General features: G+C 38.8%; 2 protein-coding genes and 2 long non-coding RNA genes across 16 annotated transcripts; 1 reads left to right on the top strand and 3 right to left on the bottom strand.

Moving 5' to 3' along the window:
• Positions 1–21,799: 21,799 nt before the first annotated feature.
• Positions 21,800–35,983, bottom strand: LOC122081172 (F-box/FBD/LRR-repeat protein At1g13570-like). Of its 7 annotated transcripts, none has more exons than XM_042648177.1 (5): positions 32,515–32,603; positions 27,028–27,080; positions 22,656–23,472; positions 22,415–22,570; positions 21,800–22,339 (listed from the first exon to the last, which is right to left on the bottom strand). In XM_042648177.1, exons 3-5 carry the CDS (start codon positions 23,469–23,471, stop codon positions 22,052–22,054), a joined length of 1,260 nt encoding a protein of 419 aa, XP_042504111.1. In that variant the 5' UTR covers position 23,472; positions 27,028–27,080; positions 32,515–32,603; the 3' UTR covers positions 21,800–22,051. The 7 variants fall into 7 exon arrangements, with proteins under 7 accessions (XP_042504111.1, XP_042504105.1, XP_042504107.1 ...); XM_042648171.1 differs by lacking the exon at positions 32,515–32,603 and adding an exon at positions 24,252–24,304 and having other exon boundaries at positions 22,656–24,064; positions 24,417–29,448; XM_042648173.1 differs by lacking the exon at positions 32,515–32,603 and adding an exon at positions 24,252–24,304 and having other exon boundaries at positions 22,656–24,064; positions 27,028–29,448.
• Positions 35,984–38,540: 2,557 nt separating this feature from the next.
• Positions 38,541–43,657, top strand: LOC122082402. Of its 3 annotated transcripts, none has more exons than XR_006141309.1 (2): positions 38,541–39,402; positions 42,305–43,657. It is a non-coding gene; the product is annotated as an uncharacterized LOC122082402 (long non-coding RNA). The 3 variants fall into 3 exon arrangements; XR_006141307.1 differs by having other exon boundaries at positions 38,541–39,405; positions 43,033–43,657; XR_006141308.1 differs by having other exon boundaries at positions 38,541–39,405.
• A 7,808-nt stretch (positions 43,658–51,465) lies between these two features.
• On the bottom strand, positions 51,466–55,085 carry LOC122080688. Its single transcript, XR_006140870.1, has 4 exons — positions 54,120–55,085; positions 52,672–52,739; positions 52,326–52,531; positions 51,466–51,658 (listed from the first exon to the last, which is right to left on the bottom strand). It is a non-coding gene; the product is annotated as an uncharacterized LOC122080688 (long non-coding RNA).
• Positions 55,086–56,631: 1,546 nt separating this feature from the next.
• On the bottom strand, positions 56,632–69,666 carry LOC122080681 (F-box/FBD/LRR-repeat protein At1g13570-like). Of its 5 annotated transcripts, XM_042647497.1 has the most exons (5): positions 62,803–65,918; positions 62,678–62,730; positions 57,555–58,371; positions 57,314–57,469; positions 56,632–57,233 (listed from the first exon to the last, which is right to left on the bottom strand). In XM_042647497.1, the coding sequence occupies exons 3-5, from the start codon at positions 58,362–58,364 to the stop codon at positions 56,946–56,948; spliced, it is 1,254 nt and encodes a 417-aa protein (XP_042503431.1). In that variant the 5' UTR covers positions 58,365–58,371; positions 62,678–62,730; positions 62,803–65,918; the 3' UTR covers positions 56,632–56,945. The 5 variants fall into 5 exon arrangements, with proteins under 5 accessions (XP_042503431.1, XP_042503428.1, XP_042503430.1 ...); XM_042647494.1 differs by lacking the exons at positions 62,678–62,730; positions 62,803–65,918 and adding an exon at positions 65,927–69,666; XM_042647496.1 differs by lacking the exons at positions 62,678–62,730; positions 62,803–65,918 and adding an exon at positions 69,201–69,666.
• Between the last annotated feature and the right edge of the window lie 2,218 nt (positions 69,667–71,884).

The raw sequence follows: 71,884 nt of genomic DNA, 5'->3' as shown, positions 1-71,884 counted from the left end.
TTGTATTGGATGTCGAATTCTCCCAACTCCATGGCCCAGTTTACCAGGCGACCGGACATATCCGGCCGTTGCAGTATCTTCTTCAGGGGCTGGTCTGTGAGTATGCATACCGTATGTGATTGAAAATAGGACCTCAGCTTTCTTACCGCTGTTACCAGGGCGTATGCCACTTTCTTCGTCTTTCTGTATCTTGTTTCGGCATCTAGCAGGGTTCGGCTGACGTAGTATATTAGCCGTTGTTGCCTTCCTTCTTCCTTCGTCAGTACTGCGCTTACCGCCACTGCTGATACAACAAGGTACAACTGCAAGGTATCCCCGGCGTCTGGCTTCGTCAGCAGTGGGGGTGCAGCCAGGTACTCCTTCAGTTGTTCAAAGGACTTTTCACATTCCTCCGTCCATTCGAACTTTTTAGATCCCTTCAAGGCTTTGAAGAAGGGGAGGCACCTGTCAGCCGACCGAGACATGAATCGCCCTAAGGCGGTGACTCTGCCTGTTAGCTCCTGGACTTGCTTCACATTCTGGGGTGACCTCATATCTCGAATGGCTTGTATTTTCACCGGATTGGCTTCAATTCCCCTCTCCGAGACTAAAGCCGAGGAACTTTCCCGATGCTACTCCGAATGCGCACTTTGCCGGGTTCAGCTTCATGCCGTACTGCCTCAGCACCTGGAACGCCTTTTCTAAGTCTCGAATGTGTTATTCTGCCTTCAGGCTTTTTACAAGCATATCGTCCACGTATACTTTCATGGTTTTGTCGATCATCCCCTTGAAGATTTTATTCACCAACCCTTGATAGGTGGCCCTTGCGTTTTTTAGCCCGAAGGGCATGACTTCATAGTAGTACAATCCCCCCTGGGTCACGAAGGATGTCTTCGGGACATCACCCTTAGACATCTTGATCTGATCATACCCCGAGTACGCATCCATGAAGCTCAGCGCCTCGTGTCCTGCCGTGGCATCGATGAGGAGGTCTATTTTCGGCAGGGGGTATCCGTCCTTTGGGCAGGCCTTGTTCAGATCGGTGAAGTCGATGCAGATCCTCCACTTTTCATTTGCCTTCGGGACCATCACCACGTTGGATATCCACTCTGGGTATTGGATCTCGCGGATGAACTGGGCCTTCAACAACTTCTCTACTTCATTTATTTTTTGCTGCCTTTCGGGGGCGAAGGTCCTCTTCTTCTGTTGTACCGGCTTCTTTGCTAGGTTGACACTCAGATGATGTTCTATTACCTTGGTCTATTCCAGGCATGTCTAAGGCCGACCAAGCGAAGACGTCAGAGTTGTTTCGGAGGAATGAGATGAGTTTTTCTCGTTGTTGCCTTGGCATTGTAGCCCCGACCTGGAATTGACGAGTGTTATCCCCCTCTTCGGCCTCAACTTGTATCAGATCCTCAGCCGGTTCCCCCCTTTGATAACTGGTGTCGTCACGCAGATCTTCTATCGGGAGTGCCTCGCCTGCCTTTTCTCTTCCCCATAAGGTAGTGGCGTAGCACCTCCGGGATGCCTCCTGATCGCCTCGACATTCACTGACACCGTTCTTGGTTGGGAATTTCATCTTGAGATGTGGTGTGGAGACGACAGCCTTTAACAGGTTCAAACCAACTCTCCCTAGTATGGCGTTGTATGTCGAAGCAATGCCTACTACCAGGAAGTTGATCATGCTGTTACTTGGCGATCTCCAGTGTCGGCTCTTACCGACAACTCAATCGATCCCTCCACTTTTACTAGGACGCCGGAGAATCCCTACAACGGGTGTTTGACTTTCTTCTGCTTTCCCTCGTCCAGGCCCATCTTTTGGAAAGCTTCAAGGAACAGGATATTAGCTGAACTGCCGTTATCCACCAAGATCCTCTTCACTCTACAATCGACTATGGTCATGGTGATTACCAGGGCATCGTCGTGCAGAGTGTGCACCCCTTCCAGATCGTCGTCTGAGAAGAAATAACCGTCCCCGACGCCTTCTTGTTTGACCATTCAGCTATATGTACGCTTCTCGCATAGGCTTTTGCTTTCTTGGCCGAGATTGAACTTTCTCCAGTGGCTAGGCCTCCACAGATTGTCGCTATAACCTTAGTTGGGCTTTTATTCTCATCCCGGAGGTGATGGTCAGCTTCCTCGGGTGTCCGGTCTCTTTGCCATTCTTGATTGCCTCTGCGGGCTGGCCCCCTTCTTTCATAGCGGCCTCTGCCATCTCTACGACGGTTGTCCCTGCGGTCATTACCGTCTTGGGCATCCTCCTTTTCGCGGTCCGCGAATCGGCCTAGATATCCTCTTCGGATCATTCCTTCTATTTCCTCCTTGAGGTGCCAACAATTTTTGGTGTCGTGGCCGTGGTCTCTGTGGAAGTGGCAATATTTGTCCATATTGAGTCTCTCGGGGTGTCGTCCCATCTTCTTTGGCCACTTCATGGCTCTGGCATCCTGGGAGTCCTTTATCTGCATCAGCACATCCGTTCATTTCCGGTTCAGGGGCGCATATTTCTCGAACTTCCTTGGTGGACTGGGTGCCTGACCACGCTCGGACTTTCGTCTTTTGCTTTCTTCGGAAGGTTTGTCGTCACCTCTTGAGATCCTTTTCCTTCCCCGTCTTCTCTTCAGCTTCTTCATCGGCTTGAAGGGTTTCTTCCATCTGGATGTACTTATCGCACTGAGCTCTCAACTCGGCTAGGTTCCTCGGTGTATGCTTCGCCAAAGACCTTTTCAGCTCCTTATCCTTGACGCCTCCCAGTAGGGCTGTGAACTCTTCTTTCGGGTCCAGACCTCTGATCGTGATCTTCTCTTGTTGGAAGCGCTTTATGTAGTTTCGCAGTGATTCTCCTTCATGTTGCTTGACGTTGGTCAAGTTCAACGTGGTCTTCTGAAGGGGTTGGCTACTGGAGAATCCCTTCACGAAGAAGTAACTTAAATCGCTGAAGCTGTGGATCGACTTCGTCGGCAAACGGTTGTACCATAGCCTTGCCCTCCTCTGAACGTCAATGGTAGGGCGCGACACATGATGTTTTCCGAGACTCGATGGAACTGCATAGCAACCTTGAAGCCTTCCAGATGATCAACGGGGTCCCCAGACCCATTGTAGGTGTCATACTGTGGTAGGCGAAAGCCGACCGGGAGCGGGTCCCTCATGACCTCATCAACTAGAGCCGTGTCATTAGTGAGGTCTGGCTCGCGAGCTCCCGTCTGGTTTTCTGCCACCTTCCTGATCTCATCTTTCAAGTCCAGGATCATCTGCTTCAACCCCGAGTCCTCGTGTCTCTGTTCGTCTCCTTGGCGTGGTTCCCCATGCCTGGCCCCGACGGCACGTCGCATCCTTTCCCTGAGTGTGGGACTTTCCCTCATTGTTCAGTTTCGAGGATTATGACCGGACCTTATCGATCCTGTACTGCTCCGGTCCTCGTCTCGAGCTCGCTTGGGCCGGATATAGGGGCCTTGCAGTGCTCCGTCGGTCTTTTGAGAGACAGCTTTGGAGATCTTCATTGCCTCGGCCATTTGGTCATATTTCTCCTGTAGGGCTTCGAACTGCTCCCTTGTCACATATTCCTACGCTCTAGGGGGGGTGGAGGATTACTATCTCTGTGCATCGAATATCCGGCTGAACGCTGGTCCCTCGTGGAACCTTCCCGATCATCGTTTTCCAGTTCTTCTCCGATTTCCATCGAGGGAGGGAGCCCTCCTGAAGGTTCCTCCTCCCCCATGTTTATGTTCGACGCTGCTCTAGTTTTCTTACGATTATAGATTCTCCCCACCATTACTGTCGTTTCCCATAGACGGCGCCAATCTATTGCTGCCTAAAATCCGTATGAGCTGATCCTGCATAAACACAGAAGGCAGAGGCCCGGAGGTTTATCCGGGATTAGTCCTCCGACGCACAAGTTAGAGATCGGCCGCACAGTTTTTCACAAGGGTAATGGTGTTGGTCTTTTTTTGCTTACCTTTCTTCCTCCTCTTGGGCCCTCTCTTATAGTTCTTAGGGTTTAGGGTTTCTCTTTTTCTTGGAGGAATCCTCCTTGGGTCCGCCTCCTTTCCTTTTCGAGTCCTACCTGGATACGTCCTATCCCCTTCGTGGGGAATATTCTCTTCACGTGGTTGGCGCGGTCAGAATCCTTGCGGCCTCTATCAGGTGGGCGGCACGTGTCCTTTCCTTAGATACCACGTGTTCTTACCCTACTGGGCAATCAATTTGGCCGTATCACTATGTGATGCAGTTGGGCGATGGATTTAGAAAAAAAATTATCTTTGATTTGATTTCCTTTGTTTTAGAAACAATTTCTTTTGGAATTAGTTAGCTTCTACTTTTAGAGTAGTTTCCATTAATTGTTTTGATTTTTTCCTTTATATTGGACATGTAATCGATGGAGGAACTCAGTTTTGGAATTGAATGAATATGAACAAATATATGTTGTCGTTGGACACGATGGTTGCCATGGGTGGTTTCCTTCTTTCCCTTTCTAATATCTCTATCCATCTCTCTCTTTTCTGATTTTCTCTTTTCTTCTTCCTGTCATCCCTACTTCTTATCTCCCACTTTTTTTTTTCCCGTTGGTTATTGTTCACCTTCTCTGCTGGGCGGTAAAACCAGCATCAAAGGGGAGCTGGCTGACCCCTGTTCTGTGAACGATTGAATCAGAAGTTTGGGTCGAAGGGAGCTGCCTTGAAGGCGACTCAAACCCTATGATATTAACCCCAAAGCTTTGATCTGCTGCGAGGAATCACTCGAACCCAGATCTAGTTTTACAACTTGCGCCAAGCTTGACTGCAGCAGCGTAGTTCACGTTTCAGCTCCTCCGTTTGAATATTGGCAGCTTGGATTCACCACAGTAGGGGAAAACGAACCTGTTCCTAGATTTTTTGTGAGGGTTGAAACCTTGGTCAAGCGGCTGGATCGATTTCTGGGTTCTCCTTTACCTTGATTCTGTTTATTGTGAGGAAGAAGAAGCTAAGTCTTTCTTTTTTACACTTGAGCCCTAGTTCCTGATATTACAATAACGGCCCTGATTTGAGTTTGTTATTCCAGTTTAACCCCACCTCTGATTTACTTGTCAAAATGAGCTATCTCCTTTTGATTTAATTCCTTTTTGTGTCCCAAACCAATTATCTAATTATAAAGGGGTTCTGAATAGCTTATAAATTACAAGTTTGCCACTAATTAGAAATTCCTATGTATTTACAGAATTGCCATCTTCTTTGAAACTTGAGCTTAATTACAGTTCTGCCATCCAGTTGAAGCTCTACTTAATTACGAATCTGCCATTGGTTATTGCTATTGTTTATTGAGCATTCAAGTAGGCCCTTAAGCGATCTGATTTCAGTCTCTGGAACATGGATCCGCATCAAGTAGTATTAGAGCCAAGTTTCCTGCAATTTTCTAACTATGACAGGTCACATCACCAATGATGAGTTGCACAAATTGTATCGCGAGGTACTTGAGAACCAATAGAAAATTAATGCCAGGGTTGAGAAGAATGAGGCAATATATGACCAATTCATGGATGAGACTCAATGTGCTCCAAAGATACCCTTGTAAATCGCTCGCCGATGAGGTGGCACATATCTCGAAGCAAATGACGGGAACATAACTCTATGAAGAGGTAGAGTAGGTTGACATGTCACTGGAGCAGGAGTCAGTCGACGACGTAGCATGTCTGATAATGCATGTGGCCTCATTAAATATGTACGACCTCCTTGCTTCACCTTGATGGTGTTCCGTGCACCATCGTAGAGGATACCAACATGTCACTACCAAGGTTGCCCTAAAAGAATGTTGTAATGCTCAAATGGGGTTACCAAACAGGTGACATGGTAATGTAATGGCCCAAACTGTAAGTGTACGCGAACAACTACAGTGGCCTCTTCTCGAGCTGTGGCTTCAAAACCTTGCACATGAATCTTCTTGAAAAACTGCTTCTATGGAAGGTTGTGAGCTTAAACAAATTCAGTAGATAAAGTTTGCTTATGCCCTGGTATCAACAATGGTATGAATATCAGTAGGATTGGAATCGTGTAGGAGAATACCCTTCTGTCTGAAGAGAGGAGCTCTGCCAACTAGTCTATTTGAAAAGGATGAAAAACTAGCGTAATGAGCTCCTACATCCTCATCATCATCATCATCTTCATTGAGGGGTTAAGGATATAAAGCAGAAACTTTTTCACTCTTCTCTATTGGTTGCTTCTCTACTGCATTCACAGAACGAGTCCTATTGGGACACTTGTTGGAGTAGTGACCCTTCTCACCATAACTATGGCATATGATGCTCTTCACCCCATCACTATCCTTGTTAAACTTTGACCTTTTTCTTCAACTCTGCAAGCTTTAGGCTTCTTTTTCTCCATACGTGGTGGAGGCCTATATATTGAAGGAGTTTTGAGCATACTCTTCCAATAAATGAACTTCTCTTCAGCTGTCTTGGCATGAGCCGCTACCAAATCAACGGACCTAAAATTAGTGTTAATCAATTCTTGTCGGATTTTAGTACTTAGCCCATTGATATATAGCATCACCCGTTGTTGGTCTGTTTCTTGAAGTCGACACCTTGAAGAAAGTTTGTGGAATTCGAGGGTGTAGGAATCCACATCCTTGTTGCCTTGTTGCCTTGTTGCAAGTTAAGGAATTTATGGAATATTACCTTCACAAAGGAACAAATATTTCAGCCAAGATATGCTTCATGATCTCCTAATTGGTAATGGGTCCAAGTCTTCTGACAAACTTTGCATGCAGGACATCATCCCACTATGAACATGCATACCTGATAAACTTGGTGAGGATGAGTTCACACTTCTTTTCATCCGGAAGAGATTTATATGCAAAAATGCTCTCCACTCTGGTAAGTCAGTCAAGAAATTCTTCAGGTCCCTTTTCACCACTAAACTCTGGAACCTCAACCTTGATGCCATAATCTCGGTCAGAAACTTGCCTGGTAACATCTTGGGGTATAACAGGATCACATTGCACTCGGTGAGGTGTATCTTCAATCCGTAGGGTATTAAACTGAGGAGGTGGTGGTGCAGATGGTCCTTCATCGGCTCGCGTTTTAGACTTGGGCATAAAGGCAAGAATCTTAGTGCGGATCTGCGTTCCAGAGAATGAAATCGGATTGCTTAAGGGCCCACTTGAATGCTTAATAAACAATAGCAATAACCAATGGTAGATTCGTAATTAAGTAGAGCTTTAACTAGATGGCAGAACTGTAATTAAACTCAAGTTTCAAAGAAGATGGCAATTCCGTAAATACATAAGAATTTCTAAATAGTGGCAAACTTGTAATTTATGAGCTATTCAGAACCCCTTTGTAATTAGATAATTGGTTTGGGACACAGAAAGGAATTAAATCAAAAGGAGATACCCGATTCTGACAAGTAAATCAAAGGTGGGTTAAACTGGAATAACAAACTCAAATCAGAGCCGTTATTGTAATATCAGGAACTAGGGCTTAAGTGTAAAAAAGGAAGACTTAGCTTCTTCTTCCTCATGATAAACAGAATCAGGGTAAAGGAGAACCCAGAAATCGATCCAGCCGCCTGAACAAGGTTTCAACCCTCACAAAAAATCTGGGAACAGGTTCGTTTTCCCCAATCATGGTGAATCAAAGCTGCCAATCTTCAAATGGAGGAGCTGAAACGTGTACTACGTTGCTGCAGTCAAGCTTGGCGCAAGTTGTAAAACTAGATCTGGGTTCGAGTGATTCCTCGCAGCAGATCCAAGCTTTGGGGTTAATATCATAGGGTTTGAGTCGCCTTCAAGGCAGCTCCCTTCGACCCAAACTTCTGATTCAATCGTTCACAGAACAGGGGTCAGCCAGCTCCCCTTTGATGTTGGTTTTACTGCCCAGCAGAGAAGGGGAACGGTAACCAACGGAAAAAAAAAAAGTGGGAGATAAGAAGTAGGGATGACAGGAAGAAGAAAAGAGAAAATCAGAAAAGAGAGATGGATAGAGATGTTAGAAAGGGGAAAGAAGGAAACCACCCATGGCAGCCATCATTTCCAAACAAAACATATATTTGTTCATATTCATTCAATTCCAAAAACTGAGTTCCTCCATCGATTACATGTCCAATATAAAGGATAAATCAAAACAATTAATGGAAACTACTTGAAAGGAAACTACTCTAAGAAGCTAATTAATTCCAAAAGAAATTGTTTCTAAAACAAAGGAAATCAAATCAAAGATTTTTTTATTTCTAAATCCATTACCCAACTGCATCACTATGGTTCAGATGTGTTTAACCTAGGTCCAAAACAACCCTTGGAAAGAGCTCTCTAGTTGGGGCATACCAAGCAGGCAAAGTATGCTTTGTTTGAAACACTTATAATGTGGCAGCGGAGTTGGTATCCCAGATGGTAGTATCTCCATGTACATATTCTCCCTATTGAGCCAAGATTAACAACTACTAGGATGCTCCCCCTAAAGATTTAGACTCCTTGGACTGCAGCATGGATACCAACTCATCCAACAAATGACAATTTTATGTTCTTCACTTCTGCTCTAGGCTGATGGAACAAAGAAAAAGCTATGATAAGGGATGGAGTACATGATTCTCTTGCTTTTATGGAGGGTGGGATTGGTAGATATTAGAAGCAAAATAACAAATCAGATTTGAAGTTGGGATTCTTTTGTTCAAAATCATTGTCCAAGGTCTATCCTCGTATTAGGGCAACCCATTCCCCACCCCTGCCCGCCCCAGCCCACCCCCACCCAAAAAAAAAAAAAAAAAAAAAAAAAAAAGGAAAAGGGTTATGATGCAGTGGCATTAGAGTGGCTGGACAGACACGATAGACTTTGGAAACCAAATTCCAAGAGATCCAGTCCATTCTCTAAGTCGTTGGGCTCAAGTTTTGTGTCCACATAAGGCCTGTTGATGGTAAATAGATAGTCTTTTTTGTTGGGACTCAGGTAGAACTGACCCTTACAAGCTAGCCATTAAAGAGAGGGTGCCCAATTCCTTGTAAGACATTGGGCTACTCACATTTTTTTTTCGATAGGTAGGGAGGGGGAAGTAGGTAATAGCTAGGAGGTTCGAACTTGAGACCTCCTGGTGAGCATGGGTTTTTTGTATACCACAGCTTATCAACTACACTAGGCAGTTGTTGTTAGCTACTCACATTTGATGTGGGCTCATTGCTTTTGTGTGGAATCCCAACAGTCTCTCTCTTCATGGGGAAGCAAAGTTGCCACGGCGAACCAAGGCGTTAGAGTGCTGCCTAAGTGCTTAGGCTACAAGCAGGCAACCTTAAGGCGAACAAGGCGACCAAATGTTATTTTTTATTTTCACTAATTTTTAACATTATTTAGTATGTTTCATATACCTTGTATCATAAAAAATAAACATTAAGCCACATCAAGTCATAAAAAATCAACATGAAGCCGCATCAACTCATCAAAGATCAACATTAAGTCATAAAAAATCAACATTTAGAGAAATGCTCTTGTTCTATAATAAGTTTTACCTGTCAAATGATTTTATTTTTACATGAGAATTTTTGTTTTAGGGATAGTACAAAATCAGCTTTCCAACAAGTCTAAAATTACTTAAATCTGAGTTGTAATGACAAAGTTATATTTCAATCAAAATTATTTTAAAGTGCAGGAGTGCTGCTAAAATCGCTTGAATGAAAATAATTTTAAAGACATCAGAACAAAAGATCCCTTCCAGTCATATACCTGGCTCTCCCCCTCATCTCTTACAGGTTGACTGCCCATCATTGCACTCCTATGCTGAATCTCATGAAGAAAAAGCTTCAGCTTTGGAAAGGCAAGCTACTCTTTTATGCAGGCTGCTTGGTGCTTGTCAAATCTGTTCTCCAATCTTGTCCCCTCTTCTGGTCGGGAATTTTTGCTCTCCCTAAATCCACCATTAAGGCTGCTGAAATGATTCTTCGCACCTTCCTATGGAAAGGGGTGGAATCTGCAAAATTCCTCCACACTATTAGATGGTCTTCTGTCCGTCTCCCCAAAGATGAAGGAGGTCTAGGTATCAGGAGAATCCTTGATGTCAACTTAATGGGCATCATTAAGCTCATCTGGATGATAGCCTCCAAGCAAAAAAAGTATCTGGGTTTCCTAGGTTTATTCCTTCCTCCTCCGCAAGGATTCCATTTGGACTGTCTCCCCTTCTCCTAACGCTTCCTGGGTTTGGAGAAATATTCTCTCTACTAGATCCAAGGCCTTAGGTGCCATCCACTCTATCATTGGAAATGGCAACTCAACCTCCCTTTGGCTCCACCATAGGCATCCAGCGGGGATTCTTCATTCCTTGGATTTTGGTAGAGCCATTTGCTCTTCCCCATGACACCCTTGTTGTTGCCATCATCTCTGATGGTGTTTGGTGCCCCCTTCCTCCCCCCTCTCTCAGATCTTTGGATGGTTCTCCCTCCTATCCCGCCGGGTAACCCCGGCAGAGAGGACAAAGTTCAATGGCTCCACTCGCCTTCTAGCATGTTTAGCTCGTTCTCTGCGTGGGATCTCATTCGTTCAAGAGGTCCCCTCGTCCCTTGGAGGAATACTGTTTGGTTCAACGGCCACATCCTGCGTCACTCCACATCTTGGCATGCATTGTCTAACAGTCTTTCCACTCAAACTTTCTTGATCCATAGGCACATTAAGGCTTCCCCTTCTTGTTGCCTATGTTGGAATGGAACTGAAGATGTTCACCATCTTTTCTTTTCTTGTCCTTTTTCCGCCTCCATTTGAAGAAAGTTCTAATTTGGTGTTGTCCTTCCAGTAGACAGGTGCTTCCCCTCTCTCGAGAGTGGATTTGGGTGGATATGACTTTTGCTGGTACCTCTGTCAGTGATATCGCTGGTAAGCTTGCCTTCAACGCTTCAATCAACCACATTTGGATGGAACGAAATCTAAGATGGTCTTCCAACTCTAGATCTCTAGATATGATTTGGAATTCCATCTTTTTTTATGTTAGTTCTAAACTTGCTTCTCTCCCCCTTGGCCCTGTAATGGACTCCCCAAGGAACAGGCTCACTGTTGTCTCCTGGGGACTTCCTCTCTCAATTGTATCCCCCACCCCTGTAGGTGATTTGGCTGAGTAGTCCTCCCTGGCCTTTTGGCCTTGTATCCCCTTCTCTTTCCCTCTTTCCTCTAGGTCTCCTGTTTCCTCTTTTCTTGTTAATATATTTATTATTCATAAAAAAATAAAAAAAAATAAAAAAGTTAGTAGTAGTGTTTAAGTCCATTATTTTTTTCCTTGGATGAATAAATAAATTCATTGCCAAGCACAGAGGAACGGAGTCCATTATGTTACTTAAGAGGTTATTTAATTCTATTAGAATTTTTTTAAGTTTACTCAAACTTGAATTTTTTTTTTTATAAAAGGATGTAACGCCCATCAGAATATGCAGTTGAAAATTTATGGGATATGAGCTCTTCCCATACCCCACTTTTCTTCTACATTACTGTTCATGGGTACTGTTCACAGTTTTGAAACACACTCTTATCGATCTCCTCCTCTCTCTTTCTTCCTTCTTGCCTTCCCCTGCAATGCCCTGCTCTTCTTCTTTTTCTGTAGACTGCCGCAAGTACTGAATTGGGTTATCAGCCATCTGGGTTTGCTGTTACTAGTCAGTATTATTATTTGCATTCTGTTAATAAGAAAATGTACTTCTGATCTATTCTGTTACTTTGTTCTGGAAATATCTCTCTCAGATTTCAGATTTGAAAACTGGCCATATCTCTGTTCTCTTACTTAGATCAATTTCTGAATCTGTTATGTTACTATGTTGTTACTGATTCAGTGATTTTATTCATTCTGTTTATCAGATATAATTAGCTATTCTGTAATCTGTTATTCAAATCAGATCCGATTTTGTTGATTAAATTCCTATCTGTTTACTTATCTGAAGTTTCCTTCTCGTTATTTAGTGTGTTATTATCTATTGCATATAACAGAACACCCTTGGCCTATTATTGAGAAGAAGTGTCAGCCTATAAAGATTATTTTATTCTTACCGCGTGCCTATGTGTAAATACTTTGCTTTGGCTTTGTTTTATTTCATCTTTTTTTACATTAAAGTGAGTAGGTTAGTAGCAAGTGGCTAGAAAGTGGAAATGGATTTTGAACACAGATCTTTAGTAAGAACCACCATGGATGGGTTTCATTCCTGCTTCTCCCATGTAATAGATTGTTAAAAGTATTCTAATTTGGTGTGATCTTAATTGCTTCATTTACTCCTTCACAAAACCCTAAATGCAGATGCAGTATTTCTGTAATGTTGGGGTAGAGAATATTAGTATGACGAAATTTATTTCCCAGAACAGGGGGCCTAGGGATCAATCTGATGTCTACTGGGAAAGCATCTTAGTTAAGCTACTTGGGACTTTACTATGGCGATGAAGACGGATTGATATACAACACTGGAGGGGACAGATTTCATTAAAATGTTGCTGTAGTTGTTAAGATGATAAAAGTAGTCCTTACTGTGATTAGGCATATTCTGTGTTTGAAGACAAGGTAACTCCGGGTGAGCCTTGGTAGAGTGCCATGCTTCACTCATTTCACTGTCTTTTGCTTGGTCTGAATGAAATTCAACTGCAGTACATGCGATGCCCAAGCAGCAGTACACACCCAATGTCTGGACCCGGCATTGATCATTTGATTAATTATTGTCTTTCTCTTGCTGTCGTTTTATTGTGAAAAATGTTTGTCTGACAGCTTCTTCTGTCATGTGGATGGTTGATTTGGTCGTTTGACTGTTGAATTGGTGGAGGAAGTTATGGATTAATGGCATGTCAAAAATTTGTGGCCTATATCAACCATATCATTCATTATGTATTGGAACAGCTACTTCCAATCCTGTTTTGGCAGTTCCAGCCTTAAGAGTCTATTTGGAAGTTCTTTCAGATATAGAATCTTTATCCGGAACTAGCAAAAACAGGATTGGGCATAGGCTTTGCCGGGTTTCATGTTTCAGGCTTTGGTGGTACAAATTCATGAAGTATTACTACAAGAAAAGAAAAAGAGGTGGGGTGGGGTGGATAAAACCATGGATTATGGTTTCCAATCTCTTTTCATGGTTCAGGCTTCATGGTTGCAGGTAGTTTCATTGCATTTTCTGGCAACTCCTCACTTTTCCTTCGCTTTTCCGGACATTTTCTTGCTGGAATGGGTTCTGGGTAATTGCATGGCAGAACCCTTTTCCTAATTAATAATCTGATAAATTTCTCTCTCTATAATTCTCCACTCACATTGAGTTGTTTCTGAGAATATACATTCACATTTCAAAATTGTATCATGTGCCAATTTCAGGTTCCAATTTTGTTCTTAAAGAAGTCTTGTGTAACATTTAGGTGAGAGCATTGAGCCTCCATAGATTTTTCTGAACTCCTCTCTGTCTTAGTATTATTTTTCTATGTTTAACATCAAAGGAAAGCCGGAAGCCCAAGGTGACAAGAAGTTGCCACTAGTTTTGATTTATGCAATTTTTATTAAATTGTCATTTCACTTTTAACTACTATTTCTTATTTTGGGCTCAAATTAAATTTGACTTATGAGATGAGTGTAGAGTCATTTATCATGTGGTAGAACCGACATTCATCTTTGTCACATGGAAAGGGGTGAGATATTTTGTGTTATAAACAATTGGAGCGGATTTGCTTCTCATCCTATAAGATTAAACCTTTACTAATATAAAGGAAGCAAATAGTTTCAATGCAAAGCCAAGGATGGATTTTGCTTTCCAAAGGCAGTTTTGCCGTGTGTGTAACATCAGCTGCAATCCGAATTGAAATCTTTTCCATGGTTAAATGATTGTTGCTCTGCCTTGACAAGAAAAAGATTACGCCTAAAGTATGCCTGGATGGTGATTTAACCCAACCTTGAATGCCTACAAGGTCCATGGCTTCAAGCCAACCCCTGATACCCTGCTCTAGCTTGGCCAGACCTGAAATTATATAATAGCAGAGGCTTTGTAGGTGAACCACCTAGCCAACTTTCACTGCGTAGTTCTCTGACTTGAGCATCCAATGGCTAAATGGTTAATTTACCATTCAATCGAAACCTTTTCCCTTGGAATTGTAGTGGAAAAGAAAAAGGTGAGGATGCTAAATGCCTGATATATACCAAGAAAATAGGCTTCAGAAACACTCTTCTATTGTGTTTCAACTGAAGATTCCAAAGAGTAATATCTCCCTCTCCCCCCAAAAAAATAAAATTAATAATAATAATAAATAAGACTCCAAGGATATATCAGGTAATGGGCTTGAGCGAGAGGATCTGATTTGGGGGGGTTTTTTTTTTTTTTTTGGGGGGGGGGGGGTTGTGGGGGGTGTGTTCCAGTGTTCAGCAAGTGAACGAGGAAGAGTAAAAAAAAACCTGGCCACATAAAAGGAAGGGCAGTCTATGATAAGAGTTTCTCCTTACTAGCTCTGAATGGCAGAAAAATGCATTATGGATGAGGCTTACTACACGAGGTAAGGTCAGCTAATCTGCCACTGTAGGGCTTATAGAGAACTTTTTTGGCCCCTTTCGTGGAATGAGAGTAGAATTCATATTTTCTAAAGCCATAGTTTCAGGACTCCTGTTAAAATATGGTTTTTGAATTTTGGTGAAGTTTTGGGTCCCCAAAAGTGTTCTCCTCCCCGCCCAGCCCCCTCCTTCAAACCAGGAAAAAAGAGAGGAAAATTCGGGCATATAATGAGTGAATTATATGTTTTCTATACTAGTCATAGCTTGCAGTCAGCAAGGTACCCATTTCCATTGTCAGCCTCGAAACAACCAACTTATAAAACAGTAGCCTAACTCCATTTTAGAGATATTAATGGATCGATAATCAAAATTGTAGGTCATGACATTTTAGCTCCATTTTTCCAGTGTAGCCTTTTCTGTGTCCATATAAACAATGAAATGAATTGAATACAAGCTGCCAATAAATTCCAAAACTAAGACCAATAATAACCTGTGCTAATTTCAATTTTTATAGTCTCAACATGTAGATCAACAACATCTTCATAGATGTAGATCATTTAAGAGCACCAAAATCTTCAGTTTAAAGAGAGCGGTAGCTGGTGGGTTTTGGTGATGTTAAAAGCTTTCATCTTCAAATCAATTGGCTTGAAGTAGGGTGGCCTCTTGTGGCTCTTATACTTGATAGTCAAGTCACCTAAAACTGATATGAGACAATCTCAATAGGTGAAACAGAATTCATCAAAATCTCCAACGGGGCTGTTGAAGTGGTAAATGAAGCATTGCCCGTCGTGGTTGATGTAGAACAACATCATCGGTCTTCGCCGTCTTTGTATTGTCACGAGGCTTTAAAGCACTTTGTTTATCTATATTGACTGGACAGAATAAGAGCTATAAGATTTAATGACTAGGACATAAATTTTATTAACAAAGTGGAGAGAATCACAGTTTCAATTAATTGAGTAAAAGAAAGGGGTAACGAATTCTCTAGCAGTGAAAATATTAATTTTTGTCAATTAGAAAATTTCAATTCCAAAAAAATGAGTCTATACATGTTTTTTTTTTTTCATTGTGATGAACTGTAACAGAGGATATGACCATCCTGATGATCTAAGTAAAGAAGAATCCAAACCAATCTAATACCCATTATCCTTTTATGCACCAAGCTATGCTGTTTTTAGTTTGGTTGGGTTAATGCATATGCCATGCATGGTGTCCATATCCCTATTAATTTCCATATCATGATATCAATACAATAGCTAGGACTGGCAAACTATATAAATAAAATCAGAATCCTTAATAAGTATAGACAGCTATTCAAAGTCCAAACCTTTCTGATGATCTGCAGTACTGTAAAGTTGTTTATGTAGATAGTCATGAACAGGAACCATCATGTGGTGGAACTTCTTGAGTATTTGGATATCACTGTCTAAACTGGTGCTGTATGATCTGTGTTGGCATAATTAATAATAACCTAAGTATTCTGTTATAGAAATAAAATATTTTAAAGATGGATGCATGGAAGGAAAGAGGACTTACTCTGTAGTGATCTTAAGCAATGCCATGTTAGAAGAGATGCAAGTAACCACACTTGCAATGATGAGGTAAGATGCAAGCTCAACAGCTTCTTCTGTAGATGTTTCATCATTTAGATAATAATGAACTTTGTGTTCTTTCAGCTCCAAAATGTAATCAGCCACATCCAACATTTGTTCTACCAAAATCTGTAGGGCTTCAAACCTCGATTTTATTAATAGGGTTGCTGCTGCTGCTGCTGATGATGATGAGGATGAGGATGAAGATGAAGTTTGTATTAGCTTGATGAGGCAAGGGGGTTGCTTCAATATACTAAGTGATTGCAGAAGAGGGTTTGAAGGAACCATTGGTTGTGGAGCTGTAGTAAGCCAAAACTCTCCATATGTCATTGAAAATGCACTTAATATGAGTACCACCTTTGCCTCCCAAGAGTAATCACTTAGCAAATCCAATAAGACTTCTGTTGTTTCATGCACCTCTTTTCTGTGTCCACATTTGCATGTTATCTCCCAAGCTAGCCGGTGAATTGTATAATGAAGGTGGGTATGCAGCTCAAGTTTCTCAATTGGGTTGGAGCTCCCGGGAGCTTTCTCACTTGACTCTTCTGGACCTTTTTGTTGCCCAATCTTAACATAAGAAAAAATAAAAAAATAAAAAATTGTTGGGTTCATTCTTCAACATATTCTAAAAAAGTGTGTACCCATTGCACGAGGTTCCCACCACTGCGGGGTATTGGGTGGATCATAATTTAAGCAATCTTAAATGAACCAATCTTACTATTGCACGAGGCCCTACATTAATCTCAAATATAGAAAGAAAGAAAGAAAGAAAAGTGACGTACAGATCCAGAAGAAAAGAGGGAATGGTGGAAGATGTCATGAACCAGACGCATCAAAGGTTTGAAGTTGAAATCTCTAAACTTGTTGCCATGCTGCTGCTGCTTGTTCTTGACTTTCTGGATAATGGCTTCATCATGTGAAGATATGGAATTGGGAAAACCAGACTTGATTGTGGTAGCCATAATGCCCAGCCCCAAATATAATATGATTTTCTCTGCACTCGATTCTACATTTACTTACAAAACCAAACCTTCTATACAAGTTCTGAGAATTGAAAGTTGGAAATGAGGGTGAAGGTGGAAGGTGAGAGGTGGCATGAAGGATTTCTCTTTATAGAAAATGAGCTGAGACACCCTGCCATCTTCATCTTGAAGTCCCACCTGGTCATCTCCAGTTGACACCCAAATCTTTACGTTTTCTCCTCCAAAGCTTCAAGAAATAGAAGAAAAGTCAACATTTTACTATCTAAATTAGGCAATGTTAATTAAGTTCGGTTTCTACGTATTGTTGTGTTATCTTTTAGTTATACCTTATTTAGGGTCATAATACTGCAATGAACAGTTTACAGCCTATCTTCTCTAGCTAATCTTAGTTTTATCCTTTCTTACCTGGTAAATTGAAGGATAAGAGTCCAATAAATGGGAGCAAAGTTGGCCTTACATGACCAATCAAAGGGAGCCAACAGATGCACATAACTAGAGCACTTGTTGGGTACTCTTAGGAAAATTAGGCAATCTTGGACTTTCAGTTTTATTTTATTTATTTATTTATTTAAATTTCTTGATATGGAACAGCTTCAGTCATGCTTAATAACTAATAAAGCTTAAAGACGAACCCAGTGCAGGAGGTTTTCACCGCTTTGGGGTCTGAGGAGGGTTAAAATGTAGCAATTTTACTGTTACATTGAAGCCCGCCCTCTAGTAACTAATAAAGAGGTTATTTTTTATTTATTTGTGTGTGTGGGGGGGGGTGAATAATTGATAAAGCTTAACCATCCCAAAATCACCAGCAACCCTGGAAACGACTCCTATTGGGTACTATAGTAGGTAGGATCTATTTTACCTAGTGTTAGATCCCATTGCCATTGTAATTTTACTATTGGATCAACACTTGTATATATAGATATTATATTTAGAAAAATCGGATTCAGGAATTATTTGAGCAGAGAATTATTCGAAACATTTCATTTTACTATTTTAAGAATAATTTGATGAAATAAATTGTGGAAAATAAAATTCGGGTTCTGATTATTGAATTATTCACTGACTAATAAAAAATTCAGAATAAAAAATCAGACGTTTATTTTTTACTATTTATTGTACTTATTTCAAATGCCTTATATTCTTAGGGCCATAAATTTGGTAGATGGGTTATCCACTCCAACTTATGTCATTTCGCATGGTAAGCCTTACAGTGTCTAAGCTTAGTTTGTTGAAAGATCTAGAAAGAAAAAAAAAAAATATATATATATATATATATAACTATATATATATATATTTATTTATTATAATATGATGACTAATATAAATAATGCTATCTAATTCTAACCAACTAATAGTAGTTTTTTGTAAACAATCATTAATAAAAAGGAGGATAGATAATTCCACAACATATTAGTTTGCTTTCACGACAGATAAACATGAAACAATAAAGGAAGACAATCCATATAAATAAGAGTGATCATGGTAGTTTGGTACAACATTAGATAGACATGAAACCATAGAAATGAGACAACCCTTATAAATACGGGTAGTCACAAATATGAACACTAGGATAGCCTAGTGGTAGTAACTTCGGTTTGTGGAGCCGGCACCCAGGGGAAGAGGTCGTAGGATCGAACCCTGTCGTACGCATTGTGTGAATGTGTGTGTGTGTTTTCTTATTTATTCTATACCCACCGGTGAGTTGCTCAGATGATTAGGGCGAACTAGGGATTGTATGGATTAGGCACAAGATCATGGTGGTTAGTTGTTGTGTTAGTTTCCCCGAAGATTAGTCGAGGTGCGTGTAAGCTGACCCAGACACCTTGGTTAAAAAAAAAAAAAGAGTAATCACAAACTTACAATTGAACTTGTGTGGGTTATAGACTATGGATTACCCAACCAATATCTCTCAAGGTGTGAGATTATTGTTAGTTAATATATATATATATATATATATATATATATATATTTATTTTATTTTTCCCAGTGGGTATTCCCAAGTGGCCATTAGTTAAATCATAATGCAGATCACCCAATTCTTTAGTGAAAAATTCACGGGCAAGCTTAGTAAGAAGAGAGGCAACTTGCGTGGGATCAACTTGTGACCAGGATATTATCAACCTAGATACATACACTGGTCGAACCAGCCTTTTAGATAAATAGGGATGGGTCATCTGTGAAGCATGGAACCCCAACTGAATAAGCTACTGTGAGAGACGATGAAACTAAGCGCAGGGCGTCTGTCTGTTTAAGACCATATACCTTAGACCTTCCTCTAAATCATGTAGACCCACTTACACCCAACCAAGTTCTTAGTAGCAGCCCGTGGAACAAAGTACTATGTACCGTTACAAACCAATGTGTTGAACTCCTTTGGCATTGCCTGACACCATTCCGAGAGTTTATTGGCTTGTGTAAAGCATGATAGTTCAATGGAGGGAGTGGCAGTGAGTGCAGAAATGCAACCCTAAAAGCAATGCAAAGGTAATGAAAAAATAAGAACAAACAATGCACACAGGTTTACGAGGTTCAGTAAGATTTCCTACATCCCCAATAAGATGAGATTCTGCTTCACTATCAATGGAGAATAGGGTTACAGCTCTTGTCCTCACACCTCTCAGTAGTGCTTACAGAGAAAGTAAATCTCGCTACAAATATATAGCGAAAAACCCTAATACCGGAAAGTACAAAAGTGCCCTCAAATAAAAAATTCGAGCGGGACATGGGGAGGGTACCAAACTGTCCTCAAACTAGCTTCCTGCCCCCTTACAACCCCCCACGGTCCGCTTATTGGCAAGTGGGAATACCATTCTGTTCTATCAAGGGGCCTGCACTAGTACTCCCTAGATTAAATTGCGACGGAGTACAAGACGTCGTACACCAATAGTGAGGGCATGGGGAGGGTTGTTCCTAAGACAATTGCATACGATGTAGGCGAGTGGGAGGAGCAGGGGCCGGTGGGGACATGGCAACTTGGGGCTGGTTGTGGGAGGGGGATTAGGAGGATGAGGTGTTGTATAAAGGTCAACAAGGGACCGGGAGGAGAGAGGAGGGGTCAGGGAGGACTAAGATGATGGTGCCAGTAGAGAGGCAAGGAGATAGGAGATAGGGGTGGGGACAATGAGGCACCAACAAGTGGGGCTGGCGGTAAAGGCAGTAAAGGAGGGGGGGTGTTTCTGGTGGGGATGGAAACCTAAGGGGAATGAGGGTGGAGAGGTGGTGGTGGTGATTTTTTTATTTTTTTATTTTTTTTTAAGGGTGGGGGGGGGGGGGGTGTTGACCAACACCCTTGGGGCTATCACTTAGAAATGTTGTCTCTTCTTGTTTACTGTGTGAAAATTTAAATTTCATAGGTATACATGTTCTTGCTTTGATTAGCAGAAAAGATTTCTTCGTTATCTATGATAGCTTGTTAATATATAACTAATGACTTAAAAATATTGTCTCTTCTTGTTTACTGTTTTAGTACCTATACATTATTGGAGATACGATGTCTTTAATTCCATCTATGACAAAAGTGGGTTGAAATTTTGAAAAAAAAATCTGAGGATTTATGGGTATTTTTTGTAAATTTTTCATATGAGGTTTCGCTATATATATTTTTAGCAAGGTTTTCTTTCTCTGTAAACAAGTTGGGAGAGATGTGAGGGCGAGTTTTGTAACCCTAGTCTCCATTAACAGTGACGCAGGATCTTATGTCACTAAGGACGTAAGAAATCTTGCCGAACCTCTTAAATCTGTCTGCATTTGCTTGTCCTATTTTGCCATTCTTTTCTACATCATTTTAGAGTCACGTTTCTACATAGGTGTACGAGAGTTTTCATTGGATAAGAAACAAGTTGTCTTCTATTAAAATATATCTATTGCCTGAAGCTTGAATATCTAGAGTTGGATATTCTATTAATAGCCATCGTTTAGGAAATTTTGAATCTTTTCAATTAACCAATCGAGGCTATATTTCAGTTTCTATGGGATCTATAGACGTTCATGTATTGCTTTCCATCCTATAGGTTAGATTACGGCTATTAGATTTCATGTCAATTCCCTATGCTTGAATTTTAATAGCTACTAAATCTTATTGTAGACTCCATACTTTGTTTGAATTTTAATAGCTACTAAATCTTGTTGTAGACTCCATACTTGTTTTAAGGGGAAGAGTTCTCTGTTCAAGTGTATGGTTCTTGCACCAGTGTAGTGGGCAATGGGAGCACACCTAGAAACATCAAGAAGTAGCATTTCCACCTTTCATGGAGCAGGTGGTCATTTCCACCCACTGTTCTGTGTCTAGACACAACCCCTACATTCTCGGGCAGTCCTTTTTCTCTTATTGGGTTTAAGTCTATAAATACACTTAAGGGGGCCTTCATTCTTTGACTTTAGCATCCCCTACATGTCCGATGGGCTCATCTAGGCATGCCATTGGCAATGAAGATCCAGGAATTTGTTCTATAATATTTGATTTGGTTTCTTCTAATATGTATCATAATAATCCCTTTTGTTTTTCCTTATGAATTCCATTTTATGAATAAACAAAAGTTCTGTTAAAGATAAGAGAACCCTAAGAACAGATGTAAACCCCCAACCATGCAATATTCACTCCAGATACTAATGATCAAGTACATTTTATTAAATTAGCAAATGCCACTAAACTCTTGCTTCCTCATTCAATCACTTTTGCCACCACCCCACGATCATATTCCTAAATAAGTGATTCTGCATTCTTCGGCAATTTCATTCTGTTATCCTTGCTCTAAGATATGCTTCTATTGAGTCTGTTACCCCCATTGCCCCCTGCATAGCATGACTAACTTGGTTACAAGCCATGATTACTAGTTTCAATAAGCAACATGAATGCTGTCATCCCCAAATCATTAAGATCCCATAGAACAAAGAAAATCCAGTCTTGATCACTAGTTTCAGTAGCCAACAAGAATGCTCTTTAACATGTAAGCATTTGGCCTATGACACAGCTACCGCAAAGATACATTTAACAAGAACAAAAGGGCAAAGAGAGGGGGGGGGGTTGAATGAAGATGTAGTGCTCATCAACTAGGATCACTTCTAAATCTTAGGGTTCAAGTACACAAATTTCTGCTTGGGGTGAAGCTCTTTTCAATCGAAGCAACTCTTTCAACAACAATCCTTTGTCAATGCCATTCATTGCAAGAATGATGTTCATTGTTTCAAGCACTGGCGAATTGGCAAGGATAAATTTAATGAATTCCAATTCCATTTTCATGCCAAGGAGTCTAAAGATATTCACAACCCGAAGTTTGTTGAATGTGCACTCCAACTGTTCCTTCGCTTTTTGTTGATCCATGATAGGAACAATGGCGTCTCTCTTAGAACACCAGAGCTGGAGTATTAAACAATTTCAGAACAAACAATCATAAGGTAAAAAAGAAAAGGATGGTGATAAAATGTAACTTACATGGATTTCAAGCTTTTGCAAATTAGGGGAGCTTTTAAGTAACCAAATAGCAACTAAAATATCTTTCATATCCTCTACGTTCAGTGCAAAGTAGATGCTCTTCAAATGATCATAAGTAGAAGGAAGCCTCCTAGGCATATCACCAATGGCTAAAGACTATAATAGGACGCAAACATAAGTAAACATAAAATAATTGCAAGCAAATTGCTGAGTAAGTATGAAAATCACAAGATTCTATTACCTGTAGATACAAGCCTCCCATGGCAAGATTTTGAACACTCGGTAGAGAGCCAAGAATGTTGCTAAAACTGTAAGTTCTTCGTTGGTCAGGATGAGCCACCGTTGTTGCAAAAAAGCTTCCAAAAACTAAAAACCTCAACTCTTTGAGGTATATAGGAATGAATTTTCCATAGATCCACAAGTACTTGAGTTTTGGATTGCTAAGTTCAATACGAGTAGGACCATCGATATCAATCAATGCCAACCTCTCTAGTTGAGGGCAGGTAGAAACCAAACATTCGAAAGCCGCATTAGAGAGTGTAACATGTTTAAAAGCCAGAGTTGTGAGACAACTAAAGCCTTTGAACATCACAGGAAGTACAATTATGCAACCAGCCAGTATCAGTTGAGTCAGTTTTTTAAAGGAGAATAAACAAGGATGAACATTATGATACTCGGGTTCAGAAATCAGAAGTTTAAAATCTTTGATAGAATTGACAGAATATAATGTGAGGTAAAGAATCCAGCTGTCTATATCTGGACAGGTTTTTAACTGTGAACTAGAGATCTGAAATGTTAGAACTGGACCTCTATGAAGTAGGAGAACACGATTAACAATTTGCACAAGTTTATCATGACGAAGTGAACCAACAGAAACGGGTATACAATCATCATCGAATATGAGATGTGGAACTGAAATGCATTTGTATCTCCACTTGGTTGATAGGACACTGGTTCTCACCACGTCTCTCATTGATAAATGAGAAAAGATGCTTTCTAGTATATTTTCTGGTAGATCACTCAAGATGTCTAGAGTTGAAAAAGAAGCCATTTCCATCCTGCAATGGGTAACGGTTTGGTAAATACTTTGTTATTGAAAACAGATTTCTGATATGATAGAAGACTATAACAAACCAAGGAGAGCTCCTGCTCCTAGCAACAAAACAGCTATTGCAAGTTATAATAAAAATGCTTATATTGGCAAACAGGAACAATAAGACACATAAGCTACAAGAAAATGGCTAAAAGTATCTCAGATCCCTAAAGCATGAGACTTAAAACCTTCCATAAAGCATGAAACTTAAAGCTTTCTCTTTTCTCACATGACGCCAACAAGGCAACAATCATATTGGAACCCAAAATCTGAATATGGAGCCAATCATAATGGTTTAAGGAATTGGAATTGGGATCAGAATCGGATCAGTAAAAGCAAAAAATAAATGAAGCTTACCTCCGTTAGCAAGATTCCCAAGTTTAATGAATAAAAAATATTTACAGACTTTTGGAGATCTTTGCTACCTCCTGATTCCAATATCTAGGGTTTCAACAGACAGAACATGATCCCGTCTCTCTCCTCCACTTTCTTATGCTTGTCGGCTTGCCCTGCTTCCTCAACAATTTGCCATCTTCAAACAAGTTCTTACTCTCAACCTGTTTGTTGGACCAATTGCCACTTTCATTGATTCAGGACTTCAGCAAATTCTTCAATACTATCTTACGTTATCAAATACATAACCCCACACATAGAACATCTTGTGACCTCAGTGTACAACGAACAAGAAAAAAATAAGGGGAATCAACCAAAAGGGAGAAAAAAAGGAACGGAAGGAACCCTTACCAGTGCCGGAGACGAAAAGAGTTGAAATTTGGGGACAGAATGCTGCACTTTTTCTGCAATATGCACTAGAATAACTTGTATTGTCTTACTTTATTTTGTATAAAGTCTAGGAAAATTGTATTGTCTTACTTTATTTTGTATAAAATCTAGGAAAAGAAGACTTACAGTAGAAGTTAGACTAGCAGTTCCTAAAGATCGTTTACACTGAAGTTTTGTGCTGAATCGATGACGGCAGTGGCCAAACGATTTCGAGCATTATGATGCTTTCTACCGTGTGAAGTGCTGATTTTGGTATCTCTGGCTTTGGGGTTTGATGAGGAATTTTGGGGATTGATTTTGGTAACTCTGAGCTTCGAAAACTCATTAATTGCATATCAGCCCTTGTTTTCAGAGGTTTTATTTTGGCAGAAAACACGCTGTCCGTCTAGCATTCCCACAGCCCCTGTTTTCAGGGGTTGTGAAAAGACGCCCCCGCCCCCCTGAAAACACTGGCTATGTGTGGGCATGGGGAACGCTAGACAGACATCATTCCTCCTCCTTTTATCATCTTTCGTTCTCTTGTTCCAGCTTGTGTCAAGTACTGTTCTTCAAGTACTTGTGAAAAGACAATGTCCATCTAGCATTCCCACAGCCCCTGTTCTCAGGGGTTGTAAAAAGACGCCCTTGCCCCCCCTGAAAACAAGGGCTGTGTGTGGGTGTGGGGAAAGCTAGACGAACATCATTCCTCCTCCTTTTATTATCTTTCGTTCTCTTGTTCCAGCTTCTGTCAAGTAAGTACTGTTCTTCAAGTAATCCTATGATTTGTTCAGATCTTCTAGAAAGTTGGATCCAAGATTTTTCCGGATTAAGTAATTCAGCCATCTGATCGCATTCAAAATTTCACCAGACCTTCAAGAATCCTAAATTGGAAAGATTTGGACTCTTTCTGACAGCTGGATCTTGACATATTTGCAAAATACCAATTTTACACTTCCCTTCTCAGAACCTGAATTGACTACTACTGTTTCTGTCCTCTGAATACTACTGTTTTGTGTCTAGATCTCAGTTCTGTTTTCAGAGATCGATTGGGACTATTTGAAAAAATTTCTGAACCTATTTTGGGCTGGAAATAACCAAAATATACTCCCTCTGATTTCTGTATATTAATTCCCTGTGTTAGCTACGTTTTTTATCCTGTCTTGGTATTGTTTTACTACTGTAAATCAGTACTACATTAGGGGGCCCTAATTGTGGCTAAAGGAGTGTTAGATTTGTTTATTTATTTTTCCACTTTTGCATGTTGGAGTGCTCTTATTATGTAATTCCTACTCATTGAGTGCTTCAAATCTCAGGATGATACTTGTAGAAGTCTTAACAGCTGAAACAATTGTTGATATTTGTTAAACCAATATGATCATCAGAATTGGCAGCAGCCAGCAGCTAGTAACATTTAAGCATGGTCATAAACATCTTGGGTTGCCTACATGAAACCCGCTGCTGGCATTCCATTGTGCCCATGGCTTTATCTTCAGTGATCCAGAGGGTGGTTCTCTAGTCACAATTGCCAACATAAAGATAACCCCACCAGAGAAATTTCTAAGAGTATAGAGGTTAGAAAAAATAATATTGAAACAAGGGCTTCCGAAACTATTTCGATGAAAACTATTCAAGCTGTCTGTACTTTGGTAGATAGTTTTTGGTACTATTGTATTATTATTATTATTTTTTTTTTGGCAAATAGAAACTCAATTCTAACCTTGATGGAAAACAGAGTATGAAGAAAACTTGCTCTAACTCTTACAAATCTGACCCAATTAACTTGAGGCTTTAGGAGGAAGATCAGATTTTACTTGAGATTCAGATAACAGTGAGGGTATTAACTTCTTTTCTACCTTAGGGTGTGCAATTGATGAAACAGAATTCTATTCAGTTTTTCTGGAACTTAAAATGATACCTAATGCTAATAATTTCTTGGGAAACCACCAGCAGGAGGCTACTCTGATGACTAAAGAACTGTGTTTGCACATCTTATGAAGACATCACAAAAACTGAAAAAAAAAAAAAGTTAATTGGATACTGTGTTTTCCATCAGGAGATAAAGCGATAAAAAAGAGCAACTTCAGAACAGTTCAAGAGACAAATATGAATAGATAAAAAAGCAGACCAATCAGACCCAGAAAGGATTTAAGGAGAACCAACTATCTGATCTTATGTAAGCGTCCAGATGAAGAACAAAACAATAGCAGTAATAGAATACACAAGAATAATAATATTAACAAAAAAAACAGCAAAACGAAAGAAATAGAAAGAAAACTTGTTCAGCAAAAACAGTATTTTGGTTTCCCCTTCAAGCCACGGGAATAAACCTCTTCTCCAACCATGAAGAAAAATGCGATTAACATATTGAGATAGCAGAAAACATTGGGAAAAAGTCCTGAAAATAAGGTGGCACTGCTTGGATCTGAAGGTGGTTCTCTTCAAGTCCCTAAAATGATCTCACAAAATTTAAGTATAACTTATGTCTTAGTAGTAATTATTAAAATTTCTTATGCTTGTCAGCTTGCCCGGCTTCCTCAACAATTGGGCTTCTTCAAACAAGTTCTTACACCAAACCCTGTTTGTTGGACCAATCGCCACTTCAATGATTCAAGACTTCAACAAACTCTTCAATACTATCTTACTTTATCAAATACATAACCCCACACCTAAAACGACTTGTGACCAAAGTGTACAAGAACGAGAAAAAAAAGGGGGGAATCAACCAAAAGAGAAGAAAAGGAACGGAAGGAACCCTTACCGGTGCCGGAGACGAAAAGAGTTGAAATTTGAGGACAGAATGCTGCACTTTCCCTGCAATATACACTAGAATAACTTGTATTGTCTTACTTTATTTTGTATAAATCTAGGAAAAGAAGACTTACAGTAGAGGTGAGACTAGCAGTTGCTAACGATCGTCTACACTGAAGTTTTGTGCTGAATTGATGATGGTAGTGGCCGAACAATTTCAAGCATTATGACTCTTTCTACCGTATGAAGTGCTGATTTTAGTATCTCTGGCTTTGGGGTTTGATGAGGAATTTTGGGGATTGATTTTGGTAACTCTGAGCTTTGAAAACTCATTAATTGCATACCAATCCTAGAAGAATTATTTATTTTTATTTTAGGAGAAAGAACGCTGTCCGTCAAGCGTTCCCACAGCCCCTGTTTTCAGGGGTTTTGAAAAGACGCCCCTGCCCCCTGAACACAAGGGTTGTGTGTGGGCGTGGGGAACGCTATACGGACATCATTCCTCCTCCTTCTATCATCTTTCGTTCTCTCGTTCCAGTTTCTGTCCAGAATCCTAATTTGGAAAATTTTGGACTCTTTCTGACAGCTGGATCTTGACATATTTGCAAAATACCAATTTTACACTTCCCTTCTTAGAACCCGAATCAACTACTACTATTTCTGTCCTCTGAATACTACTGTTTTGTTTCCTGCTATGTGTCTAGATATCAGTTCTGTTTTCAGAGATCGATTGGGACTATTTGACATTCTGAACCTAATTTGGGCTGGAAATTACCATAATATCCTCCCTCTGATTGCTGTTTATTAATTCCGTGTTAGCTACTGTTTTTGATCTTGTCTTCGTATTTTTTTACTTCTGTAAATCAGTACTGCATTAGGGGGCCCTAATTGTGGCTTAAGGAGTGTTAGATTTGTTTATTAATTTTTCCGTTTTTGAAGGTTGGATGGCTCTTTTTTTGTAATTCCTACTCATTGAGTGCTTTAAATCTCAGGATGATACTTGCAGAAGGCTAACAGCTGACATAATTGTTGTTATCTGTTAAACCAATATGATCATTAGAACCTATCAAAAAAAAAAAAAAGATCATTAGAATTGGCAGCTGCCAGCAGCCAGTAACATTTAAGCATGGTCATAACCATCTTGTGTTGCCTACATGAAACCCTCTGCCATTCCATTGTGCCCATGGCATTATCATCTGTTAAAGCATATTTTTTTTTTTTTCGGTGATCCATGTCCCAATCCTTTTCAGAGCTTCTGACTAATGACAGTTCATCCTACCTGATGCATTTGGTGTTAGTATACCATCTCAAGCCACTGCCATATTTTTTAGACCCAATTGGAGTTTAGTTTCTTATCACTATGTAACCCTAAACCTCAAATGGACATAATCTTAGACTGCTATGAGGATGTGAATATTAATGTAGGCAGTGACTGAAATTTCCCTGAATATGAATTCGAGCCTAAATGGCATACATTAATATGGGAGCAACTTTTTTAGAATAACCATCCCCATTAAAATCATGTAACCACATTTAGGTACATGAACATAACAGAGTTGGCCAACTATGACTGACTTTGCTATTTTTGGCTCTATACTGTAACGATTCTGTTTTCTAAACATGACTCTAGATGTGACGCACTTTTTTGCATTTCTATTTTTTTGGAGTGATTCTGTGTCTTAAATGTTGTATGGTAACCCAAAAAAAATTTGATTTTGTACCCTGGAAGAAACAGAAACCTGTATGGTTTGCACTTAACAGAATTATTTTTGTTAGAAACCAATATTTACATAACATGCCATCTTCACTATGGGTGTTAAAGTTGACATCTTCACCATGGGCTTGCCATTCTATGTTGAGGACTTGGTAATGTAAGGATGAGTATGAATACCCAACCCCCAACGTCTCTCCAATAGGCACTGATATCAGTGTAAAACTAATCCCCAAACAATAATAAAAAATCAGAACAATACCAATCGGCTAGGACATAATAGGGTCTTAAAACCAGCAAACAAATAGAGAACAAAAATTCAATGACGAGACAATATGTAGGACTTAAAACATCAATAAAACCAGTCCTAATAGTGGGTAACTATCCCCAGAATAACAAGCTAATAATCTGGACAGAATAATAATTACCTTAAATTGAAAAGATAGGTAAATCAGAGAAATCCAAGAACTCACAAGCATGGTTTAAAGTATCTCCGATACTGATACGATACCCTCCGATATGCATCTTAAATTTAGTCGACCGATACGATATACACCGATACAATACATGGAATTTTTAAAATCCTTTCGTATCGATATATATCCTACGATACATACCAATATGCACCAATACGCTATCGATACTTACTGATACTTTATAGAAAATATAAAATCAAAGTGAAATATACGTTTCGGTATGTATCGGAAAGTATCGGTGAGTATTTGTATGTATCGATCGGTACGTATCGATGAGTATCAGTACATATCGGTGAATATCGGTATGTATCGATATGTACCGATACAGTGCGCTACGGTCAAATAATGGCCAAGATGGTATTTTTTCAGAAAACACGATTTTTTAAGGGGTTTTTGTTCCAAAGTTGCTGCCAGCCATATTTCTCTCCAACTAAAGTGGAAATCAAGATTGGGAACAACGATTTTACATTTATGGGACAACTACAAACCTTGAATTCTTAGTGCGATACCCTTAATTTAGTGTTTATACATAATACATGTTATCAATAGCTTTTTTTAACAAAAATTTTATGCAAAAGTATTTAAAAAAGTGTTTCATATCCATTTATGTGCGTATTTTTAGCATATCTTAGTGTATCTCCGATACGATACGATACCCTCCGATAAGTATCTTAATTTTGGTAGACCGATACGGCGACCGAAACCGATACTTTAATCCTTGCTCACAAGATAGAGCCCAGGTGGGGCTGAAAGCTTGGTCGCGTGTGGCTTAGTGTAACCTTAATAAAACTCCAAAAACATAGCCTGAGTTGATGGCTGAACCACCAGATCTGAGGAATCTTGATTTAGGTCAAGAAATTGGAGATTTGCAAGAACTCGGCATGTAGACCTTAGTTGGCCTCCAATTGTGCGTCAAGTGGGCTTTCGTAGGGCTCTGATTAGTCTCCAAAATATAAGCCTTAATGGCCCAAGGATATAGAAGTTATGGCAACAACACTGCTGCCCAGGCACAGTCTCCAGAACTGGTAACTGCAGGTCTTGAAAGGCATCCAATCACTGCAGCATCAATAGACATTTGAGCCTTCAAAAGGGACTTCAAACAGTAATCGGACATGGTGATTATCAATCAGAAAATAATAAAAATGAAAGAAGATGGAGGGAGAATGATGGGAAGAAGGGGGAGGGGGATATTGGCTCTCTCAGCCTTTCAGGCATTAAACCCTCAATCAAAACAACCCATCAATCCAATTCCAGTCCATAAAACCCTACTAGATTCATCATAATCAAAACAAGAAAAACTCGTAGACGGTGGCTGCAACAACAATCCACCTGTTGGAACAACGAGATAAACTGAAAACCAAGAAAAAAATCAGTAGGGAGAGAGACCTTCAGATAGCCTCACCGACGGCAGATCGACAGAAGAGCAGTCGCATTCTTGCTTCAGTTCCCTTCACCGAGTTGCAAATGATTCTCTCCTCTGGCTGTTGCAACTGAACGGCAATAGGGTTTTGCTTCAGTTCCCTCCACCTATTGTTATGTTTTGAGGGTAAAGTACGTATTTTCCCCTCTTAACTTAAGTTACAAAGTTGATTCAGCGCCATTTGCTCAGAATCAATTCGGAAAATGAAAAGCACCCCTTTCATGTTCCAAAAAAGGGACTCCAAAACCTTAGAAGTGTCCGGTTCATTTCAAAAAAACAAGAATTTGAACCGGACTTACCATACAGGTTTTACCCCATTTCTGTTCCCAACAAATGGAAAAACAAAAGAATCCATTTCTTAGAACGTTACAATACAGAGCCTTTGCAATTCATGAGTGAAAATAGTCAAAATAAATAAGAGAACCTGAGAGGGGAAATAAAAATCCACTAGTAAACTTTTACAAATCGCTTGGATCCCTATTTAGCATTGGATTAGCGGTTCATATCAGGGTTCCAAACAATTAATGTTTTGGATAGTATATCATTTATCAGGTTTAGCCCAGATCCCTTGTGAGTAGAAATATTTTGCTTAAGATTTCACAGCTTCAAACACCAAGGTGGTTCTCTAGTCACAATTGCCAATCTAAAGATATAACCCCACCAGTGATTTCCAAAATTATAGAGGTTAGAAAAAATAATTTTTAAAACAAGGGCTTCCAAAAATATTTAGAAGAAAACTATGCAAGTTGGCTGTACTTCAGTAGATAGTTTATGGTAGTATTGTATTTTTTTCTTTTTTCTTTTTTGGCAAATAGAAACTAAATTCTAACCTTGATGGAAAACAGAATATGAAGAAAAAATTCTCTAACTCTTACAAATCTGACCCCAATTAACTCGAGGCTTTAGGAGGAGGATCAGATTTTACTTAAGATTCATAATAATACCAAAGGTATCAACTTCTTTTCTACCTTAGGGTGTGCAATAGATGGAACAGAATTCTATTCAGTTTTCCTGGAACCTAAAGTGATATCTAGTGATAATAATTTCTTGGGAAACCACCACAGGAGGCTACTCCGATGACTAAAGAACTGTTTTGCTCATCTTATGAGGACATCAACAAAAACTGAACCAAAAAAAAAATGTTAATTGAATACTGTGTTTTCCAGCAGGAATAAAGGGATAAAAAGTGCAAACTTCAGAACAATTCTAGAGGCAGATATGAATAGATAAAAAACCAGAACAATCAGGCCCAGAAAGGATTTAAGGAGAACCAACTATCTGATCCTATGCAAGCGTCCAGATGAAGATCAAAACAATGGCAGTAATAGAATATCCAATAATAATAATAATAATAATAAAGCAGCAAAAAAGAAAGAAATAGAAAGAAGAAACTTGCTCAGCATGAACAGTATTTTGGTTTTCCCATCAAGCCATGGGAATAAAACTTTTCTCCAACCATGACAGAAAAATGAGATTAACATATTGAGATAGCGGAAAACATTGGAAAAAAATAATGAGAATAAGGTGGCACTGCTTGGATCTGAACGTGGTTCTCTTCATGTCCCTGAAATGATCTCACAAAATTTTAGTAATAAAATTTTAGTATAACTTATCTCCTTAGTAGTAATACTAAAAATTCTTATGCTTGTCGGCTTGCCCAGCTTCCTCAACAATTGGGCTTCTTCAAACAAGTTCTTACACTCAACCCTGTTTGTTGGACCAATCACCACTTCATTGATTCAAGACTTCAACAAACTCTTCAATACTATCTTACTTTATCAAATACATAACCCCACACCTAAAACGAATTGTGACCACAGTGTACAAAAAACGAGAAAAAAAAGGGGGAATCAACCAAAGGAGAAGAAAAGGAACGGAAGGAACCCTTACTGGTGCCGGAGACAAAAAGAGTTGAAATTTGAGGACAGAATGCTGCACTTTCCCTGCAATATACACTAGAATAACTTGTATTGTCTTACTTTATTTTGTATAAAATCTAGGAAAAGAAGACTTACAGTAGAGGAGAGACTAGCAGTTGCTAACGATCGTCTACACTGAAGTTTTGCGCTGAATAGATGATGGCAGTGGCCAAACGATTCCGAGCATTATGACTCTTTCTACCGTATGAAGTGCTGACTTTAGGATCTCTTGCTTTGGGGTTTGATGAGGAATTTTGGGGACTGATTTTGGTAACTCTGAGCTTCGAAAACTCCTTAATTGCGTACCAATCCTAGAAGAATTATTTATTTTTATGTTGGGAGAAAGAACGCTGTCCGTCAAGCGTTCCCACAGCCCCTATTTTCAGGGGTTTTGAAAAGACACCCCTGCCCCCTGAAAACAGGGGTTGTGTGTGGGCATGGGGAAAGCTAGACGGACATCATTCCTCCTCCTTTATCATCTTTCGTTCTCTTGTTCCAGCTTCTGTCAAGAATCCTATTTTGGAAAAATTTGGACTCTTTCTGACAGCTGGATCTTAACATATTTGCAAAATACCAATTCTACACTTCCCTTCTCAGAACCTGAATCAACTACTACTGTTTCTGCCCTCCGAATACTACTGTTTTTTCCTGTTTTGTGTCTAGATCTCAGTTCTGTTTTCAGAGATCAATTGGGACAATTTGACATAATTTCTGAACCTAATTTGGGCTGGAAATTACCATAATATCCTCCCTCTGATTGCTGTTGATTAATTCCCTGTGTTAGCTACTGTTTTCGACCCTGTCTTGGTGTTGTTTTACTCCTGTAAATCAGTACTACATTAGGGGGCCTAATTGTGGCTAAAGGAGTGTCAGATTTGTTTATTAATTTTTCCATTTTTGAAGGTTGGAAGGCTCTTATTATGTAATTCCTACTCATTGAGTGCTTTAAATCTCAGGATGATACTTGTAGAAGGCTAACAGCTGAAATAATTGTTGTTCTTTGTTAAACCAATATGATCATTAGAATTGGCAGCGGGCAGCAGCCAGCAACATTTAAGCATGGACATAACCATCTTGGGCTGCCTACATGAAACCCTCCGCTGCCATTCCATTGTGCCCATGGCATTATCACCTGTTAAAGCATATACTTTTTTCTTCAGTGATCCATGTCCTAATCCTCTTCAGAGTCTCTGACTAATGACAGTTCATCCTACCTGATGTATTGGGTGTTAGCATACCATCTCAAGCCACTGCCATATTTTTTAGAACCAATCGGAGTTTAGTTTCTTATCATTATATAACCCTACTAAACCTCAATGGACATAATCTTAGACTGCTATCAGTATGTGAATATTAATGTAGGCAGTGACCGAAATTTCCCGGAATATGAATTCGAGCCTAAATGGCATACATCAATATGGGAGCAACTTTTTTAGAATAACCACTCCTATTAAAATCATGCAGCCACATTTAGGTACATGATTATAACAGAGCTGGCCACTTATGACAGACTTTGCTATTTTTGTAGTTCATGAGTGAAAATAGTCAAAACAAAGAAGGAAACCTAAGAGGGGAAATAAAATCCACTAGTAAAATTTCACAAATTGCCCGGATCCCTATTTAGCACTGGACTAGTGGTTCATATCAGGGTTTCTGACAAATAATGTTTTGGATAGTAAATCATTTATCAAGGTTTCTCCCAAATGCCTCGTGAGTAGAAATATTTTGCCTAAGATTTCACAGCTTCAAACATTAAGGTGGTTCTCTAGTCACAATGCCAACCTAAAGATCAACCCACCAGAGAAATTTTCAAAATTATGGAGGTTAGAAAAAATAATTATCGAAACAAGGGCTTCCAAAAATATTTAGAAAACTATGCAAGCTGGCTGTAATTTAGTAGATAATTTTTGGTAGTATTTTTTTTTTTTTTTTTTGGCAAATAGAAACTAAATTCTAACCTCGATGGAAAACAGAATATGAAGAAAAATTTTCTCTCTTACAAATCTGACCCCAATTAACTCTAGGCTTTAGGAGGAGGATCAGATTTTACTTAAGATTCATAATAATACCTAAGGTATCAACTTCTTTTCTACCTTAGGGTGAGCAATAGATGGAACAGAATTCTATTCAGTTTTCCTGGAACCTAAAGTGATATCTAGTGATAAGAAACCACCACAGGAGGCTACTCCGATGACTAAAGAACCGTTTTGCTCATCTTATGAGGACATCAACAAAAACTGAACCAAAAAAAAAATGTTAATTGAATACTGTGTTTTCCAGCAGGAATAAAGGGATAAAAAGTGCAAACTTCAGAACAATTCTAGAGGCAGATATGAATAGATAAAAAACCAGAACAATCAGGCCCAGAAAGGATTTAAGGAGAACCAACTATCTGATCCTATGCAAGCGTCCAGATGAAGATCAAAACAATGGCAGTAATAGAATATCCAATAATAATAATAATAATAATAAAGCAGCAAAAAAGAAAGAAATAGAAAGAAGAAACTTGCTCAGCATGAACAGTATTTTGGTTTTCCCATCAAGCCATGGGAATAAAACTTTTCTCCAACCATGAAAGAAAAATGAGATTAACATATTGAGATAGCGGAAAACATTGGAAAAAAATAATGAGAATAAGGTGGCACTGCTTGGATCTGAACGTGGTTCTCTTCATGTCCCTGAAATGATCTCACAAAATTTTAGTAATACTACTAAGGAGATAAGTTATACCATCAGTCCTAAAAACATATACAGAAGGAATCCCAGATATTTTTGAAGGCCTTGATCATCTAGGCCTTTAAAAACATCAGGGATTCTCCCATCCAAATTTGTATGTGTTTTTCATAAGCGATACCATAACTTTTCTCCTCATCAGTAGTACTAAAATTTTGTGACTTCATTTCAGGACTTGGAAGAGAACCACCACGTTAGATCAAAGCAGTGCCACCTTATTCTCATTGGATTAATGGTTGCAACTGGTCACTCTGAGATCGGAGATGTGGATTCCTGCGTCCTTCTCAGCAGATCGGAACCTGAAATTCATTCTGGTTTCGGCTTCAACCTGTGATCAGTCCGGTCTTGAAGGTTCTGCTACTTGTTTGAGGAATCGCAATGCAGAAACACTGGATTGCCAATACTTCTCTCGTTCAGGCTTTCAGAGAGCCTCAGGAACCCAGCCCATCAGGTCACTACAGGTACCTCCCGCCTCTCCATCCGTTCTCTCTTGGTTTTAAACCCTGAGCATGTGAGTGTGTGGTCATGGCACCCTACCGCCTTTGCCATGGAAAGAGGGAGGGGTAAGAAACTTGTATAGTTCAAGGAATAGAGAGAGTTTTACGTTTATCATTACCAAAAACTGGGAGTTCCATGTTAACATGAAAAAATCCCAAACCCTCCTTCCTGTTTGACGTCATGCTCCATCTGTTCTGATCTGTCCCCTACTTTTCCCAAATTCATCCTCTCGTTCCCGAGCGATTATTTTCTGTAGTTAGTGCGGCCGTGGAATGAACATTGAATTGTCAAGAGTATCTGGGCACGTGTCCCAAGGTCATCTTGGCTATCTGATACTCATCGCATTGCCGCACTCACTGCAGAGGCTGTTTTCACCTCATTCGCTATCGCTTCACCTCTTTCCACCTTTGATAGGACCATTGAGCTTCTCGATAACTAGATTCATCTTCTCTCCTGAGTGATGATCGTCTAAGCTCGTTCATAGCTATCTAGGCAATCGACAGGTGTTCAAACGGTGATCCAATGGTTGTATTTCTATCGATTAGAACAGAGGTATCACGCGAGAGCCGTTGGATCACCATTTGGATACATGTCGATCACCCAAGTAACTATGGGCAAGTCCTGACAATCACTGCTAGGGAGAGGAGCTTGATCCCAAGGACCTCATAATCATGCTTTTTGGCCTGCTTCAATGGTGTTTTCCCCCCTCCCTTATTGGCATTTCTACTTTTGGTTTTGCACCTCCTATGACATACTTTCTTTTTATTCTTTTACTCTGCTTCTCGACCTTTGTTATTATTTTTAACCCTTCCTTTTCACTTCCTCACCACATTTCTATAATAGACCCCAAACCCCCTTTTATCACAATCCTATCCCCACCCCTCTGCCTTTTCGAATCCTCTGTATTGGTTTTTACAAAACCAACCTTGCTTACCTGTTTCTAAATCCAAAATCTGCAATTAAAATTCCCTGGCCAGGTCTATATGGAGTATTCCTTCGCTTGGTACTGTCCATGGATCCCCTCTCTAAACCCTACTCCACCTCTCCCGTTTCCCTCTTTGGCGCTTCTATTGGCTACCCTAAACCTCGTCATGATTGGCTATGTAAATTTTTATCTTATTTGTGGTCTTCCATGGGGGGCTATTTTTATCTCCTGTTTGGATAAGGGATTTTTCTTTGTGGAGTTTTATTATGTAGATGAAAGAAACAGGATCATATCTTTGGCTCCTTGGTGGCATGCGGATAATCTCCTTCAACTTGGATTCTTTAAATTGGACATTGAAAACTCTAGTAACGAACTTGAGTCCGTCCCTCCTGTGGATGCATGATTCCAGTATCCCCTTGGACTACATCAACCTCGAATCTCAAAGTCATTGTCTCTTGTGTTAGACAAGTTCGTGATCTCGACGTTAACCATGACTCTCTTGGTTTCCCCATTGGAACGGGTTGTGTGAAGATCTCATCCAATACAAGTCGGCCGATTTGCCTCTCCTTTAGGATCCGTAGACCATCTAGTGTGTCAGTCTCTATCAAGTTCCAATACAAACCTTTTGATTTATGCCTCAACTATGGCAAGATCACTTACTTTGTCCAATCCTACCCTGCTCTGAAGAGGGTAGCTAAACCATTTCCTCTACCTTGGAGTCAATATAGTCAAGCCACCGTTGCCCCTTTGTTGGTGAACTTACCCCAGGTAGTCTCAATCCTAGCCCTTATGCAGCTCGGCGAGGGATTAGTGCTATCTTTTGACTTGATTTTTATTTACTTTCTTTATTGGTTAGAGATTAGATTAACAGTCTTTCATTTAAATTTGATTTTTATTTTAGTTGCTATCTAGGTTTAGTTTCCATTTTTAATTTTTAATTAGCTTCCAAAATTATGTCATAATTTTTTTATTTAAATAGCCCTGTAATGGAGAAAAACTCAGTTTTGAGATTTTGAAGTTATTTTGAAGAATTGAAAGTTGGAATGAATGCCATGGCTGCCGTGAAGCTTACATCTCCCCCTTCCCATCCCTAAACTTCTCTTCTTCTCCCTCTCTTGTCTCATTCTCCTCTCTATTCTTTATTGTAGTCATCATTACTTTTCTGATCTAAGAATACTCTGTTTCTGGGCGATAATTGTAGCTGTACTCAACTGCTTCGAGCTCCTTTGTGTGTGAGCTGTTTGGGCCAAGGATTTTATCGAAAGTAGTCCTCCCCCAGGCGACACAAATCATTAGATTTCAGTTGCCGAAAAGTCCCTTTACCATATGTTATCATACCTGCAATTGAGACCGACGTTGTTCTACCTCCAGGTTCTACTTCTGGTCTTTCCCGCAGCCTCCCAGCCTGTAAATCCAAGTGCTTATCTTGTGGGATCAATAGAGCCTCTTCCTGAGAAGCTTCACCTGAAATTTCAGGCCAAACCGAGGCCTGGTGAAGAAGTTCTCTCGAACTGTTGATTCTTCAGTTTTCGCTGATTTCTGATTCTCACGATAAAAAGAAGAAGAAACAGGTTTTTTTTTTTTTTCTTTTGTTTTAAAAGAGTTTATTTTCTGTTATTACATGAAAGCCCCTGTTCTGAAATTGTGTTCTATTATTCCTCCCCCTCACTTTAGCAATTACACATTACCCCTCCTCTTCTACTTTTATATTTCAGTTTGACCCCACTATTTATTTTCTTCTCTTTTAAGCTCTAAAAATTATTTCTAAAATTGTAAAATTACCTCTCAATCATTACATTGAACTTCTTAGTCATTCTTGTGGACTCTAAGTGATCCAATCCCTGATTTTGAAACCTGGATCTGCATCACCTTACCTCTCCAAATATTTCCCCTCCTGTGCCTCGCTCGCCATCCTCCCTTGGCTATAAGTCACAGTCTCTCCCCACCTCTTCTTCTCCCCCTGCCCCTGACCCCCTTTTGCCTACCTCCGGAGGTTGTCCCATCTCTGGGCCAACCTATGCTTTGGAACCCTTGCCAGTCTCTGAGGGGCATATTGTCCCTACCTCTCCCATTTCTCTTCACGGTACCTTTGGTCCCTCCATATCCCACCCTTGGACCCCAAAGCCCTTGAGAACGCCACTTCCACTTTTCCCTCTCTCCTCTTTGATCTATTTTTTTAGCGTTCCTAGTCTTGGATCCATCACGGATACTTAGTTCGTGGATACCCCTTTTTTCCTTCTGTTGCTAATGAAGCTGTTAATTGTACAACTGCCAAGCCCCCTCCCCCTGAACCCACGGAGGCCCCTCCTGTGACTGAGGATATTCCTCACGTCTGCTTTCAAAGGGCCAAGTACTTTTTTAATTTTGGTCCTGAAACCTTACCTGCAGAGTCTACCTCTCACCCCTTGTCTAATGTCTTGCATCCAACCACCAAATTCAGTACTTCCAACCCTTCCTCTCTTCTCCCTTTGAAGAGAAAGAGAGCCCTATCGAAGTAGGTGCGAAGGGTTTTATTTCCTCGCTCTCTAAGGCTTTGCTAAGTCCAAAAACCCTACTACTCTGTTGAAGTAAGTTGAAGCTTTTCTTGGAGAGAGGGAAGATCAATCGAAGATTACGCCTCATAGCGCTACCAGTTCCCATCTTATCATAGTTGAGGATGAGGGGATCCACGGAGGGTGGGAAGAGCAAACAAAACTAGACCAGGTAGTTGTATCTTGCCCACTTTCATCTTTCTCTATATACATGTCTGTTTTCTTCTGTGTGCCTTTTGGTTTATGTTTAGCTTGGTTCAATCTTGAATCTCGTTATCTACATCGTTGCTGTATTCTTAGGCATTATTCTGCTACTGATAATTTAGTTTTATCTATACTTTCTGTTATTTTTATCCTTTGTTGTTTCTATTGTAACTGCTGTTGTTGGTACTTCCTGTTTCTATTTGATCTTTTGAAGTGTGCTTGTGACTGTCTTTTTAGGCTTTATTTCTCTTTGTGGCATTTTCTCTATTTTTACCTTTCTTTATCCTTCTTAGCTCTTTTATCTTATTGTTGCGCTTGTTTCTTTCTGTTTCTTATGTACTTCAATGATGGTTAGATCTTAAAAATATTTTATTGGAATGTGTGTTGTCTCCATTTTAAACTGACGAAAAATTGTTTGGTGTCTCACTGTAAACGTTTATTGCCTGATATTGTTTTCCTTTATGAGACTACAATAAGTGATCACTCTTCCTTTTTTTTTTTTTTTTTGGTAAAGGATCACCCTTCCTTTCACCTCCCATCTTATTTTCAAAGATTTTAACAAGTCTAATTTTTCTAATAGTGAGGGCTCTAGAGGTTTGAAAGGAGGTCTTTGGATTCATGTTTCCAACCAGATCTCCTTCTTCACCATGTCTGTTAATTCTAGTTTTATTGCCACTGAAATTTTGTCTGAGAATAATAACTGGATCTTAATCTGTGTTTATGCACCTTCCACAACCCATCTTCGATCTCAATGTTGGAAATATCTTCTTTCTTTTTTCCCCTTTCTCTCTCTTCCCTTTCTTTGTCTGGGGGATTTTAATTAAATACTTAAACCTGATGATAAGTTTGGAGGCACCCCCTTGAAACATGCCCCCTATTCCTTTCTCTTGGATTCACTGATCTCCACCTGTAACTTTGAAGAGATCAAACTCCATGGTAACCATTTCATTTGGTCAAACAAGCAGAAGCCGCCTAACCTTATTAAGGAAAGCCCTAGAGAAATGTTTTGCTTCTCCTTGTTGCCTTTCCTAATTTTCCTCTGCTTCCATATCCAAAATCTCATCCATTGGCTTTGATCATAACCCTATCTTCTTATTCAACTTGCCCCATCAGCCTAGATCCAAAAAACATTTTTTCATTTTCAAGATGCTTGGACTACTCACCCTGAGTTTGTGTCCTTCTGCTACAAAAGCTGGCAACTACTATTTGATGAGAAGCTCCAAACTTGCCAGCTTTAGTAGATCCCTCTCCAAATGGAATGTCAACACCTTTGGGAACATTAACATTCTTAAAAGATCTCTTATCGAATCCCATCTGAATCTTGAGAATCAAATCTAACTTCCTTGTGATGAAATTCCTCTCTCCAATAAGATTAAATGGGTATTGGATGCTAAAGAATTATTCTGGTATCAAAAATCAAGACACCCCTATATCTCTAAGGGTGACAGGAATACCAATTTTATCATACCATTGCAAAGTCCAATTATCACAAGAGAGGGATTGACTAAATTTTATCTAGGGAGGGTGACACCATCTCTGAACCTAGTGCTATTGCCTTTCACCTTTCCACCATCTTCACTACCTCCAACCCCCTTGACTCATCTTTCATTGAATGTTTTTCCCCCTCTTTTAGATCAATCTGAGCTCCCCTTGCTTCATGCATCCCCTTTTTTGAATAAATACAACAATCTTTGTTCTCTATTGGTGCTTACAAAGCTTCAGGAACTGATGACTTTCAAACTGTCTTTTTCCATCGTTTCTGGGACATTGTTCAACAGGATGTCTGCAACTTTGTCACCACCTTTTTTAGATATATTTCTCTCCCTGTGGGCATGAATCATACCTTAATCCGCTTTATTCCAAAAAAATAGAACTCCACCTTTGTGGACGATTTCAAACCCATAAGTCTCAAGTCTCTGCAATGTCTCCTATAAAATAATCAAGAAAATTTTAGCCTAGAGGGTAACGTCTGTTCTTCATCGATTGATCTGTCCTTTTCAATCAGCCTTTGTTCCTGGGAGACAGATTTCTGACAACATTATCATTTCCCAAGAGATCTTCCATCACTTAAAGAGGATTAAAGGTAAGACCGGTTTAGTTGCCATTAACCTTGATATGGCTAAAGCCTACGATAAATTGAAATGGGGTTTCTTGAGAGGAAATTTTTATTTCCTTGGTTTTGGAGATAGATGGGGGGATATGATAAGTCATATTATGTACTCCTCCTTAACTTGTAGGCACTACCTATAATTTCCTTGAACCCACTTGTGGAATTAGATAAGGATGGCCTCTCAGACCATGGAAGGACTTTCTCATCTCTTAAATGCCTATAGAGACTTTAATCTTTTCAAGGGTATTGAGGTGGCTCGACCCCCCCTCCAAACTTCTCATTTATCTTTTGCTGATGACAAATTTATCTTCTGTAGAGCTACCACTGAGGATATTTCTCCTAACAAATGTATTTTGAATTTTTTTTTTTCTGATCTTTTAGGACTAACTATCAATCTGCATAAGAATGGCCTTGCCTTTAGCTCTAATGTGTCTGCCTTTTGCAAATCCAATATTTGCAAATTGATTGGAATCAAATAAATTGATAAAAATTCCACCTACGTAGGAACCAATCATTTTCCGGTAATGGCTAAATGTTACATATTCCAGCATATAATGTCTCGGGTGGGGAAAAACTTTCTTTTTGGAAAGCGAACCTCCTATCTTTTGCAGGAAGCTCTTACAATCTGCCCTTTCTTCTATCCTATCCTATTTTATGTCTTGTTTTTATTTCCTAAGATAACTTGCAAAAGATTGGATTCTATTTACTTGAGATTTTGGAATGGGGATGGTCAAATTGAATAAAAAATTGTATTTAATAGGATGGCACAAGATTTGCACCCCTAAATCTGCTGAAGGATTGGGTCTTAGGAACTCTGAAGCTCAGAACTAAGCTCTCCTCTTGAAACTTGGATGGAGAGTTCTTTTTTAGGTTTATTCTTTGTGGGTCAAGATGCTTACATCTAAATACTTCCCTAATAAATCCATTTCACCCTTCAACAATGAAGAAAAATGGACCTGTATCGTGGAACAGAATTGTAAGTATTTTCCCTACTCTCTTTATGATGCTGAGGCGTAAAATAGGTAATGGTTGCAGTACTGATTCCTGGAATGACCCATGGATCCCTAATACCCATTGTTCCCTTGCTACTTTACAAATCCATCCCCCCCTTCCCCTTTCTTTCTGTAACGTTAACGATGTGCTTAATGGGAACTCTTGGAATACCAGTCTTTTTTAATCTTTTCTCCCATTATTTCTAGTAACTGAAATTTAAAAAATTCACTTAAGCTCTTAATCTGATAATTAGTAGTGCGACCTTTCAAAAACAGGAGTCCTACAACTAAATTGGCTACTAAAATTTTGAATTCTAGTATGGCTACTAACCGAATTGGATTCTCCAATAGGTGTACATGTTTATCTATTTTATTCACATAGGTGGCGATACTTTTGGAAACTCCATATACATCCAAAATTTAAGATCTTCTTGACGATACTTTTGAAAACTCCATATACGTCTAAAATTTGAGTTCTTTTGGTGACTTTCCACAGAGGCATTCCCACGAAGGATTTATTGAGAAAATGGATACATGTCGATCCCACTTCTTGTTTCTATCACAACCAACCTTAGTCTTTGTGTCACATCCTCCTCTCCTGCGAATTCACCAAGGGTACTTGGGCACCTAGCCCTTTGGGTCTATATGTATAGCTTCCTTGACTACTTCATCTTTCCAAAATTTAATTATGTATTTTTTTAATTCTAAATATGACCCTGGAAATACTCTAAATAATTTTTTTCTCCACTTTCATTATTATTTGTTATTTTATAAGGTCTCATCGGAATGAAGGGTACAAAGTAGATTGGGCCCCATCCATTTGGTTTACAGGGAACATCCTAAGACATTCCTTCACTACTTGGAGATGTCTTGAGGATGCATTGCCAAGTAAAGATAACCTTATGAAGAGGAATATTGGGGTCAGTAGCAACTGTGTTTTGTGTTGGCAGGTCTTGAGAGTAGGTACCATCTATTTTTCCAATGTCCTTTTACTTCTTCTATTTTGAGGAAGATTATGGCATTATGTTCTCAAAGTGGGACTCAATCTCTAGCCATTTCTAGCATTGTATTGTGGATAAAATATGAGTTTCATGATGAAGATGATTTGAAGGTTATTGGAAGGCTACAGTTCAACATGTCTGGCAGGAAAGAAATACCAGGATTTTTTACTAAAAGGGTTAGGGTAAGAATATAGTATTATGGATGATGTTAAGAATAGGTGCAATGCTAGTTATTTTACTGATGTTTGCAGTGTTCGAAATCAGTTTTTGGTGAACAATTGGGGGGCTGAATATCACATGGATTACTAAAATTCAAAAAACCTGAATTTGGGTCGCTCCTCCAGCTCAGATGTATACTTTTCATTGTGATGGCTCTCTTACATAGGATAAGACAAGTTATGGAGGAATTATCAGGGAGAATAATGGAGATCCAATAATGGCTTTTGCTGTTGTAGGAAGAAAGAAGTCATTTCTATACATGGAGCTTATGGCAATTCAAAAGGGGATTGTTTTATGCAAAGACCTAAATATTCATCATGTCTCAGTCAGATCTGATTCAAAATCAACTATGAATATTATAAATGGTGACATTGTGGGTCCATGGGAGGTCCAAACTCGTAAAAGATATTGCATCTTCTTGTGAATTTGGATAGGAATGAGGTTATTCATGTGTGACAGTCCAGCTGATTACATGGCTGCATATGCCACAAGAGAGGATGAGATCAAAATTCGACCAAAAGAGTTTCATCAAGATTTGCAATATCTTGTGGAAAAGGATACTAATAACACAGTTTACTTTAGAAATTAATTATGTAATTGTGATGTGGATGGTTTATATGATTTATGCAGGGTTTGTCCTGCTTGTTCAGGAATCTCTCTGCCCTCCTTTAGGTTTGTCTAAAGAGGGTGGGTGAGGTTGCCTTTCTTTGTATTTTTCTTTTACCTCTCAATACACAAAGTTTACTTATATTAAAAAAAAATTCCTTTCTCCTGGCCTTGTGGTGGATTAATGCTATCCAATCTGAAAATCAGGAACTGCTTCCACAACCAGTAACCCTTTCACAACTGAACCTCTGCTGGTTAATATACCAAACTCAAATTTTATCGTCATGATTTGTGCTATTGTTTCAAACCCTTGTCTTGTCTTAATATGTGTCATTGGACAATTTGTTTCTTACTTAAAGGAAATTGTCTCTCACTCATATCCGACTACTTGATGACAAGAAATTTGTTAAAGCAGGCACATGGGATCTCCAACTTGAGGTGCAATAGGCTAAGCTGAAGGGATGGAACATCATGAAAGTCTAGAACAACTCTGATGATTTACTTTTTGACTCAATAACCATCTCATGGCCTTTGAGCATAGCACCTTTATTTTTGGATGTGTATAATATTTTACATAACTTTTTGTCTCAGGTACAAATGAGGTGGTGTTCTTTTGGCCAAATTAGCCCACCAAACTTTGATCAACAAATCATCTATGTCTGTTTGTATTCCTCAAAACATTGTTATTCTTCTTCCTCTTTAATCATAATTTTTTTTCTTTCGAAAAAAAAAAAAAGTTAACTTTGTTGTCATGGTACCATTTCTATTTCAATTTGATGTAGTCTTAAACTAAAATTTGGGTGTTTGGTATGATTTTCTCATCCAATTTATGAAAAACTAAAATCTATATTATCTCAAAGACTGAAATAGGAATAAAATTTAATGGCTACCAGGGTTATAGCCATAGTTAGTAAATACACGTATTTTTATCATATTCAAGGATTAAAGTATCGGTATCAGTCGTCGTATCGGTCGGTCAAAATTAAGATACGTATCGGAGGGTATCGTATTGGAGATATGTTAAGATACGTTAAAGATACGCACATAAATGGATAGGGAACACATTTTTATACATTTTTGCATAAAAAAATAGTTAAAAAAAACTATATATAACATGTAGAATGCATAAATACTTAAGTAGAGGGTATCGTATTGATAGACAAATATATTGAGTTGAAAATGTTCAAAATGATGAGGTTTGAGTTTCTTATAGTTTTTTCTTTCCTCATTGTCATTGCCATTGCCATTGCCACTGTGATGAGTGCCGTGAAGAGTGTCGTGGTGGTTCAAATCCTTGGCTAGGACCTTTTTCTTCAATAGGAGCAGCTACGATGATATTCTGCACTTGTCGAATATAGGCACAATATTTACCCTAGTCGAAATATTTATAGTAGTGGGTCTCTCATTCATTGTAGAAAAATAAAATCATTTTTTATAGAAGTTGTAGATTAAATGTTTTTAAAGAACATATAAAAAATCAACAAAGTGTGGACCAATATATTTGAGTAGATCTGAGAAATAAAAAAAAAATTGAAACCCTCACTTTTTTAGGGAAAAAATGTGGGTTTCATTTGAAATCATGTATTTATTAATTTTAAGTTATGAAATTATTTTTAAGAGTTGAATGAACTAAATTTTCTAAAAAAAAAAATTTTTTTGGGATTTTTTTAAAAAAAATTAATTTCGGAATAAAAAAAAATAAAAAAAAATATTTTTTTGAGAAAAATAAAAAATTTCCATGGAAGTTGTAGAACACTTGTTTTTACATAACATATAGGGGTGTCAATTCCTAAACCGAATCGGTAAAACCGGCCGGGCCGAACCGATAACAACTCGGACCGAATCGAACCGAAGCCTTATTGGTTTGGTTCGGTTTCGAGTATTGCAACCCCAAAACCAAACCGAACCGCACCGAAAACCGGATGAACCCGAAACCAAACCGAAACCGGCTCAAAACCCGGACCGAAACCGAAACCAAACCGGTAAGAAACCGAAACACTCCAAAATTCATTAAAAAAATCAAAATTTGCATAGTTTTGTATACATTTGTATGGAAAGTCGAATCCAAACTAGACCAAAAACCAAAACCAACCTGGTTACAAATCGATTTAAGAAACCGAAGTTCAGCAGTTCAGCATTTGGTTGTTTCCTAATGGCTCCATACCAGTTTAAAAAATCGATCCAAACTGAAATGAACCTGATAAATCCAAACCGGTACCAACCCGAACCCAAACCGCACCAAAGCCGACACCGGACTGAAACCGATAAATCCTTAATGGGTCGGTTTCGATCAGTTCCAAAGTCACACCGAAACCGGTGGAACCGGACCGAAACCGCACCAACCCGGACCGTTGACACCCCTAATAACATATGAAAAATCTAGAAAACTGTTGGTGAGAATATGAATGTTTGTTTCAAACAACAAAAAATTCACACTTAAGTAGCCGTATCGTACTGATACAGTACGATACGGCTCGATACTGCACGATACCTTTGATACGTATCGATACTCTCGGGAATTTTTAGATTTTCAAAAGTTCGTATCGTAGAGTATCGTACATATCGGTACCGATACGGTACGACACGATACGATACGTATGATACGCCGATACACAAAAAGATGCCCAAAATTCCCCGTAGCATATTGGTATGTATCGTGCCGATGCCTACCGATACGGATACGTATCGACTGATACGGCACGATACGCACCGATACTTAAAACCATGATCATATTTGAATTTTTCTTTTTTTGGTAAATATATTTGAATGCTTAATTGATATATATATATATATATCTATATATTTACATATAAAACATCATATACGAAAAATGCATATTTATTAAGGGATGTCGAATTAAACATGTGTTTTTCCATATTTAGTAAATTTTGCCCCACCACCTCTCTCTCCTGCCTTACCCGTCCTTCCATGTTCTCCTACCCACATACCTCTCTCTCTTAAAATGATGAAGCCTTGCAAAAACAAAAAAAGAGAGAATTTTATTTGAAAAAAATTTGCATTATCAAATTAATTTTTTATTCATGAAAAAATTCAATTATTGTAATAGACAATTTCAAAACAGCCTTATCAACGATTTTAAAAATCCTGAATCAGATTGGTGAATGATTCGAATCGGTCCTGACCCACTCCCCCTGGTATAAACCGATTTTTCTACTCAATGCCAAAAAGTTTGTATAGGAATTCCTTTTTTTTTTTTTAGAGGCTGTTTAATTTCTTTCTTTCTTTCATAGGGTTGTTGCATTGTGTGAAGAGAATTATAAGAGTCACTTGGTGAATGGTGAAAAGGTTTGTAGCATTCCATTTAGAAAACTACAGTTTGTAAAGCTTTTATTACTACCAGGTGAAGCAATAAAGTGTTAATGGAAAAACAAGGATTGTGTATCTCTTTGGAGTGAATGTAGGGAGGGTTTTTCTCTTTTACTATAAATTGTTGTTGCTCTCTCTCTCTCTCTCTCTCTCTCTCTCTCTCTCTCTCTCTCTCTCTCTCTCTCTCTGAGTAGTAGTCCGTATAGTGGCGGTCATAAATTGTCACACCCCGCCTCTACTCACCTGGAGGTTAGTGACATCGACACGCACACGTGTTCACAATCCATCCAGAATCTACAATGCAGTACTTTAAGTTCATAAAATTACAAAATGATTCTAAGATCACATACTTATAATATAAACAAAATATACCAAACTGGTGATTTCTATTGATATTTACCATATTTACACAAAAAGAATGTTTTTCATATTTGGATCATAATTACAGTTGTGCCCCATAGGGCTACATCTACTAAGTATAAAAAGAATAAAAAATAGAAGATGATACTCCCATCTTCAGTGTGCTCCAAATGCACAGTCATCGTATATGCATCCATTCCCATGCACAACCAGCTCCTCATCCCAGAGGTCACCTCCGTAGAGAGAAGGATCCTCAATCGCAGTTTTCGAAGGGTTACCTGAATCAACATATAAAAATGGACAACAACGGGGGTGAGCTTCCACAAAGCCCAGTGAGGGGTGACATACACAAGCAATCATGACAATCCAAGAAATACAATAATATAAATATCCATGCACAACCACATCAATATGAATGCAATGGCATGCTCCAATTATTATCAAACAATTCTAAGGAACAATTTCTAAGTCCAAAGGGGTATAAGTGCTGCTGCAACATAGGTGGCATTCCCAGTCATGAATGTACGTTATCAGTCCCCCAAGGATACAAGCTAGTTGCGAGTCAGGAGCGTGCCGGTTCCGGAACCACATCGTTACTCGATGAATCCCTATTAATAAACATCCCATAATACTACTACATCGAATCCAACATCACATGTAGGGTATACCCATCACCGAATCCAACATCGTGTGAGAGTTTATCACGACGCTGACATCTGCACACCTCAGTCACCGGAAATCGTCCCTAACCTCGGACAGTCAGACGAAAAGGTTAGCCAATACGTGAACCCCTATTGACAAGGGTTGTAGCACCAGGGTGGTTATCCTAACCCAATGCATTCTAATATGCGACAACACATTTCAATCACACACACACACACTGCACATGCAGTGCCATCGGCACCAACCGTTGGCCACCTGCACCCCAGTCACACACACACACACACACACATGCACAATCATAATCCACATTCTCATGTTGTATCAACACTTTCCACAAGGAACAAAATAATAATATGTAAATTGACATAATTCATCCACATATGCATTATGATGCAACAAATCCATGTAAACACAGAAAATCCCCTCACCTCGAGTCTTAGACAGTGGTAGGTAGTCGACGATCTCGTGCCATGTGCTCCCATCGCTTCTCAGTTCCACTTCTAGGGTACATAGTGTTTTTAGGTAATTTGGTTATCCATAAAGGAGTGAGACAGTAGGACTCATGCTCCAAATAAAAAGGATTAAAAATCAGCCTTAAAATGGTCCACCGGTGGATGATCATCCGTTGGTGAGTTCACCAGTGGACAAATCCGAAAGGGGTGTAAATCCTTCAAAATTTTTACCTGTGGATGGTTCCTACCTTCACCAGCTAGTCGGTGACCATCAGTCAGTGAAGTTGAAATCGGGGTTTCCTTGCCCAGATTAGTCCTATAGGCCCTGTGGCCCCTGTGTATGGTGGTGGAAGTGTGTGTTTTTCAGTGGGATGTCATTTCCCAACCCCATTCTTTCTTATCTTTTACATAGTTTATAGCTTAGGTTTTTATGATTTTTAGAGTTGGTTTGTATGTGGGGCACTCACACACACGACACCTAGCTTAGGTTTAGTGTAGTCACTGAATTTAGTTTAATATAATATCATACCATAGGTTTTAGTGGAGAATTGTAGAGGTTTTGGGTAGGACACTTGTTCTAGGGTTTAGTTATCCCAATTTTAGGGTTTTGGATAGAGGATTCATAGGGATTTGTCCTTAGGCCCAAGGTTGAGTGAATAACCTTGCCAAGGTAGGTCTCTTGCTCTAATTTTCCCCTCCCATTATGTAGTCTTTATGGTTGGGCAGGTGGGATTTGGTTGGGGTCTCCATTACTTCCAATAAAGAGTGAGATGGGAAGAAGAAAGAGAGAGAGAGAGAGAGAGAGAGATTTGTGTGTGTGTGTGTGGAGGAGAGATGAACATATGGGCTTACCTCAAGGATGAAGCCCTAGCTTTCCTCCTTCCTCCCTTGCTCTCCTTCTCCTCCTCCTTTTTCTTCTTTCTCCCTCTCATGTTTCTATTCTGGTAGGAGAAGAAATGAATGGTAAGAGTCCTATTTATAGCCACTTAAGTCCCACTAAGGGTTGTTTGGGAAATGTTTTTACCCAATACCGGGTTATTCTGTCATTTGGCACTAACGGGCCCACTTCGAGATGTCCCACCACTATAATCAACCCCCAAACATGTTGTTCCATCAATGTGGATGGGTTTGGGGTGCACAATCGTGAGGTCTCAGGTCCTACGGCAAAATAACCCAAATCTAGCCTATGCACTCATCGTATGGTGTTCACCATTAGCCCGTGACCATCATCCGGTGAAGGCTAAATTGGTCACTTTGTATGGAGATCTTCCCTAGTCTAAGTGGGGCATTCCCTAGTGTTTCCATTGTGTATGTGGTTCGACTGACCTTCCCTTTTGTGTCCAAAATCCCTTCCAATTATTGAAGCATGAGTTGTAGTTGCAAGTGGGATCGCCTTCCTTTCTTGGAAAAAGACGGATGCTACCCAGTACTCATTGGTATTGGTGTCCTCCGATGTCGCACCTGAACATTAAAATAGGAAGTTTTAGGGTTTCAAGTATAACATAAATTATTACTATCAACTGAAACCTATATAGGTTTAGCGGCACTTCCAAATATTGCCATTAAATGTTATATGAGCAAGAAAATACTACCCACTTACAAGGCCACTGTACCAGTGCACAGACCAATAGGAGGCCTTGTGAAGACATGTTTAGCGAAGGGGCAGGGGTTGGTTTTATAATTCATTCTTCCTTTTTCTCTTAATTTACAAAGTCCTTAAGAGTGATCAAGGCAAAAGGTGAACATCACTCCATCTAATTAGAAGTCAGATCACCTTTTCGAGTCTTAAAAAAACGTTCTACCACGCCTGCGCACAACATACGGTCACTTCATTTGTATTCAAGGGAAAAGATAGGCAACACTATTGATGGATTTATTTGTTCAGAGTCAGAGTTTTAATCCAATGTCTGGGCCCACTGATAATTGGCCTTATAGGTTTGATGAAAGTCCTGGGCTAGAAAAGTGATAAATGGACTTGCACGTACTTGGGTTTTTCTGGCAATGGATATAAAAGATCATCCTTAGGGATGAGATTTTCTATTGCAAAAATATTAATCTCTAATAATGCTATTCGCATAGGAAATTATTTTTTTTGTCACCTAAAATTATGACATTAATATATTAATATATACAATAAAACTATATATTATTAAGATTCAATATTCCAGGGAAAGACATTAACTGTGGGTGAAAGAAGCACATCAATTACAAAACAATAAAGAGATTTAATTTGGTTCAAAGAATTTTAAGTAGGTATAAGTCCCTTTAAAGTCATCTGGGTGGACATAACGGATTCCCTTTCAAAGAAATGTGCTTTGCCATTGATGATAAAATTAAGATCTCAGAGTAAGACTTCCCTCTACAACATAAGCTTCGTAAGCAATTCTAAAGATGCAAAGCTATACCATTACAAGGGATTGTTATATTAAATTGTGTAATTACCTCATATATCTGAATATTACTTTGAGCAACAGTCCAATAGTCAATCCTTGCCTGCAAAAAAAAATTATATATATATATATATATATATTAAAATATAGAAATTCCCAATAATATTTTTAACTTTCAACCATTTGTTTTGTAATCTAGTTTTATATAAGAAATATGGATGAAGTAATACTCCCCAAGATAGAAAGAGAGATGAGGAATTAATAGAAAAGTATATAATAAAAGATATTTCAGAGAGAGAGAGAGAGAGATAGATGAGGAAAAGGAAAGTGAATATAATAAGATGAGAAATCATAATTATTTCTCCCTACATATAACAATTCCCATGTATATTGAACCACATTCATTATCACTACATTAACCAAAAAGTTGTTTCTTATCAGTTATTTGCCTGCTTTTTTTTTTTTCTTACTATTTCCAATATATCTCAGAAATTTTGACTCAATAACCAAAATAGAAACATTATGATGTGTGAGTTACTTAAACCAGAATTCAGGAACCCGTTGCTTAATTTAAAGCGATGTTTAACAAATTGGGTAAAGATGAATTTGATGATAATCTTATAGGTTATACTAAGCCACTCCATTTACTTATCCTAGAGTATTGGTGTTAGAATGGCTTCCCAACCTTCAGGTGTGAGAAATCCTCAATTAAACAAGCAACAATTGCAAAATAAAAGTTCAGAGAGAAAGGATTGTGAATGGGATTATACCTTCAGTGAGGTCAGTTGCATTGTCCTTGCCACTCAATTGTCTATCCAACGCACTGGTAGCCCAAGTTCTCAGCATGGGTGCTGGTGACAAGGATCTTTGGTGTCTTCTTTGGAAAAGGCAGCACTGGTGGGCCACATGTTGTCTTTCCATTCTTCAGCAGCACCAGAGATTTTCTGAAAGCTTCCATTGCCAATTCTCTGCGTTCCTGTTGAAGATCAAAGAGAACATTTTGGTCAAACTTTATTTTTCAAGGTACAAAAGTTTGGCCAAACTTTGTGGATTAATACCCACACAATGCCACAAACTTGACTTTTAACCAGAGCAACAAGTCTAGTAGGTACTTACGCAATGAAGTTCCAAACAAAAAGCTCAGTTGCAAACACAATAATAGGCTCCGTACAAGCCCCAATAAACTGTTGATACACAATAAACACTGTTAGATAGTTTAGTACATGATTTTAAAAGGAAAAAAAAAGCACATAAAATTATTATTCAGTAATACCAGGTTGTTGATATCCATTGGTAAAGGAGTTAAAACGACCTTAACTAAGTTTACAACCTCTCTTGCAAAACTTGCTACTCTCTTAGCAATCTCCATAGGTTTTCTCACCTCTATGGACAATTTTAATACTAACATTCTGGTTTTTATACTTGCATCGGAAGAAAAACTTAATGAGAAAATTGTGATGCAAATAAAAAAAAAATTAAAAAAAATAAAAAAAGTCAATTGTGAATTGTGATCTCAAGATCATTAAGACTGAAGCAATAATAAAATCATGGCAGGGGAGGAGGTTTCAAAAATTAAAAGAATGCATAACAGAAATCTGGGGAGATTCTCGCTGAAGACAAAACCATCTAGGTTTTCTTTTCAAGTTCCTACAATTAGTATAGACTATGAAGACAAAAAAAAAAAAAAAAAAAATCCAGCAAGGAGTGTCACACTCAGTGCCTACAGTTCCTAATTGTCATATGATTCTCTTGAAAGTATCCCATCTGAAGTATTACATATAGATTTCCATCTGAAATTACAAAATTGTGCAGTATATAGGAAACAATGGTTAGGATGAACTTATTCAAGAAACCAGGGATGATGGATGCTTTATTCCATTAACATAAATTCCTTCCCTAAACACTGTTCTGATTGGAAGACAATACATTATAAGAAATATAAACTTGTACAAGGATGTTCATTTTACTTTTGTGCATGTTTATTTGTGTATTTAAGGAATCTAGTTATCTGAATATTTCTTTTTTGGCCTAACTATGCTACTATATGTAGAACTTATTTATAATGAAAACATATAATTTCCAGTTTATAGCATATAGAGGAATACACTTTCTTATTTCTACAGAAGCAAACATAATTTGACAACCTAAGTGGGAAGGAAAGAGAACTGACAATATATATATATATAGATATTTCAATTCAACAATTTTTGTTTATCTAAGAATATTTTAATCTACGGTGCTAAAAAGGTAGGAGTGAAATTGGAGGTCAGCCCCAACTGGCAGAGATCAAAGAGAGAGCACTAGAGCAGGGGTGGTGGTGATCCTTTTCTACAGGGGATATTGCCCAAGATGATTGCAATCGAGGTCATGGAGATCGTGTGGAGAGAGAGAGAGAGAGAGAGAGAGAGAGAACAATATGAATAGACCAAGTACAAAATCAACAAAGTACAACCAAGTTACTTAATCCATCAGTTTGATGAGCATATCAGTGAAGCAATTTTTCTACCAAATGTGTGTGTGTGTGTGTGTGAGAGAGAGAGAGAGAGAGAGAGAGAGAGAGGCACCTGTCTGAGTTGTAGAAATGAAGTCGATTCACTTTCCAGCAGTCTGCCTTTTTGAGTTGCAGAAAGAATCTACAAATGGCTTGAATGATGATGTTTAGTTCATAAAATAAAGAAATATACGACAATGTTCATCAAACATCAACCTTATGAAAAACAAAAACTATGGATAAAAACCCAACCTCAGTCTCCTTCAGTAATCACTACCAAAAACCATCTCCACAATATTCTAAGCTTCTCAACTATTATTTTATTTTTTTGTTATGAGAAAACAACAAGAACAATTGAGGAAAAAGAAGGAAATCTACATGAACATGAGAAAGGAACACCTAATTGAGGTAGATCGAGTCGTATATCCAAGCAAATTAATAGTCTTTCACTTAATCCAAAATCTTCAAATCAACTTAGACTACTCTTGAGTCTCCATTCCTTAGATTGATTGATGGTTTGATTGATACTGGTATTATAAAAAATTTGAGAATTTACAAATTAACCCAACTTCAACCTGCAAGGAATCCAAAATAGAGATAGAGAGGAGAGATTGGGAAGAGTTCATGGACAGATTCCAAGATCTTAATCCAAATCATGCTTCTCAATTACCCTGTTGAACAACATCTCCTGGTAACGGCATTCGCGGCTGCAAAACGCTTTCTCTCCCCCGAAACACAAGTCGAGATCACCACTAAGAACTCATATTTAATAGATACTATGATATGATCTTTGAGCAATTCAAACAAATTGCAAAAAATATAAATCCAGGACACAATAATAGTTCAATTGAAAGGAACCCACAAGAATCAGGACTATATTCTTAATTGGTTGCCCATTCAATTAAGATTGGTTGAAGACAAATAGAGGAACGTGAGAGAGAGAGAGAGTAGGAAAAGGAAAATGTATATAATAAAAGAGGAAAAGATATTTGAGAAACAGAAGGAGTTTGAGAGAGAGAGAGAGAGAGAGAGAGAGAGAGAGAGAGAGAGAGAGAGAGATTAGCAGATGAGGAAGAAGTGAAGAAATTAATTTTGTAAAAATATTTAATTATTAAAAAAAAAAGTACCAAAAGAATGAGGAAAATAAGAAAATTTTAGAAAAAAAGATATTAAAGAAGATAAGGTATTCAAATAAAAAAGAAGGATAAAGTAGTCTAAGAAAAGATTAGCCATGAATATGAGTACATGCACATATATAATATATGTAACATATTTGTAGCAATGTCTTCAATCTCTGTAAGCAAGTTGAGAGAGGCGTGAAGATGAGTTGCAACCCTATTCTCCATTGATAGAGAAGTAGGATCTCATGTCACTGAGGACATAGGCAATCTTGCTGAACCATGAAATTTATGTGCATTGTGTGATTAGTTGTTCTTGTTTTTTCATTATTTTCTGCATCATTTTAGGGTTGCATTTCTACATAGGAGTACAAGAGTTTTCATTGGATAAGAAACAAGTTGTCTTCTATTAAAATATATCTATTCCCTTAAGCTTGAATCTCTAGAGTTGGATGTTCAAGAGAAGGTCTGGGAACTATTTCTATCAATAGCCATTGTTTAGGCAATTTTAGATCTTTCCAATTAAAAAATCGAGGCTGTATTTCAGTTTCTATAGGATGTTTAGACATTTGAGTTGTGTTTGCAAACTCATGTATTGCTTTCCATTCTATAGCTTAGATTATGGCTATTAGATTTCCTGCAAATTCCCTATGTTTTAATTTTAATAGTTACTGAATCTTCTTGTGGACTCCGTAACTATTTTAAGGGAAGAGTTCTCTGTCCAAGAGTGTGGTTCCTGCACCAGTGTAGTGGCCAATGGAAGCACACCTGGAGGCATCAACAAGATTAAATTTCGCAAATGCCATTAAACTCTTGCTTCTTCATCCATTCACTTTTGCCACCACCCCGGATCATACTCCAAAAAAAGTGATTCTGAATTCTTTTGTGCAATTTCATTCTGTTATCCTTGGTCTAAATTACGCTTCTGTTGAGTTTCCTACCCCCATTAGACCTGCATAGCATGACATAACTTGGTTGCAAAGCTTCTGATAACATACCTCCTATTCCAGCCTCCCCCGAATGGACAAAGGAGCAGAATCCATATCTTCCTAGAGGAGGTTGCATCTATTTCCTCACAACCACTTGAAAGGTTGCCATTGCTTCGTACACTGTCTATAACATCCCCTGAAATGCCCTTAGAAGTGTTCGGCCACAAACCTTATTAATCTAACATTGCTTCCACCACCGATATGAAATCCTCCTAGGCATTGCTGAAATTTCTGTTATTTCTCTTCTTCTATAGACGCTGCACAACATCCAAGAAAACCTCTTTGACTGAGATGGCAAGAATGTCATACCCTATGACAGATCACAATTCCTGAAGGAGAACATTAACTTCAATTTTACTAGCAAACATAACCAGCCTTGGTGTGGAGGGGGGGATTGCCAAAGAAAATCACATGTCATGATTACTAGTTTCAATAAGCAACATGAATGTTGTCATCCCCAGATCAGTAAGATCCCATAGAACAAAGAAAATCAAGTCTTGATCATTAGTTTCAGTAGCCAACAGAATGCTCTTTAACATGTACATTTGACCTGTGACACATCTACCGCTAAGATACATTTAACCAGACAAAAGGGAAAAATGGGGGCGGGGTTGAATGAAGCTCTAGCGGTCATCAACTTGGATCACTTCTATTAAGTCTTAGGGCTCAAGTACACAAATTTCTGCTTGTGGTGAATCTCTTTTCAATCGAAGCAACTCTTTCAACAACAATCCTTTGTCAATGCTGAATGAAGCTCTAGCGGTCATCAACTTGGATCACTTCTATTAAGTCTTAGGGCTCAAGTACACAAATTTCTGCTTGTGGCGAAGCTCTTTTCAATCGAAGCAACTCCTTCAACAACAATCCTTTGTCAATGCCATTTATTGCAGGAATGATGTTCATTGTTTCAAGCACTGGAGAATTGGCAAGTATAAATTTAATGAATTCCAATTCCATTTTCATGCCAAGGAGTCTAGACATATCCACAACCCGAAGTTTGTTGAATGTGCACTCCAAATGATCCTTTGCTTTTTGTTGGTCCATGATAGGAACAATCGCATCTCTCTTAGAACACCAGAACTGGAGTATTAAAAATTTTCAGAACAACCAATCATAAGGAAAAAAAGAAAAGAAAAGGATGATCATAAAATGTAACTTACATGGATTTCAAGCTTTTGCAAATTAGGGGAGCTTTTAAGTAACCAAATAGCAACTAAAATATCTTTCATATCCTTTACATTCAGATGAAAGTAGATGCTCCTCAAATGATCATAAGTCGAAGGAAGCCTCCTAGGCATATCACCAATGGCTAAAGACTATAATAGGACGCATACATAAGTAAACATAAAATAATTGTGAGCCAATTACTGAGTAAATAAGAAAATCACAAGATTCTATTACCTGTAGATACCAGCCTCCCATGACAAGCTTTTGAATACCCGGCAGAGAGCCAAGAATGTTGCTAAAATTGCAAGTTCTTCGTTGGTCAGGATGAGCTGCTGTTGTTGCAACAAAGCTTGCATAAACTAAAAACCTTAACTCTTTGAGGTATATAGGAATGAATTTTCCATAGATCAACAAGTACTTGAGTTTCAGATTGCTAAGTTCAATATGAGTAGGACCATCCATATCAATCAATGCCAACCTTTCTAGTTGAGGGCAGGTGGAAACCAAACAGTCGAATGCCGCATTAGAGAGTGTAACATGTTTAAAAGCCAGAGTTGTGAGACAGCTAAAGCCTTTGAACATCACAGGAAGTACGATTACGCAGCCAGCCAGTATTAGATGAATCAGTTTTTTAAAGGAGAATAAGCATGGATGAACATTATGACGCTCGGATTTAGAAATCACAAGTTTAAAATCTTTGATAGAATTGACAGAATATAATGAGAGGTAAAGAATCCAGCTGTCTATATCTGAACAGGTGTTTAACTGTGAACTAGAGATCTGAAATGTTAGAACTGGACCTCTATGAAGTAGGAGAACATGATTAACAATTTGCACAAGTTTATCATGACGAAGTGCACCAACAGAAACTGGTATACAATCATCATTGAATATGAGATGTGGAACTGAAATGCATTTGAATCTCCACTTAGTTGATAGGACACTGGTTCTCACCACCTCTCTCATTGACAAATGAGAAAAGATGTTCTCTAGTATATCTTCTGGTAGATCACTCAAGATATCTAGAGTCGAACAAGAAGCCATTTCCGTCCTGCAATATTTAATGGTTTGGTAAATACTTTGTTATTGATAACAGATTTCTGATATAATAAAAGACTATAGCAAACCAAGGAGAGCACCTGCTCCTAGCAACAAAACAGCTATTGCAAGTTATAATAAAAATGCATATATAGCAAAGAGGAACAATAAGACACATAAGCTACAATAAAATGGTTAAAAGTATCTCAGATCCCTGAAGCATGAGACAAACCTTCCACAAAACATAAAAGTTAATGTTCTCTTTTCTCATAGGACCCCAACATTCATAGTTATTAAGGCATCGCCAAGGAGCTGCCAAGGCAACGCCAAGGCATCAAAGCGGTATGGGTAGGCTAAGGCAGTCATGCTCTTTAGGGGTTTCACGTAAGGTGACCACCTTAATGGCTAAGGTGACGCCTTATGACGCCTTACGACCAAGGCGGACACCTTTTATGTTTTTGTTTATTAACTTTTTTTTTTCCATGTATTACAATAGATTCCTTATCTTTTTTTGTGATTGGAAAGTCTATGGGAATTCTGTACGCTTGAGAACTATGGGATCAAGTTTATATAAAGTCAAAAACCACATTTTGATTGAACAAATTACAAATCACAAAATCGTTCAATCACAAATCACAAAATCCTCTTGGCTGTTTTCTTCTTTGTTTGGGAGAACTAAGGCATAGGTGTTTCTCCCGCAATCGATTTCGGCTCCGGTGACTCTCCTCTAGTAATTCTTCCTCCGGCGAGTCTTCCTTAAGCCATTATGGCTCCTTTTTATTCTTCATTATTTTCCCAGTTCTCTATTACTGAATGGAGATCTCTTTCTCATCTGTTTTTTCTTCTTCTTCTTCTTCTTCCTTTCTATTTCTCTTCCCTTAATCCATTCTTTTCTTCCTTAATTCTTCCTCTTCCCATGCCAGTGAGACTTCCCTTCTCTTCATTCATTCTTCTTCTTCTTTCCTGGTTTTCTTTTCCCATTCCAGCGATACTAACCTGAGTTGCAGCCCTAATCAGACTAACAAAAGTAGAAATATAGTGGATGATCTTAGGCCCTCACTTTGGCATCATAGAGGTAAGTATAATAAATACTTAAATATTTTAACAGCAGTTTTTCCATTATATTTATAATTTTTGTTTCATAGTTATATTATACCCTATGATGAAGATGAACTTAGTTAGTTTACTCACTTTATTGATATGTTTTCCTAATGAATATCTTGCATTAGTATGAATCTTTAACTTTTATTTAGCCTATAAGTAGAATTATATAAATTTTAATATGCTATTTGTTGCAAATAAAATGGTTACATAAAAAATAAAAAAAATAAAAAAAATAAAAAAAAATAAGAAAAAAAACACTATAATGCTTTATTCGATAAGGCGACACCTTATTCCCACCCTATCACCAAAGCCCTTCGGAAGACACCCAAACACCTTGGTCGCCTTTCTGCCTTGATAACTATGCCAACAATCATATTGGAACCCAAAATCTGAATATGAAGCCAATCTTAATAATTTAAGGAATTGGAATTGGAATCAGAATTGGATCAATAAAAGCAAAAAACCAATGAAGCTTACCTACGTTAGCAAGATTCCCAAGTTTATAAAATAAAAAATAGAGAAAATTGCAACACCACCCCCTCAACTTTGGTCTTTATTCAATGCCACTCCATGTACTTTTCGAAATAACAAAGACACCCCCTATTAATTTAAAAAATGTCAAATCCATCCCTGCCGTTAGCCATCCCTGTTAAGTGATGGAATGTCTGTTAGTTATTTTGTTAAATGTCCAAAATACCCCCACTCAAGGTGAGTTGACCATCTTACCCTCTGCAAATCCCAACCCCTATCTTCAAATCCCTCTCGTTCTCTCTCAATCTAGGGTTAGGTTTTTTGTAGAATTCTATGGAACCTTAGATGCTTGCGGAAATTAAAATGAAATCAGTTCCATAGTTTTATAGTTCCATGTTCTGAATGGATTCTCCTGCATATTCATAAAAATGTATTAGTTTTTCATGGGAAATGGTGCAGAGTGGAAATGGTGCTAGAGCCTCCCCATCTCCCTCCTTTCACCGCTTGGTGCAGGAAAAGTAATGGAGCTTCTTGTTCTGAAATGAAAGCTTATAGCCCCAATTCAGCATTTGAGCTTGTAGTAACAGAGCACAAATTCTGATTCTTTTGCAAAGTCGATCAAACCAAATTCATCAGCAAAAACACAAACAATTCAGAGAGAATAAATCTTCATAGTTATCATACAAACAAACCCATAACATTATACTGATATTGGCATCAAATCCCTTCCCTATCTAGGAGCTGAAATTTTGAAAAGGAATGAACAGAGTAACATCTCTCATGGAGATATAGAGAGAAAAGAAACTCTCAAATGGATATGGGAGATGGGAACTGGGAAGACTATCAAATTCACCTCCAAAAAAATGAACATACAAAGAAAAAATTACCCAATCTCAATATCTTGAAGGGTTTTGTTTCTAATCTCTTCTTTATACAAATGATAGAAAGAATCTCCTTGAATGTCAAAAAAGAATCAAAGAAAAATTAATCGAATTTTTTCTAATTACAATGAAGCAAGCAAAGTAATCGACATTTGGAATGACACCAATATTTCTACTTCTTGTCGTTGTAGTTGAGGTCTGTAGAGATCGTAAGGCTCCCAAAGATAATCAAGAGGGCATGGTTTCTTCTCATCAAGTCTCGTCCATGGTTTCCCCTTACCACTCTAATGCAGCAAACTAATGCCGTCGGGATGTAAAGTTCTGCAACTGCCCACCACATTATCCCCGCCAAGACCATGTTGATTCCACCGGTGGTCAACGGGCTCAACATCTCCAGCAAAAATCAGCAAGAATGGAGGAAGTGAACCCAATTCGTAAATCCTTCTCTGTTTTTGTAACTGCATCCAACCCTCTACCTTCTTCCCATAATTGCCCTGTCTCCATCTGTCGAGATCCATAACCATCACACCTGTATTGAAGTAGCAGGGCTTCCTGCTCTCGAAACTCGACAAGGTCGGAATAGCCTAAAAGCCATTATAGAAATACTTGGTGAAATTAGCGTGCAAATACTATGATTTTGCCTTACCACAAGCTAAGCTCCATGCAAATATTAGAGCTGCACTGTCCAAGCCCAGAACTTCATCCCTTACCACACCTGAGCAGGGCTCCACCGCGCAGAACTTCTCCTCCTCCTCTGCCTCCACCTCAAGCCATGTCGTCTGACGAGGAGACATTCTACTACACACCTCGGGGCTCAATAGCTGGGAATGGGAATTGGAATGGGAATGGGAATGGTAATAGTAGTAATGGTGAGAGCCCTTGCGTACCTGCTTCGCGTCAGGTTTGGCCAAAGGTCAATCATTGTACGAGCACTGCCCATAAAAGCTCGAGTTTTGGTACTAGTTCTCTCTCTTCTACTTCTACTCCTCACTCTAGAAGGTCTTCTCCCAAATAGCGTTTTTCAATTTCTTCTTCTCCTAAAGACAAGCATCCCGTTACATCCTCTTCTCCTCCAACTCCACCACCGCCACCACCACTTCCGCCAAAAGCTCGAAACAATCAACTTGAAACACCATCACCACACAATCCTCTGCCAGTTAATGATCCATCCCCGCAAACATCTAAGTCTCCGGTTACACCTCCTCCACCACCGCCGCAAGCATCTAAGGTTCCATAGAATTCTACAGAAAACCTAACCCTAGATTGTGAGAGAATGGAAGGGATTTGCAGAGGGTAAGATGGTCAACTCACCTTGAGTGGGGGTGTTTGGGCATTTAACGAAATAACTAACAGATATTCCATCACTTAACAGGGATGGCTAACAGAAGGGATGGATTTGGCATTTTTTAAATTAATAGGGGGTGTCTTTGTTATTTCAAAAAGTCCAAGGGATGGCATTGAATAAAGACCAAAGTTCAGGAGGTGGCATTGCAATTTTCTTTAAAAAATATTTACAGACTTTTAGAGAACTTTGCTACTTCCTGATTCCAAAATCTAGGGTTTCAACAGACAGAAAATGATCCCATCTTTCCCCTCTACTTTCTTATGCTTGTTGGCTTGCTCTGCTTCCTCAACAATTGGGCTTCTACAAACAACATCTTACATTCAACCCTAGTTGTTAGACCAATTGCCGCTTCATTGATTCAGGACTACAGCAAACTCTTCAATACTATCTTACTTTATCAAATACATATCCCTACACCTAAAACAACTTGTGACCTAGGTGTACAACGAACGAGAAAAAAATAAAGGGGAATCAACCAAAAGGGAGGAAAAAAAATAAAAAATGGAAGGAGGCCTTACCGGTGTCGGAGACAAAAAGAGTTGAAATTTGAGGATAGAATGCTGCACTTTCCCTGCAATATACACTAGAATAACTTGTATTGTCTTACTTTATTTTGTATAAAATCTAGGAAAAGAAGACTTACAGTAGAAGTGAGACTAGCAGTTACTAAAGATCGTCTACAATGAAGTTTTGTGCTGAATCGATGATGGTAGTGGCCGAACGATTTTGAGCATTATGACGCTTTCTACCGTATGAAGTGCTGATTTTGGTATCTCTGGCTTTGGGGTTTGATGAGGAATTTTGGGGATTGATTTTGGTAACTTTGAGCTTCGAAAACTCATTAATTGCATATCACTCCTAGAAAAAAAATTATTTTTATTTTGGGAGAAAGAACGCTGTCTGTCTAGCATTCCCACAGCCCCTGTTTTCAGGAGTTGTGAAAAGACGCCCCTGACCCCCTGAAAACACGGGCTGTGTGTGGGCGTGGGGAACGCTAGACGAACATCATTCCTCCTCCTTTTATCATCTTTCGTTCTCTTGTTCCAGCTTCTGTCAAGTAAGTGCTGTTCTTCAAGTAATCCTATGATTTGTTCAGATCTTCTAGAAGGGTAGATCCAAGATTTTCGCATTCAAAATTTCACCAGACCTTCAAGGATCCTAATTTGGAAAAATTTGGACTCACGGCAGGATCTTGACATATTTGCAAAATACCAACTTTACACTTCCCTTCTCTGAACCTGAATCGACTAATACTGTTTCTGTCCTTTGAATACTACTATTTTGTTTCCTGTTTTGTATCTAGATCTCAGTTCTGTTTTCAGGGATCGATTGGGACTATTTGACATAATTTCTGAACCTAATTTGGGCCGGAAATTACCATAATATCCTCCCTCTGATTGCTGTTTATTAATTCCCTGTGCTAGCTACTATTTTAGATCCTGTCTTGGTATAGCTTTACACCTGTAAATCAGTACTACATTAGGAGCCCTAATTGTGGCTAAAGGAGTGTTAGATTTCTTTCTTTATTTTTCCATTTTTGAAGGTTGGAGGTCTCTTTTTATGTAATTCCTACTCATTGAGTGCTTTAATTCACAAGATGATACTTGTAGAAGGCTAACAGCTGAAATAATTGTTGTTATTTGTTAAACCAATATGATCATTAACATTGGCAGCAGCCAGCAGCCAGTAACATTCGAGCATGGTCTTAACCATCTTGGATTGCCTACATGAAACCCTCTGCTGCCATTCCATTGTGCCCATGGCTTTATCATCCGTTAAATTATGTACTTATTTCTTCCGTGATCCATGTCCCATCCTTTTCAGAGCCACTGACTAATGACATTTCATCCTACCTAATGTATTTGTGTTACCATACCATCTCAAGCCACTGCAATATTTTTTAGAACCAATTGGAGTTTAGTTTCTTATCACTATGTAACCCTAAACCTCAAAGGGACATAATCTTAGACTGGTATGAGGATGTGAATATTAATGTAGCCAGTGACTGATATTTCCCTGAATATGAATTCGAGCCTAAATGGCATACATTAATATAGGAGCAACTTTTTTAGAATAACCACCCCTATTAAAACCTTGCAACCACATTTAGGTACATGAACATAACAGACTTGGACAACCATGATAGAATTTCCTATTTTCGTAATTCATGAGTGAAAATACTCAAAACAAAGAAGCGAACCCAAGAGGGGAAATAAAATCCTCTAGTAAACTTTCACAAATCGCCCAAATCCCTATTTAGTACTGGATTAGTAGTTCATATCAGGGTTTCAGACAAATAATGTTTTGGATAGTAATATCATTTATCAGGGTTTCTCCCAGATCCCTTGTGAGTAGAAATATTTTTCTCAAGATTTCACTGCTTCAAACATCAAGGTGGTTCTCTAGTCAGAATTGCCAACCTAAAGATAACCCCACCAGAGAAATTTCCAAAATTGTCGAGGTTAGAAAAAATAATTATTGAAACAAGGGCTCCCAAAATTATTTAGAAGAAAACTATGCAAGCTGGTTGTACTTTGGTAGAAAGCTTTTGGTACTATCGTAAATTTTTTTGGCAAATAGAACTCAATTCTAACCTTGATAGAAAACTTGCTCTAACTCTTACAAATCTGACCCAATTAACTCGAGGCTTTAAGGAGGAGGTTCAGATTTTACCTAAGATTCAGATAATACCGAAGGTATCAACTCATTTTCTACCTTAGGGTGTACAATTGATGGAACAGAATTCTATTCAGTTTTCCTGGAACTTAAAATGATATCTAATGCAAATAATTTCTTGGGAAACCACCAGCAGGAGGCTACTCTGATGACTAAAGAACTGGTTTGCACATCTTATGAGGGCATCAAACAAAAACTGAAATAAAAAATAAGTTAATTGAATACTATGTTTTCCAGCAGGAATAAAGAGATAAAAAAGAGCAACTTCAGAACAGTTCCAGGGACAGATATGAATCAATAAAAAAGCAGAACAATCAGGCCCAGAAAGGATTTAAGGAGAACCAACTATCTGATCTTATGTAAGCGTCCAGATGAAGAACAAAACGATAGCAGTAATAGAATACCCAAGAATAATAATATAAACAAAACAGCAGCAAAAAGAAAGAAATAGAAAGAAGAAACTTGTTCAGCAAGAACAGTATTTTGGTTTCCCCATCAAGCTATGGGAATAAACCTTTTCTCCAACCATGAAAAGAAAGAGATTAACATATTGAGATAGAGGAAAACATTGGAAAAAACTAATGAGAATAAGGTGGCACTGCTTGGATCTGACAGTGGATTCTATTCAAGTCCCTGAAATGATTTCACAAAATTTTAGTAATGAAATTTTAGTATAACTTATCTCGTTAGTAGTATGACTAAAATTTCTTATGCTTTTCAGCTTGCCCGGCTTCCTCAACAATTGGGCTTCTTCAAACAAGTTCTTACACTCAACCCTGTTTGTTGGACCAATCGCCACTTCATTGATTCAGGACTTCAACAAACTCTTCAATTTTATCTTACTTTACCAAATACATAACCCCACACCTAAAATAACTTGTGACCTCAGTGTACAAAGAACGGGAAAAAGGGGGGGGGGGAGAATCAACCAAAAAGGAGAAGAAAAGGAACGGAAGGAACCCTTACAGGTGCCGGAGACAAAAAGAGTTGAAATTTGAGGACAGAAAGCTGCACCTCCACTGCAATATACACTAGAATAATTTGTATTGTCTTACTTTATTTTGCATAAAATCTAAGAAAAGAAGACTTACAGTAGAAGTGAGGGCAGTTACTAACAATCGTCTACACTGATGTTTTGTGCTGAATCGATGATGGCAGCGGCCGAACGATTTCGAGCATTATGACACTTTCTACAGTATGAAGTTCTGATTTTGGTTTCTCTGGCTTCGGGGATTGATGAGGAATTTTGGGGATTGATTTTGGTAACTCTGAACTTCGAAAACTCCTCAATTGCATATCACTCTTAGAAGAATTTTTTATTTTTATATTGGGAGAAAAACACTGTCCGTCTAGCATTTCCACGCCCACACACATTCCCTGTTTTCAGGGGTTGTGAAAAGACGCCCCTGCCCCCCCGAAAACACGGGTTGTGTGTGGGTGTGGGGAAACCTAGATAGATATCATTCCTCTTTTTATCATCTTTCATTCTCTTGTTCCAGCTTTTGTCAAGAATCCTAATTTGGAAAAATTTGGACTCTTTCTGATGGCTGGCAAATATGTATTTTACACTTCCCTTCTCAGAACCTGAATCGACGACTACTGTTTCTGTCCACTGAATACTACTGTTTTGTTTCCTGCTTTGTGTCTAGATCTCAGTTCTGTTTTCAGAGATCGATTGGGACTATTTGACATAATTTCTGAACCTAATTTGGGCCGGAAATTACCATAATATCCTTCCTCTGATTGCAGTTTATTAATTCCCGGTTTTAGCTACTGTTTTCGATCTTGTCTGGGTATTGTTTTACTCCTGTAAATCAGTACTACATTAGGGGCTCTAATTGCGGCTAAAGGAGTGTTAGAATTGTTTATTAATTTTTCCATTTTTGAAGGTTGGAGGTCTCTTTTTATGTAATTCCTACTCATTGAGTGCTTTAATTCACAAGATGATACTTGTAGAAGGCTAACAGCTGAAATAATTGTTGTTATTTGTTAAACCAATATGATCATTAGAATTGGCAGTGGCCAGCAGCCGGTAACATTTAAGCATGGTCATAACAATCTTGGGTTGCCTACATGAAACCCTCTGCCATTCCATTGTGCCCATGGCATTATCATCTGTTAAAGCATATACTTTTTTCTTCACTGATCCAAGTCCCAATCCTTTTCAGAGCCTTTGATTAATGACAGTCCATCCTACCTGATGTATTTGGTGTTAGCATACCATCTCAAGCCACTGCCATATTTTTTAGAACCAACTGGAGTTTAGTTTCTTATCACTAACCTAAACCTCAAATGGACATAATCTTAGATTGCTATGAGGATGTGAATATTAATATAGGCAGTTACTGAAATTTCCCTGAATATGAAGTCGAGCCTAAATGGCATACATTAATATGGGAGCAACATTTTTAGAATAACCATCCCTAATAAAATCATGCAACCACATTTAGGTACATGACCATAACAGAGTTGGCCAACCATGGCAGACTTTGCTATTTTTGTAATTCATGAGTGAAAATAGTCAAAACAAAGAAGGTAACCTGAGAGGGGAAATAAAATCCACTAGTAAATTTCCACAAATCTCCTGGATCCCTATTTAGCACTGGATTAGTGGTTCATATCAGGGTTTCAGACAATTACTGTTTTAGATAGTAAATCATTTATCAGGGTTTTCCCCATATCCCTTGTGAGTAGAAATATTTTGCTTAAGATTTCACAGCTTCAAACATCAAGGTGGTTCTCTAGTCGCAATTGTGAACCTAAAGATAACCCCACCAGGGAAATTTCCAAAATTATAGAGGTCAGAATAAGTAATTATTGAAACAAGGGCTTCCAAAACTATTTAGAAGAAAACTATGTAAGCTGGGTGTACTTTGGTAGATAGTTTCTGGTACTATTGTAAATTTTTTTTTTTTTGGCAAATAGAAACTCAATTCTAACCTTGATGGGAAACTTGCTCTAACTCTTACAAATCTGACCCAATTAACTCAAGGATTTAAGAAGGAGGTTCAGATTTTACTTAAGATTCAGATAATACCGAAGGTATCAACTTCTTTTCTACCTTAGGGTGTGCAATTGATGGAACAAAATTCTATTCAGTTTTCCTAGAGCTTAAAATGATATCTAATGCTAATAATTTCCTGGGAAACCACCAGCAGGAGGCTACTCTGACAACTAAAGAACTGTTTTGCACATCTTATGAGGATATACTGAAATAAAAAAAAAAAAGGGTTAATTGAATACTGTGTTTTCCAGCAGGAATAAAGCGATAAAAAAGACCAAGTTCAGAACAGTTACAGAGACAGATATGAATAGATAAAAAAGCAGAACAATCACACCCAGAAAGGATTTAAGGAGAACCAATTATCTGATCTTATGTAAGCATCAAGGTGAAGCACAAAACAATAGCAGAAATAGAATACCTAATAATAATATAAAAGCAGCAAAAAGAAAGAAATAGAAAGAAGAAACTTGTTCAGCATGAACAGTAATTTGGTTTCCCCACAAAGCCAGGGGAATAAACCTTTTCTCCAACCATGAAAGAAAAATGAGATTAACATATTGAGAAAGTGGAAAACATTGGAAAAAAGTAATGAGATTAAGCTGGAACTGTTTAGATCTGAAGGTGGTTCTATTCAAGTCCTTGAAATGATCTCACAAAATTTTAGTAATACTATTAAGGAGATAAGTTATCCTATCAGTCTTGAAAACACATACAAATTTAGATGGGAATGAATTAATGATGTTTTTGAAGGCCTTGATGATCTTAATGTTGCTAGGAACTATCAATATATTGAAGATTCTTCTAGTATTGTATCTGATTTGATTAGAAGCTACATTTTTCAAGTCCGTCCTTAGCCTTAAGAATTTGAAGACAATCTTTGACAAATTATTCCCAATGATTTTTCTGCATCATTGGATTTCATACGAAAGACTTAAAAGAAAATCACAAATATATAACTAAAAATTTTGTACCAACCAGCAAACAATTTGTCAAAATCAAAGTCATCAAACCCTTGAGGCTAAGGTCGGGCTTGAAAATTGTAGCTTCTAATGAGATCAGATGCAGTATCAAAAGAATCTTCAATGTATTGATAATTATCGGCAACATTAAGATCATCAAGGCCTTAAAAAACATCAAAAATTCCTTCCCATCCAAATTTGTATGTGTTTTCAAGATCGATAAAATAACTGATCTACTTAGTATAATTATAAAAATTTTGTGAGATCATTTCAGGGACGAGAGAACACCTTCAGATCCAAGCAGTGCCACCTTATTCTCATTAGAAAAGTGATTGATCGTTGCAACTTGTCACTCAGAGATCGGAGATGGGATTCCCTGCGTTCTTCTCAGCAGATCGGAACCTGAAATTCAGTCTGGTTTCGAAGGTTTCAGATATTGTGGGAGGGAGGGTCAGGCTCGGCTTCAACCTGTGATCAGTCCAGTCTTGAAGGTTCTGCTACTTGTTTGAGGAATCGCAATGCGGAAGTACTCGATTTCCAATATTTCTCTCGTTCAGGCTTTCAGAAAGCCTCAGGAGCCCAGCCCAGGTCACTACAGGTACCTTCCGCCTTTCTATCCGTTCTCTCTTGGTTTTTAACCCTGAGCATGTGAGAGTGTGGTCATGGCACCCTTCTGCCTTTGACATGGAGAGAGAGAGAGAAACTGGTACAGTTCCAGGAAGAGAGAGTGAGTTAAGGTTTATCATTACCAAAAATAGGGAGTTCATGGTAACAAAACTAATCCCAAACTCTCCTTCCATTTTGACATCCATTTGTTCTGATCTCTCTCCTACTTTTCCCAAACTCATCCTGTCATCCGCTCCCCCTGCACCTCTCTATATCTTGCTTTTCTCATTCGTGGTCCCTAATTTGTCTGCTTCACCTTCCGTGGGACCGATAAGCAGATCCGACTCTTCTCTACGAGGTGATCGCTTAGGTCGGTCCATAGTTATCTACCCGATCAACTTGTATTCAAGCGATGATTCAACGACTTTGTTTATATTGATCAGAACATAGGCAAGCATCAAGAGCCATTGGATACCGTTTGGACACATATCAATCTTCCAAGTAACTATGGACAAGTCCTGATCAGCACTGCTCAGGAGAGGAACCCGTTCCGAGGACCTGATAACCATGCTTTTGGCTTGCTTCAATGGTGTTTTCCCCCTCCTTTACTGGCATTTTTACTTTTGGTTTTTACACCTATTGCTACGTGTTTCCTTTTTTACTCTCCTAATTAACCTTTGTTATTATTTTTTAACCCTTCCTTGTCACTTTCTCACCACTTTTTCTGCAATGGATCCGAAACCCCCCTTTTATCACGACTCTATCCCCACCCTTACGCATTTTCTATTCCTCTGTACTCCTGGCCAGGTCTCTATGGGGTATTCCTTCACCTGGTACTGTCCGTGGATCTCCTCACTAAACCCTACTCCACGTCCAATAATTCTCTCTTTGGCGCTTTTGTTTGCTACCCTAAACCTCGTCGAGATTGGTCTATAACTTTTTATCTTATTTGTGGTCTTCAATGGGGGCTATTTTTATCTCATGTTTGGACAAGGGGCTTTTCTTTGTCGAGTTTTATTCTGAAGAAAACAGAATTAAGTTCATATCTTTGGCTCCTTGGTGGTTTGCGGACAATCTCCTTCAATTTGGCTTATTCGAATTGGATAATGAAAACTTTACCAATGAACTTGAGTTCGTCCTCCCTATGGATGCATGTTTCTAATATCCCCTTGGACTGCTTCAACCTCGAATCTCAAAGTCATTGTCTCTTGTGTTGGACGGGTTCTTGGTCTAGACCTTAACCATAACACTCTTGGTCTCCCCTCTAGGACGGCCTGTGTGAAGATCTCATTGAGGAAAAGTTGTCTGGTTTGCCTCTCCTTTAGGATCCATAGACCATTGCATTAGTAAGTCTCTATCAAGTTCTAGCACGAACTTTTTGCTTTATGCCTCAACTACGGCAAGATCACTAATTCCGTCCAATCCTACCCTGCTCTACAGAGGGTACCTAAACCGTCTCCTCTACCTTGGAGTCAATATAGTCAAGCCACTGTTGCCCCTCTGTTGGTGAACTTACCCTAGGTAGACTCAATCCTAGCCCCCACCTCTTCAAATATTTCTCCTACTTTGCCTCGTTCACCATCCCCCTATCTCCTCTCGTGGCTGCAAGTCACATTCTCTCCCCACCTCTTCTTCTCCCCCTACCCCTGACCCCCTTTTGCCTACCTTTGGAGGTTGCCCCATCTCTAGGGCACACTGTGCTTTGGAACCCTTGCTGGTCTCTAAGGGGCATACTATCCCTATCTCTCCCATTTCTCTTGACGATACCTTTTGGTCCCTCCATATCCCACCCTTGGACCCCAAACCTCTTGAGAATGTTGGATTTATGGGCTAAATTAATTATTCGGGTTGATTAAATGGGTGAGAGTCAAATTGCATGAACCGGTTCGGTCCACTCTCAAGCTTAGGGATATGCTGGCTCAACCCATTGTGATTTAGGGTTTTGAGTGCGGGACAGTATTATAAATACTAGGTTTTGGGTCCCTACAACCATTATTCACTCTTCCCCACTTTACCACTAAAGTGAGAGAACCAAGGAGGTTTAAGGGGCTGTAGAAGATCCATAGCCAAGCCAAGAGAGCGAAAGTGGGAGTGACCAACATCAATCATCTTCAGCATACTAGGTGAAAGGTACAAATCGATCCTCCATAATTTTATTAGATTCGTGTTCTTGTTTTTCCTGTGTGGTTTCCTCCATAGGGTTTCAATCTCAAACCCATAGGGAGTTCTAACAATTGGTATCAGAGCAGACCACATGGGACAAGAATCGATTGAATTTTTCTTGTACATGAAGATTTTGATTATTACTTAAAACCTGATTTGATTAAAAATCATGAAAATCATAAAAATCGTAATTTTACCATCACTTAAAAATCCTGTATGGAAAAACTTTCTTCACGAAAGTTGTAGATCACGAGAATACGGTCGCGGCGGTATGCCGCAAGTCACCGGAAACATCCGTACGCGCCGGCACGCGCCAC

This window comes from Macadamia integrifolia, chromosome 6, assembly GCF_013358625.1.
Source record: "Macadamia integrifolia cultivar HAES 741 chromosome 6, SCU_Mint_v3, whole genome shotgun sequence".
Classification (NCBI taxonomy): Eukaryota; Viridiplantae; Streptophyta; class Magnoliopsida; order Proteales; family Proteaceae; genus Macadamia; species Macadamia integrifolia.
The sequence above is the reverse complement of the archived record's forward strand: the minus strand, read 5'-3'. Positions and strand labels throughout refer to the sequence as shown.

What these genes read in the sequence shown, in the direction of transcription:
- LOC122081172 (XM_042648175.1), bottom strand. Translation starts at nt 23,471, where the DNA reads ATGGAAATGGCTTCTTTTTCAACTCTAGACATCTTGAGTGATCTACCA. An exon ending in TGGGAGGCTTGTATCTACAG is followed by an intron (nt 22,571 to 22,655) that starts GTAATAGAATCT and finishes GTCCTATTATAG; the next exon opens with TCTTTAGCCATTGGTGATAT. An exon ending in TGCAAAAGCTTGAAATCCAT is followed by an intron (nt 22,340 to 22,414) that starts GTAAGTTACATT and finishes TTAATACTCCAG; the next exon opens with CTCTGGTGTTCTAAGAGAGA.
- LOC122080681 (XM_042647494.1), bottom strand. Translation starts at nt 58,364, where the DNA reads ATGGCTTCTTGTTCGACTCTAGATATCTTGAGTGATCTACCAGAAGAT. An exon ending in TGGGAGGCTGGTATCTACAG is followed by an intron (nt 57,470 to 57,554) that starts GTAATAGAATCT and finishes GTCCTATTATAG; the next exon opens with TCTTTAGCCATTGGTGATAT. An exon ending in TGCAAAAGCTTGAAATCCAT is followed by an intron (nt 57,234 to 57,313) that starts GTAAGTTACATT and finishes TTAATACTCCAG; the next exon opens with TTCTGGTGTTCTAAGAGAGA.